We start from the raw sequence: 71,672 nt of genomic DNA, 5'->3' as shown, positions 1-71,672 counted from the left end.
TAAGTCTGCCAATCCAGAAACATGGTTCCCCTCTCCATTTATTTGTCTTTTTATTTTATTTAAAAAATTTTAATGTTTATATATTTTTGAGAGGGAGTGAGACAGAGCGAGGGAGGGGCAGAGAGAGAGAGACACACACACACACACACACACCGAATCTGAAGCAGGTTCCAGGCTCTGAGCTGTCAGCACAGAGTCCAGCGTGGGGCTCGAACCCACGGACCATGAGATCATGACCTGAGCTGAAGTCAGATGCTCAACTGACTGAGCCACCCAGGCACCCCAACCTTTATGCCATTTATTTATCTTTTTGCTTTACTGCACAGGCAAATCCTCTGACACAATGTTGAAACAAAGTGGTAAGAGTAGGCATCCTTGTCTTGCTGCCAATCTTGCGATGTTTCACTATTATTTGTGAAGTTTGCTGCAAGAAATTTTATCAGACTAAGGTATTTATTCTTAGTTTACTAGGAGTTTTTTTTTTTTTTTTTTTATAAAATCATGAATGGGTGTTGAATTTTTTGTCAAATACTTTTTAGATCCATTGAGATATAACTTTCCTTCTGTTAATTACATTGAATGATTTTCTTCCTTTTTAAAAATTTTTTAATGATTATTCATTTTTGAGAGGCAGAGAGAGACAGAGCACGAGCCGGGGAGGGGCAGAGAGAGGGAGACACAGAATCCAAAGCAGGTTCCAGGCTCTGAGCTGTCAGCACAGAGCCCGATGTAGGGCTCGAACTCACAGTGAGATCATGACCTGAACCAAAGTCAGACACTTAACCACAGGCACTCCTGTTATTATTTTATTAGGCATTTGTCTTCTTTCCTTTCCTTTCCTTTCCTTTCCTTTCCTTTCCTTTCCTTTCCTTTCCTTTCCTTCCTTCTTTCCTGAAAGAGAGAGTGAGGGAGGGGCAAAGGGAGAGGGAGAGAGAATCTTAAGCAGTCTTCATGCTCAGCATGGAGCCTGACACAGGGCTCCATCCCACGACCCTGAGATCATGACCTGAGCTGAAACCAAGAGTCAGACATTTAAATGACTGAGCCACCCAGCCGCCCCCACTTAATTTATTTTTCAAAAATTTTTGGCATAAGATTATTCTGGTATTCTTTCTTATGTTTGTTTTTGTTGGAATAAAATCATTTCTTTCTCTGTCTCTCTCTTTTTTTAAGCAGGAGAAAAACAAACGGAAGTTTATTAACATGGATATATCTCATATATACATAGGGGATACCCAGGGAAAAATGAGTATGTCCCCCCCCCCCTTTTCAAGCAAACAAGGAGAAAACATGTTCACACAATTAAATAGATGGGAATCCAACAAATACCAGTATAGTGTGTCCCTTAATTCTTTGAACTCTTAAGCTGTATGCCAGAAATCAATCATGATCTATCTCCAAAACATAGTTTAATGATTTCTCAGCTGATAGCATGCCCACACCCTCCTCCAATTTTGTTGAATGCAAAGTGTTGGAAGCAAAAAATCTGAAAAGCAAAGCCTTGCAAAATTATTCATTATCTAGTCACTAGCATTCCTCCCTTTCTTTATAGCATTTTATTTTACATTTATATATTTATTTATTGAGTGAATGAGTGAGTGAGAGAGAGCAGGGGAAGGGGACAGAGGATCTGAAGCATGCTCTGACAGCAGAGAGCCCGACGCGGGCTCGAACTCAAAAACTGTGAGATCACAACCTGAGCCGAGATCAAGAGTCAGGTGCTTAATTGACTGAGCCACCCAGGTGCTCCGAAGTTCTTCCCTTTGTTAGCACCAATATCAGTGTTCTAGATCTCTTTCTTTGGTCACCAGAGGATTTTCTACCCTGAGAGCATGAATTGAGAAGTTGGGAAGGAGGTCAAGTGTTTTACTTTTTGTATTTTAAAAAAAGGTGGTGAAGGATGGAAATGGGAAATGGCTAAGTCCTACAGAACCAGCGACATTCTCAGGCAGATTTATTTAGGGAATTGTCCATTGGGAAGGTGAGGATCTGGGCAGTCATTTTCTTTAATTTGGGGGCCTGGGTGGCTCATTCAGGCAAGTGTCTGACTCTTGTCTTGATCTTGGCTCAGGTCATGATCTCACGGTTCACAAGTTCAAGCCCCGCATCAGACTCTGTGCTGACAGTGTGGAACCTGCTTGGAATTGTCTCTCTCTCTCTGCCCCTACCCCACTCATGCTCTCTCTCTCTCTCAAAATAAATAAATAATCTTTAAAACAAATTAAAAACATTTTTTTCCCTTTAATTTGTCCCTGTGGCTGCCTATCCAGTGGAAAGCCTTCATGGACTCTTGCGGGCGTGCATGTATCCCAGATTAAGGACCGATCTCCACGTTCCGCTCACCGATCTCTGAGCAGTTAATGTTTTCTGTTGTGCTCCCTTTGATCTGTTGTGTCCTCTGTTAACAAAGGAGTTGACCATACTTACCATCTCACAACCCAGATGGACGTGCGACCTGGCGGATGCTTGGCCCTCAGGGGCCAATTACCAGCACAGACCTAATGATAAATAACTGTTTCAAACTCAACAGCAATGGCATATACAGAGGGGGTGTGGAGCCAGGTACTGTGCCTTGCACTCAAGAGGCGTTGTCTTATTTAATCCCCATTTCACAGATGAGAAAACTGGTAACTCAGGAGTGTCGCTTTCCCGAGACCACCCAACCAATAACCGTCAGGCTTAAGGCTTGAGCTCTGGTCTGTCTGAATCCAAAGCCTGTGCCACACTGCCTGGGGACTCTAGGCTCTCAGAAGTGTGGAGTTTTAATCTTGGAAACCCATTAGGGACTCTCTCATCCATTGCCTTTGTTCTGACCTGGGGCCAGAGTCAAGAAGTGGCTTGCACAATGTCATCAACTCAGGTATAACGAGTACAAGGAGTGAGAGGCGAAGCTGGAGGCGTGGGTGGGTGGGAACCTCTCCCTGTTGACATTCTGATACCAAGGACTTTGGCACAGTTTCTTTCTTTCTTTCTTTTAAAAAAAAATAAAAAAAAATTTTTAATGTTTTATTTATTTTTGAGACAGAGAGACAGGGCATGAGCAGGGGAGGGACAGAGAGAGAGGGAGGACACAGAATCCGAAGCAGGCTCCAGGCTCTGAGCTGTCAGCACATAGCCCGACGTGGGGCTTGAACTCACGGACCGTGAGATCATGACCTGAGCTGAAGTCGGATGCTTAACCGACTGAGCCACCCAGGTGCCCCTTTTAAAATTGTTTTTAGTGTTTATTTTTGAGAGAAAGGGAGAGCATGCAGGGAGGGGCAAAGAGAGAAGGAGACACATGATCTGAGGCAGACTCTGTGTTGACAGCAAAGAGCCTGATGCATGGCTCAAAGTCAGCAACCTTTTGATTGTGACCTGAGCCCAAGTCCGATGCTTAACTGACTGAGCCACCCAGGTGCCCCAAGGCACGGTTTCTTCTGAAAATAAACACTTGATGGCAGTAACTGAATGAGTTCCCTAATCTGCTGAGAACTTTCTCCCGGAGGCAAGGGCAAGGCTGAGATGACTCCGGGGAACCCCCAACCAGATGCTACAACAACTTGGCTTCTCTTCCAGGGACCAGATGAGCAGGGGTTGGACAATATCCCCATCAGTGGACATTCCAAGAGTCCTGACCCCAGGTACAAACTAACTGCTGATCGAGGCCTCAGAATGAGTCTTAGCCCTAGATTTTCTTTGAACCCTCAATCCAGCCACGAGGGAAAGGCAGGGAACAGGGAGAGCCCGGGTAAAGGCCAGGAGGTGAGGCATATGTGGTCTGATATGTGGACTAGGCTGTGTAAGCCAGAGGGACTCCCCATCTCTTTGTTGCCACAAAAGCCCCAGAAGGGTATGGAAGCGGGGAGCTTGGGGCTGAGGATCATTTAGGTCTGGGGCCTCCCTTTCATCCCATTTCAGAAGGATCTATACTGGGGTGTATTAGTTTCTCATTGCTCCTGTAACAAATGAGCACAAACTTTGCTTATGACAGCACATTTATTTTCTTATGGTTCTGGAAGTCAGACATCTGAAATGAGTCTTCGAGGGCTGAAATCAAGGTGTCAATAGGTCGGCTTCCTTCTGGAGGCCCCAGGGAGAATCTGTTCCAGCTTCTTCCAGCATCTAGAGGCTGCCCTCATTCCTTGGCTCCTGGCTGCATCACTCTACTTGCAACTCTGACCTTTCCGGCCTCTCTCTCTCTGTAAAATGTTTATTATTTTTTTGAGAGAGAAAGAGAGAGAGCATGCAAATGGGAGAGGGGCAGAGAGAGGGAGACACAGAATCTGAAGCAGGCTCCGGGCTCCGAGCTATCAGCACAGAGCCCAACATGGGGCTCGAACCCACTGACTGGAAGATCATGACCTGAGCCGAAGTCAGACGCTTAACAGACTGAGCCACTGAGGTGCCTCCTTCCCTCTCTCTTATAAGGACCCTTATGATTACATTGGGCCCCAGGATGATCCAGAGTAATCTTCCCATCTCAAGATCCTTAATTTAATCACACCTGCAAGGTCTTTTTTTTAAAAAAATTATTTATTTATTTGAGCACGGAGGAGAGAGAGAATCCCAAGTAAGTTTCATGCTCAGCGCAGAGCCCGGGCTTGATCTCATGGCCCTGCAGTCACCACCTGGGTGGAAATCAAGAGCTGGTGGCTCAACTGACTGAGCCACCCAGGTGCCCCTGCAAGGTCTCCTTTACCATCTGAGGGAGCTCATTTGGGGAGGAGAGCATGGGCATCTATGGGGAGGCGGGTATTTCCAGCCTTCCACCCCAGAACAAAGGAGATGCATGGACTTCAGTCTCCTGCAGAATTCCCTCAGGGACCAAATCCTGGGTGCCTTCAGCAAAACCTTTTTCCTCCCCACAGTCCTTCAGTTGAGTTTATCTTCATTTCTAGTTGAATCAATACTCAGTGTTTACATTATTATGACTGTGTAATAGAGTTCACAATTGGGCCATCTAGCGACCCTACAGCTACATTTTCTTTATCCTACAGGCTTATTTTTCCTGGAGTTAGTAAGTGCCTTGTCTTTCATTTGCTTACATTTCCTTTAAAAAATTTTTTTTAATGTTTATGTATTATTGAGAGACAGAGAGAGACAGAGCATGAGTATGGGGGGCGCAGAGAGAGGTGGAGACACAGAATCCGAAGGAGGCTCCACGCTCTGAACTGTCAGCACAGAGCCTGACCCGGGGCTCGAACTCACAAACCACAAGACCATGACCTGAGCCGAATTTGGACGCCCAACCAACTGAGCCACCCAGGAGCCCCATACATTTCCTTTTTTAAAAGTTTATTTATTTATTTTGAGGGAGGGGAGCAGCAGAGAGAGAGGGAGAATCTCAAGCAGGCTCCGTGCTGTCAGTGCAGAGCCTGACATGGGGTTCCATCCCATGACCTGAACTGAAATCAAGAGTTGGACACAACCAATCGAGCCACCCAGGTGCCCCTCATTTGCTTACATTTCAAATCACTTGTTCATATTTCCTCCCTAGATGCTGACATAAACATAAAACTCTCACTGTGATCCAGCATATGAGGGAATTAGTATCACGATACTCAAATGAACCTCATGGGTTACCTTTGAAGGATGCTAAGGAAACAACTTGTGATTTGAAAGCTGATGAATCAAGCATTTCTCTTGCTTTTTCTTTACAAACTGTACTTCAGGACCCTCTTTCTCTTCAGTTGAAGATCTTGGTTCTTAAAGGTATTAACAAAATTATTTTTCTTTAAATTTTTTAAATGCTTATTTGTTTTTGAGGGAGAGAGAGAGAGAAGGCGTGAGCTCAAGTGGGGGAGGGGCAGAGAGAGGGGGACAGAGGATCCAAATCGGGCTCCGTGCTGACAGCAATGAGCCTGGTGTGGGCCTCGAACTCATGAACTGCGAGACCATGACCTGAGCCGAAGTCAGGCACTCAACTGACTTAGCCACCCAGGCGCCCCAAGTATTAACATAATTATTTACCTGCTTTATGTTCTCTCTATCATCTGTATCTATGCATGAATATCATATGTCTGTACCATATTTGTATCAGATATATTTAAATTGTCTACCTCTACGTCATCTCCATCTACATAATTTATCCTTGTATCTCTACTATATGTCATCTTTATACTATATATGTCTGTATCATTTATCTATATCAATACCATCTATATATATATCTATGGTAACATTATATATCCATATCCATAGTCTATATTTACATCTATCTAAAGGTTTCAGAATAACAACATCAATGTTGCTATGATATCATTAATGAAAGGCATTGAAGATGTTTTTGCATTTTTGTTTTGTCTTTAGGGAGGTACGGTTAGAGCTATGAGGTCCATATAGTACATTCACATATTTACACTTACACACAGCCTCCCAACAACACAGATATCCAGTTAGGGCCCAGACCTAGCTTTGACACACCCCCTCGGAGAGACTTGTGCACACCTTGTCTTTCATTTTCACAAACCTCCAGGTATGTCTCAGACTTTTCAACTGTCCTTCACATACTACCTTCCATGGATTCCCCCACGCGTTCACAGAGCCCAGACCCACTGAGACTCAGCACAGTGTGCACAGGGGCACTCTCTTTCTCCCACACACAGTCTCTTCCCGCAATAGTAGGTAGCATCCCAGGGCTCTCTAACCCTCTCCAGCCCAGTACCCTCGCGTTTACAGGCACCTCGGCCTGCACTTGCCCCGAGGATCAGGCCCTCCAGACCACCAGGTGGCACTGCGAGCCCAGAAATGTCTGCTCCAGGTGAGGGGCTGAGGGGGGAAGGTGGAGGGGCTGACGGGGTGGGTGAGGTGGGGACAGAATGGCTGGAGAGGCAAGACACAGAGGGAGATACAGTAATAATAACTAGATGATCCCCTTTATTTCTCACAAAATCTTATGGTAACTACGCTTATGAGTTGGTACCATCCTACGTATAAGGAAACTGAGGCTCAGAGAGGCAATGGAGCCAGGGTTGAATCTAGATGATCTAGAAAAAAGGCTCTTTCTCTCTTGTTTTAAAAAGTTTATTTATTTTGGGAGAGAGAGAGAGAGAGAGAGAGAGAGAGGGCGAGTGAGCGGGGGAGGAGCAGAGAGATCGGGAGAGAGGGAATCTGAAGCAGGCTCAGCGCTGTCAGCATGGATCTGGACGCTGGACTAGATCCGATCAACCCGAGATCATGATCTGAGCCGATATGAGGAGTCAGATGCTTAACGGACTGAGCCACTCAGGCGCCCCCACCATTTTACTTCTTAAAAAAATTTTTTTTTTCATTTATTCATTTTTGAGAGACAGAGACAGCGCACAAGCGGTGGAGGGTCAGAGAGAGAGGGAGACACAGAATCCGAAACAGGCTGTAGGCTCTGAGCTGCCAGCACGGACCCCCGACACGGCGCTCGATATCATGAACCGTGAGATCATGACCTGAGCTGAAGGCCGATGCTTAACCAACTGAGCCACCCAGATGCCCCAAGACACTTTTTTATTTTTCAAAAATTGGTACTCATCTAGCGGAGCATTCTGAGGAATGGATCTGCCAGATGAGATACTTTTTTTTTTCTTTCCTTCTAATTTATCCATCTGGAGGGAGCTGTTTTCTAATTAACACAAGGGCACCTGACTGAGCCTAAGTTCAGATTCAAGAACCAGGACTTGTCAAGATTCCTGGTGTTACAGGCAACCTCCATGGAACTCCCAAGAAATTGAAATTTCTCCCGGAAGTTAAAACAGTACAACCTTGGAAGGGAAATCTTCCTCTAAACCCCCTTCAGGTTGGACCTGGAGGTCAAGATGGAGAATTAACTGTCAGAGAAGAGGACTAGAGGCCGCCATGTTGGATGTCAAAGGCAGTCACTGCACTGCCAAGATGTTGACCGTTAGAATGCCAACTTTCTGCTTCCAGTAGCAGAATTGTTGTGAAACGGCAGTCAGTCTCTTGTGGGTAGTCTTTCCACACCCGCTCAGTTGCATAACAACACGCCTTGGGCCTGGAACAATTCCTAATCAAGAGGTAAGGAGCGCTCCCAGCTTGTGCTGGGCTTACTGCCTTGTGAGGAAATATTTTTCCCTGTGTCAAACTTAATGAGTACTCCCTTGTTCTTTTTTTTCTTAAGATTATTTTTATTTATTTAGAGAGAGAGCTAGAGAGCAAGCAGGGGAGGGGCAGAGAGAGAGGGAGAGAGAGAATCTCAAACAGGCTGTGTGCTGTCAGTGCAGAGCCAGAGGCAGGACTCAAACCCACGAACTGGGAGATCGTGACCTGAACCCAAATGAAGAGTCAGAGGCTTAACTGACTGAGCCACCCAGGTGCCCCAGTACTCCCTTGTTCTACTTAAGTGCATGTGTCGATGGCCCTCAGACAAGTCCCTAGCTTTCTGGATTTCAGACCCCCCAGGGGAGGGGTCCGGGTCTTTCCAGTGCAGCATAAAGTGGGGTGTGTGCATTTACATGGCTAGTGTTGGCCGTGGAGTAGATCTTCCGGTCATGGGGGCCTGGATCTTGTGCACTTGATCTCCTCCCTTGCTGTAAGTAAAGGCTGTATCACTTGAGCCTGGTGTGTGTGTTGTCTGTTTCAGTGACCTTGAATTATGCGCCCGTTTCTCCCCTGGGTGGCATGAACTGCCTCTAACCTTCCCTGTACAGCCTGGTCACCTAGTGAACAGTGAAAGAAGAATCTTGGACCAGGGGCACCTGGGGGGCTCAGTTGGTTGAGCGTCTGACTCTTGGTTTCATCTCAGGTCATGATCTCATGGTCCCTGGGGTCAAGCCAGGCGTTGGGGTCTGTGCTGGCAGCACAGAGCCTGCTTAGGACTCTCTATCTCCCTCTCTCTCTGCCCCTCCCCTGCTCACTTATGCTCTCTCTCTCTCTCAAGATAAATAAACATAAAAGAAAAAAAATCTTGGATCAACAGTGCATTTAACAATAAGGATATTTAATTCTCTTACAAAGCAAAGTCTGGAGGTAAGCAGTGCCAGAACGGATTTGGTAACTCACAGGGTAATAAAAAACTGTTTATTCGCTCGCTCCATTGTCCTCTTTGCTGACTTCTAGTCCTTGCCCAGCTGTCTCCAAAGTCAAGCAGCGAGCAGCCTGCACCTTAAGAGGACTTTCTTCACATCCTACTCCCTTTTTATTAAAGAGGAAGAATCTTTTTTTTTGGAACAACATAGCAGGAATTTCCTCTTATGTCTTTTTGACCAAAACTTTGACACATGAATACCCATAGCTGCAAGGAATGCTGGGAAAATGAGTATTTCCAAGCTTTTTTGTGGGACCCAAGCTTTGCAGTCCAAAAAAAGAGAATGGGAACGTCTGTGGTGTAGACAGTCAGCAGGCTGTACCGCAGGGGTACAGCCCATGGTTTCAGTGGGCTGAAAGGTTTTGGACATCTGACTGACACCTTGCCACAGTGTGCACCTCGCACCCTGCTCAGAGTTCCTTTGTTAGACCCTGGCTCAGGGATTAGCCTTTTTATGGGGACGGAGGGTAAATGAAATTTTTGGTCGTGTATGGGAGTTGCTGTTGTGTTGAACAGGGACATTTTTTAAAAGTTTATTTGTGAGAGGGAGTGGAGAGGCAAGGGAGAAAGCGAGCGAGAATCCCAAGCAAGCTCCACACTGTCAGCGCAGAGCCCGACTCAGGGCTTGAACCCGTGAACTGTGAGATCATGACCTGAACTGAAATCAAGAGTAGACGCTTGACTGAGCCACTCAGGTGCCCCCAAGTGGGGCTGCTTTTGGGCTGCATGTAGGAGCAAGTGGGTGTGTCTTGATTCTGGTCTAAACGTGGACCACAGTGGACTAGGACTGAGAGGTCTACTGTTTGTTGTCATCTGAGTGCTCCTTCACTTCCTTCCTTACCTGGTAATCACCTGACGTGGGGAACTTCCTCCACAACACAGGTACTTGGTCCTAGTGGGGCTGTAAGACCAGACACTGTCCTCCCCTCCCACCCTCCTCAAGGGGGAACAATGGCTCTGGCTGCTACTGTCATAGACTCATGGTGATTGGACCAAAGATGGGCATGTGACTCAGGCGGGGCCAATCAGGGTCTCTCTTGAATTAATAGGGAGTTGGGGGCTGTGATGAACAACTTTCCCTCCAAAAAATGTGAGAGCGACCCAGAATGAAGCCATAGCACAAAGGGAGGGACAGGAGCACCTTTCCTCTCAAGGGTGGTGGTGGTAGTGAAAGAGTTGCTGAAGCTGGTTAACCTCGAATACCCAAATTAACTAATATGGGAGCTAATCAATACTGCCCCTTTGCTTTCTTTTTTGCTTTTTTAACCGGTTTGAGGTCAGTTTCTGCTATTTGCAACTGAAAGAAAAATAGCACATATGTGTTTATTATCCGTCTCCTCCCTAAACATCTAAGCTCCTTGAGGGCAAGAACTTTGGTTCCTGGCTGAATTCCAAGGAATTAAAACAGCGTCCGGCACATATCGGGAGCTCTATAAATAAATATTTGTTGACTTAAGAAACAATTCCTGACTATTCAGCCCCCATGACTGGAGCCGTGGTGTGCCCTAGGCACAGTGAGCTGGCCACCAAAACGTTGTGCTGTGCCTTCTGGGGTTGTTGACGAGAAGCCACTGTCCAGGTAGCATTACGTCGATGAGACCCGTGTGACCCGTTCTCACCCCCAAAATATGAGAGCTGAAGTGACACGTGTTACTTCTGGCTCAAGGCGACTATGCATCCGGAGTGAAATCCTCTGCACGCTTTCTGTCCACCAGCAAGATTGAAGAGCCACAAAATGGAGGAAAAAACAAAAACAAAAAACCCCCAAACCCATCTGTGTCCTGAAGTGACCACTAGGGGGAGACCCTCCAAACCCTCACCCAAATGAGATGTGAATGAGAAATAAACTTCTGTTGCCTTATGCCACTGAGATTTAGGAGAATCTTTGTTACAACAGTTAACCTACTCTGATTATTACACCATCCTGGGCGCTGCCTCTCCCCCACGTCCCACAACCTGTGTCACCCTTTTAACCGAGTCTCCAAACCAGTGACTATTCTAAAGCACAAATTGATTGTGACCTTTCCTGCTTAAAATCCTCCGTGGTTCTCCAAGGCCCTCCAAGAAAAAAGTCAAAATTGCTCAGTGGGATTTTCAAAGCTTTTGCTGAGGGCCAAAGGGACCTCTCTGGGTCCATTTTCCAAAATTTCCCCTGATACCCGCTTTGGCCTAAGCACTCACCCTACTTACCTCCAACCAAACGTGGCACACAGGTTCATATCTCCTTGTCTTTGCTCTTCTCCATGAGGTGCCTTTTGTAGGCCAAGCAGTGTTCAGGATCACTATGGGGTAGCAGCGTGTGACCAGGGTCAAATTCACTGAGTGACTAGGACCCAGCTCAGTGCCCAGGCTGAATCGTGGCTTGGGCTTCAGATTGTCAATTTTTCATTTTCTCAAAGTATTTATTGACCTGCTATCAGCTGATATTTTGAGATATCTGAGCCCTGGCCCATTCAGGTACCAGACAGAATCCAAAGTCTGGGGTCACAGGAGTCCATATCAGATCTGAGCATCTCAGTGACCTGCCCACCCCGGACTTCCAGGACCCTTCCTTGTCCAGCTATCCCTGTGCCTCAGATCCTCCCTGCCCCCCTCCCCGGCCCTGCCCCATGCAGGCATGTGATTTATTGAGAATGAGGCTAAGGAGAGGTTACAATTTTTTAAGAACTTATGTGCCAGATCTAGAACACCTTTGTCCTCACTGAGTCTCTAAAACCACCCCATGAGTGGCGCTTGGGAGGCTCAATCGGTTAAGCGTCCATCTCTTGATCTCGGCTCAGGTGATGATCTCATGGTTCATGAGATCGAGCGTTGCATCAGGCACAGACAGCATAGAGCCCGCTTAGGATTCTCTCTCTCCCTCTCTCTCTGCCCCTGACTTGCTCATTCCATTTCTCTCTCTCTCAAAATAAATCGATAAATAAACAACAACAAAAAAAAACACCCCATGAGATGAGGTGGCACAGAGAGGTCAAGACATTTATCCAAGTTGTACAGCTAGTAAGTGGCAGGTTCAGATATTGAATTTAGACCAGTTTACCTCAGAAGTGGGAGAGGCATTGGAACAGAATTCCAAAAATTTCCTCAGGGGATTAAGGGTCCCGGCCTGCTTTGTCTCCCCTGTTAAGGGCATTCTCAAGAAGGGTGTGAAAGAACAGCACACAGGAATGTCTATAAACACAGGGCTCTGATCCAAGACTTTTACTTCCCTTTTTGTCACCGTGGCTCTTCCCTGGGCCGAAACTTACATGAGACCTTTTCTTCCCTGCCTTCGTTTCCTTCATTTTCGAGTGTCCAAGTAGGTGAGGAGGTCCTTTCCACTGTTCTAACATGGAAGACAGACACAGCTTGGATTCAAGCCACACCTCTGCCACCTACTTGCTGGTGACCTTGAAACAGGAGCTTAGCATCTCTGAGCCTCGGTTTCTTCCCCTGTGAGGTGGGGGGTTCAGTGACTCAAAGCCAGTAGTGCTGACCCACAGCAAGATCTGTAATGACAGCATTCTTATCATTTTCATGACCATCGTTGTTGTTAAAAGAATTAATATTGGCATTAGTGTAAGGAATTTTATTGTGTAAGGGTCTTGGAATTGGGCAGACCTGGGATCATATCCATTTCTGCCATGATCTCACCCTGGCTGGGGACACCTGCATCTGTCCTGTTTCCTCCTCTTGAAAATGGGGATGTTGTCTCAGAAGATGACGAGAGAGCTCACTAAGTTCACAAATGTAAATTGCATGGACTAAGACTCTGCCAATGTCATCTGTTACTAATCTATGATTCTAAGATCTCACAGTCTCTAATTTTAAGGTTTAGACAATTCGTTGTAAGGTTCCAAGATTGAGTCTGCAGTGGGGACACCTCCCATTGCTCCCACACTTCCGGGAGCAACACATGCCCCCACCCTCCGACACGAGGGTGCTCCAGACCCAACCTTCTCGCCAGGAACAGTAACAAGACCAGAACAACTCCCAGTCCTTTGGGGATTTCCCAGCCATCCAGTGTCCTGGCCTGAACCCCAACTCCAGCCTCACCCTCGGCACGGCCCTCTCCTCCTGCCTTGGTGCAACTCACTGCCACGTCCTGTGAATTTTACCTCCTAAATACCTTTCCTTTCTTTCTCTTATTAAACTTTATTTCTTTATTTTGAGAGAGAGAGACCACAAGCAGGGGAGAGACAGAGAGAGGGAGACAGCACAGAGTCCGATGTGGGGCTGGAACTCATGAACTGCGAGATCATGATCTGAGCCGAAGTTGGACACTTAACCGACTGAGCCACCCAGGCGCCCCCTAAATACCTTTTCAATGTGTCCACTTGTCTGCACCTCCACTACTGCCATGGGTTGAATTGTGTCTCCAGGAAAGGCCTTGAAACCATGACCTCCAGTATCTGTAAATGTGACCTCATATGGATATGACATCTTTGTAGATAATTGCGTTAAGATGAGGTCATTAATTGGCTAAAATCCAATATGAGTGTGCCTTTATTTTTTATTTTTTAACATTTATTTATTTTTGAGAGAGAGAGAGAAAAAGTGGGGGAGGGGCAGAGAGAGAGAGGGAGACACAGAATCCCAAGCAGGCTCCAGGCTTTGAGCTGTCAGTACAGAACCCTATGCAGGGCTCAAACTCACGAACTGTGGGCTCATGACCTGAGCTGAAGTCGGATGCTTAACCACCAAGGTGCCCATGAGTGTGTCTTTATAAAAAGAAGAAATTGAGGGGTGCTTGGATGGCTCGATCGGTTAGGCATCTGATGCTTGATCTCAGCTCAAGCTGTGATCTTCTGGTTTGTGAGTTTGATCTCTGCATGGGGCTCTGCACTGACAGCTCGGGGCCTGGAGCTTGTTTGGGATTCTGTTTCTCCTTCTCTCTGCCCCTCCCTGCTTGTTCTCTCTCTCTCTCTCTCTCTCTCTCAAAATAAATACATAAACTTTAAAAAGCTAAAGGAAATTGGGAAGGACTCTACATGAAGAAGAAGGCAGAGATCAGGTGATGCTCCCACAACCCAAGGAACACCAAAGATGGCCCACCAATCACAGAAGAGTCTGGAACAGACTCTCCCTCACAGACTTTGGGAGGAATAGCCCTGTGACACTGATTTCATGCTCTTAGGTAACACATTTGTGGTGTTCAGGCCACCAGGTGTGTGGTGCTTGGTTATGGCAGCCCCTGCTGTAATGGGCTCACACAGCCTTCCAAAGGTAGCCTTCTGCCATGCGTGCTGCCCACACTGCTTTCCCTCACAGCAGCCACAGCATTCTTGTCAAAATACAGGTCCGACCGTGTCCCCACTTGGGATAAAACTCCAAGCCATAGCCCAGGCATTGTTGACTTGGCCTTTGTATCCAGTAAATGGGAGTCCAGTCAGAAGTTCCCTCCTTTAGAAGCTTCCACAAGCTTCTCTTGTGGGGATATTAGAAGAGGAAGGAAGGGGAAGGATGAGTACACATTGAACTGAAATGTCTACATCTCAGAAATACTCATCCATCATCTTAATCTTCTCAACAACCCGTGGGTGTCATTATTCCTATTTCATAGATGAGAGGGAGGTGATTTTGCCACCTTCCCGACAATACTGAATTAGGATAAGTAACACCAATTTCTGTAACAGATTCCAAAAGCCTGTCGACTTAACTCAATGCAAGTTTACTTTCCACTTATGTAAATTAGGTGTATGTAGTTGGTGGGTGGACTTTCACGTGATCATTCAGAGACCCAAGCTCCATGCGTCTTGAGGCTCCATCTTCTCTCTCCTGGGTTCACAGAATCCTTGCCGCTCAGCCAGCAATTGGGGTGGAGAGAGAATGAGCCCTGCACGTGGGAGGTTTTTGCAGAGCAAGTTTGCAACCTGCAGAGATCACTACTTCCGCTTGCATCCCATTGGCCAGAACGCATCACATGATGAGGCCTCCCTGCAAGGGAGACTGGGAAATGTCCTGGCGTGCGCGGGGGAAGAGGAGGGAAGGTGGGTGTTGGTGTTTATTAGCAGGCTCTGCCTCAACGATGCAGAAGGAGACCCTCGGAGGGGCGCGTATGCGGTGTGTTGGCCAAGGTTGGCCCCAAGAAGCAGGAGAGGAGTCCGCGTCCTTCCCTTCGTTGCAAGGAGTGGACCTATAGCTGAAGTATTTTGGTGGACGACACGGGGGATATTGGCAGGCCCCAGTAATGCTGAGTGGAGTACCTGGTCTGACCTCAGACCTAGTTCTGAAAGAAACTCCTCAGGAGATTAAGTGCTTGTTGCCCAAAGTGTTTATTTGACCTTACAGATTGTTTCAAATGAGGCTTGCACTCAAGAATGTCTACTGAGAAGATGCCCCGGCTTTGACCCGTGTTTCTACACCTCTGCTGGGTGAACTTGATGTTAATTTTTGGGCTGAAGATCCCACTTCCTTCCAGAAATGACACATGATAGGTCCAAGCAGGGGTGCTATTACGAGTGTCTGACACCTGAACAATAAGAGTAGACACCTGATAGATGGCAGGAGCAGGGTGGGGAGACTGAGCTGGGTGTTAATCCTTTTGGTGCTGGATTCTGGGGAGGTCTGGAGGTGCTACCAGCTGGCAACCTCTGTGCCTCGGTTTCCTCAACTGTAATATGGAGCGAACAGTACTCACCTCTTGAAGCTGTGGGAGCAGTGAATGACCTAATGACTGTAAAATATTGACAACATTGCCTGGCACAGAGTCAGTGGTTAATAAAGGCCAGCTACTGTGGGGGTGCCTGGGTGGCTCAGGTGGTTAAGTGTCTGACTCTTGATTTTGGCTCAGGTCATGATCTTATGGTTTGTGGGTTTGAGCCCTGCAGTGGGCTCTGTCCTGAGAGTGTGGAGCCTGCTTGGGATTCTCTCTCCTCTCCCTCTGTTTCTGCCCCTCCCCCACTCATGCTGTCTCTCTCTCTCTCAAAAAAAATTAATAAAAATAAATAGATAACTTAAAAAAATAAAGGCCAGCTATTTTGGTTGTTTGAAAGACCTACAATTCTAACATTCGACCTTTTTATGATGTTAATGATTTAGTTTTAAAGCCTCTAAATCTATTTTTCCCAGATAGCTGGGCTGTAAAATCAAAGTGATTTTTTTTACTTTTTAAATGTCTATTATTTATTTTTGAGAGAGAGACAGACAGAGCACGAGCGGGAGAGGGGCAGAGAGAGATGGAGACACAGCCTGAAGCAGGCTGAACCGACTGAGCCACCCAGGCACCCCCTTCCTGATCTCCTTCTTGAACATATACCTTCTTTCTCCTGTAGGCCAGGATGCCACATACTCTTGTCCACCTGTGAGGGCAGGTACGTCCTAGGTGGTCATTTTGGAGAGTGTCTGAGAAGTGAACCTGTTCCTCCATCCGTGGAGGAGCTAGACCACGGCACTTCTGGTATCTTCCCAGGTGAAGTTCTATGGCTTTCAAAGACCCCAGAATCAATCATGTATCAAATGTGCCACAAAGTCAGATGGGATACTGTGGATTAGTGGCTACTGCTCTAGATCATCCTTGGGCCTGTGTCCTTCTGTCTGTAAATAGCCGTCCATAAAATCAGGCAGTGGCTTCTTCAATGAATGGGTGTGACCCAGAGATCCAAGACGTTGCTCCTTCAGTAATAGTTCCAGATGTGGCCCAAGACCTATGCAGAACAATGTACACTGGAGCCAAGCGAAAAGCAGGAGACAATCCACATGCCCCTCAGGATGGAAACGCGTGCATTCCTTATGGTACATCCACAATAGAACGCCAGGTATCCAATTAAGAAGAATAGGGAGAGGGAAGGAAAAATAAGATAAAAACAGACTGGGAGGCAAACCACAAGAGACTCTTTTTTTTTTTATGTTTATTTTTGAGAGACAGAGAGAAAGAGACAGAACACGAGTGAGGGAGAGGCAGAGAGAGAGGGAAACACAGAATCTGAAGCAGGCTCCAGGCTCTGAGCCATCAGCACAGAGCCTGACGCAGGGCTTGAACTCACAAACTGTGAGATTATGACCTGAGCCGAAGTGGAACGCTTAACCAACTGAGCTACTTAGGTGCCCCTAAGAGACTCTTAAATACAGAAAACAAGCTGAGGGTTGTTGGAGGGGAGGTGGGTGGAGGGATGGGCTAAATGGGTGATGGGCATTCGGAGGGCACTTGTTGAGATGAGCACTGGGTGGCATACGTAAGAGATGAATCACTGCATTCCGCTCCTGACGTCAAGACTAAAAAAAAAAAAGAAGGATGAGGAGGAGGAGGGGGAGGAGGAGGAGAAGGAAAAGCAGCAGAAGCAGAAGGAGAAGGAGAAGAGGAAGAAGAATGGGCCAGAACTCTACATGCTGCAATGGTTCAATACCCTAGCTGTGAGGTTAAATGAATGTTTGTAAAAGACACATATTTTCATACTTACATTTGCATTTGTTTAGACAAATTCTAGAAGGCTACACAAGAAACCGTCAGCTGTGCTCTTTGCTGGGTTCTAGGACTTAGAATCTGGGGAATAGGATAGGACCAAAGAGGAAGACTTTACTTTCATTTTATACTCTTATTCTGCTTGATTTATTTCATACTGTTTGCATTATATAGAATTAAAAACTAGTTTAAATAAAAATATTAGCCAGTGTTTACCTAGCTTCTAATTTTTGGGTAATGATAACAGAAGTGATCATTTAAAAAATATTTGTTATTTCGGAGCAGCTGGGTGGCTCAGTCAGTTAAGCGTCTGACTTTGGCTCAGGTCACGATTTCATGGTTTGTGGGTTCGAACCCTGAATTGGGCTCTGCCTTGGATTCTCCCTCTCCCCGTCTCTCTGCCACTGCTCCCCCGAATAAATACATTTCAAAAAATTAAAAAATATTTGTTATTTTGAATTAAAGATGCTATTTATTTTATGCAGAACTTGAAGGATTGTGCTTAATTTTTAAAGTTTTTTTATTTTTAGCAAATGAAAAAATTTAAAATGTGTGTGTGTGTGTCCTCACACAAGTGGCACTGAAATCTGAGCAGGGCCCTTCTTCTTCATGCCATACATTCAATAGGCCACTTGGCCAGAGGAGGTCCCTTTGTTTTCTTTTTAATGTTAAAAAATTTTTTTAATGTTTATTTATTTTTGAGAGAGAGAGAGACAGAGCTCTAGCAAGGGAGGGGCAGAGAGAGAGAGGGAGACACAGAATCTGAAGCAGGTTCCAGGCTCTGAGCTGTCAGCACAGAGCCCTGACGCGGGGTTGAACCCACAAACTGTGGGATCATGATCCGACCGGAAGTCAGACGCTTAAGGGACTGAGCCACCCAGGTGCCCTGGTTCCTTTCTTTCTTCTCACAGAGAGGCACCATAAAGCCTCGTGGATACCCTGGTATTATTTCCATCACTTTGGACCCCAGGACCAGATTTCAGCCCCTTGTGAGAACATTCCCCTATTCTAGATCATCTATAGTTCTTTGGACTGCTTTTGGGCATGTCATAGATTTTTTAACCCCTCCGAGAGGGCACTTTGCTGTCAGGCGAATAAGTAAACATCCAGCCGGCACGAGGGGCCTTCGGGAACTTTCAGGCTGCGGAGGACCACAGTGCGGGCACTCCACGGACCACCCACTCTCCTCCTGGCCCCTCTCACCAATGCTGGGACCCGGGGAGGAAAAAGGCCCCATTCATACCCCCAGAGGCCTGCCTGTGAGTGGTGCCGCCTACCCTCACACTCGCGGAGATTTTGCGGGTCCTTCATGTCTGATACAGGCACACCGCGCTGCATTACACACCACTCTATTGTGCTTTGTAGACTTCGCTTTTTTTTTTTTTTTTCTTTTTTACAAGTTGAAGGTGTGTGGCAACCTTGCATGGAGATACAAGTCTATCAGCGTCATTTTTTCTTTCTTTTTTTTTTTAAAGTTTTTTTTTTTTTTTTTTTAACGTTTATTTATTTTTGAGACGGAGAGAGACAGAGCATGAACGGGGGAGGGGCAGAGAGAGAGGGAGACACAGAATCGGAAACAGGCTCTAGGCTCTGAGCCGGCAGCACAGAGCCCGACGCGGGGCTCGAACTCACGGACCGCGAGATCGTGACCTGGCTGAAGTCGGACGCTTAACCGACTGCGCCACCCAGGCGCCCCTCAGCGTCATTTTTTCAAAAGCATTTGGCTCACTTCATGTCTGGGTCACATTTTGGTAGGATTTCAGACCTTTTCATTATCATTGTGTTTGATGTGGGGATTTGTGGTCACCAATTACAACTTGGTGAAAGCTCAGGTGGTGATCAGCATTTCTTGGCAATAAAGTTTTTTTTTTTAAATTTTTAAAATGTTTACCTTTATTTTTGAGACAGAGAGAGAGCAAGAGCGGGGGAGAGGCAGAGGGAGACACAGAATCGGAAGCAGGCTCCAGGCTCTGAGCTGCCAGCACAGAGCCCAACGCGGGGCTTGAACTCATCACCTAGGAGATCATGACCTGAACTGAAGTCGGAGGCTCAACCGACTGACCCACCCAGGGGCCCCACAGCTCTACCTCTTGAAACAACATTTAGACTCATTACCACTCTGAAAATATGGTGCTATGGACCCACCACCAGATTTTGTTATTTAAGGTGTTTATTAGGAAGAACAGACTATATCACACTATGATTTATTTTTAAATTAAAATCTGATAACTTCCTTTTTTTCTGAAGTCAAAATCTGATAACGTTCAGCAAAATTAATTTTTATAGGAATTCTATTATGAAAAATTTTAAGTTTATTTATTTTGAGAGAGGGAGAAAGAGAGCGCAGAGCCTGATGTGGGGCTGCAACTCAAGAACTGTGAGATTATGACCTGAGCTGAGATCAAGAGTCAGGTGTTTAACCAACTGCACCACCCAGGCATCCCAAATTAAATTTTTTTTTAGAATCATGTTACTTAACATACAGTGTAGTCTTGGTTTCAGGAGTAGAATCCAGTGATTCATCTCTTACATATGACATCCAATGCTCATCCCGAAAAGTACCCTCCTTTAGCCCATCACCCATTTAAACCATCCCTCCACCCACCTCCCCTCCAAAAACCCTCAGTTTGTTCTCTGCGTTGAAGAGTCTCTTATGGTTTGCCTCCCTCTGTTTTTATCTTATTTTTCCTCCCCTTCCCCTATGTTCATCTGTTGTGGTTCTCAAATTCCACACATGAGGGAAATCATATGATATCTGTCTTTCTCTGACTTATTTCACTTAGCATAATACACTCTAGTTCCATCCATGTTGTTGCAAATGGCAAGATTTCAGTCTTTTTCACTGCGGAGTAGCATTCCATAGTATGTGTGTGTGTGTGTACATATATATCTCTATATATATATCTATATATTTACACATATACACACACACACACACACACACATATATGTGTGTGTGTGTGTGTGTGTGTGTGTGTATGTATATATATGTATACACACTACATCTTCTTTATCCATTCATGGACGTTGCTGGATGTTTTGGCTGTTTCCATAGTTTGGCTATTGTTGACAGCATGGCTATAAATATTGGGGGTGGGCACATGCACCTTAATGAATTAAAAATTTTTAAGTTTATTTTGAGAGAGAGAGAGAGCGAGAGCACACACGTGCACAAGCAGGGGAGGGGCAGAGAGGGAGAATCCCAAGCAGGTCCTGCACTGTCAGTGCAGAGCCTGACACAGGGCTCGAACCCATGACCCAAGCTGTGAGATCACGACCTAAGCCGAAGTTGGATGCTTAACCTACGGAGCCACGCAGGTACCCCATGAATTAAATTTTTTTAATTGTGGTAAAATGCACATAAGATTTACCATTTTAACTATTTTAAATTGTATATAGTTCAGTGGCATTAAGTACATGCACGATATTGTACATCCCCACCCGGAGCTAGTTCCCGAACTTTTTCATCACCCCAAAAGGGAAACCCTGTGGCTTTAGGCAGTCCCCGCCCCCCCCCCCCCCGCCCCACCTTTAATTCTCCCCCGGTCTCTGGCAAAGACGGATCTGCTTTCTGTGTCTATGGATTTGCCTCCTCTGGACATTTCATATCAAGAGAATCATAGGCAATATGTGACCTTTTATGTCTGGCTTATCTCATGAATTTAATTATATGCAGTTGAAAAAAATTATCCTAAGAGGCCCATGGTATCATCGTGCACTGTAATGCGTAAATGGGCCAAAGAGGATTTGTAGCAAACCTCTTGTCTCATGAGTTGGGTGTTAGCAGAGAAACATGTTCAGTGAACACATACTATGTGTCAGGGTCTAAGTGCATTACACACATAACTGACTGAAATCTCACAGCATCCCTGGGGATGGGGAGAGAGCATTTTACAGATGAGGAAAGAGGCACAGAGAGCTTAAATAACCCTCTAGCTGTCCTATGGAAAGGGCTGGGGCTGGGATTTGAACCCAAGTCCTCTGGTTCTAGCAGCCAGTGGTTAACCACTGGGCCATGATGCACTGGCTCCCCCCTTAGCCTCTCAGCCTGGCTCTGAACTCTCACTGCCCCAGCTCCCCACTCATGCCCCCTGACCCTCACTAATCTCTCACTAGCTCCCCCTGCACCTTGCTAGTCCCTCAGCCCCTCACTAGTCCCTCAGCCCCTCATTAGCTCCCCCTGCCCCTCATTAGTCCCTCAGCCCCTCCCTAGCTCCCCCTGCCCCTCACTAGTCCCTCAGTCCCTCACTAACTCCCCCTGCACCTCACTAGTTCCTCAGCACCCCTGTCTTTCCTGTTCTGTCTCTCAGTGAGGCTTCAATCTCCATAGGTCTGTGTGTCTGTCTGTCCTCAGTCTCTGGGCTCCCGCATTTCTCTGGCCATCTCATCTCTCCACCTGCCTCTGTGCCATCTTTACCCTCACAGCCTCAGGTGTTATGGTTCCATCTTTGTACCTTCTGCCCTGATAGTGACACGTGCCACTCTCCAATGTGAGGGTCTCGCTACCTTCCATTCAACACGCGCAGCCACTGAGGACCACACCGGGTGCTGGAGGGGAAACCACCAGGACAACCGAGGGCACGATGCCTGAATATTGCCCTGTCACTCTGAATCATTCTGTATTGATTCCTGTCTTATTGTCGTCTGTCCCTGCCACTAGCATGTTAGCTCTGTAAGAGCCAGGTATGTATTTACCTGTCCTGTTCATTGCTGCCTCCCCCATGCCTAGAATAGTGCCTCCACACAGGTGTCCAATAAATGTTTGTTGAATGAATGAATGAGTGTTTACCACGTGTCTTGTTGTCTTAGGAGAGCGGGTTTCTCATTCTCTTACCATCTTGTCACATGACGAGTCTCCTTCAGGGTCTGTCTGATCCTCCACTCCCTTTAGCCTTGGCCTCTGGGTCTCTGGGTCTCTCCTGTGGCCACTGCGCATTCACCGAGCACTTAGTGTGTCCCAAGCCGTGCACATTGGGTCTCTTCTCCATCCTCGCGGTGACCCCATAGGGTAGGTACTCACACTTCCCAGAGGGAGAAACCTGACGCTTGTCTAGGTGTCTCTGACACAATAAATACATGACAAGGCTGAGGTTTGAGACTGAGTCTGCCTGACTCAAAATTAGTGCTTTATTTTCACGTATGAACACTTCCTAGAATGTGTTCCCTCAGAGTCCCTAGACTCTCAGATGTGCTGGGGAGCTGCTATTGACCCTCCTGCCCTCTTGCTGGGTTATTAACAGTGCAAATTAGCATTCTAAAGGCCCTGAGAAGTTCTGCAAGAAAGGAACCTGCTTGCCTTTTTCAATCCAATCTCTCCCTAGTTAATTTTTCCAAAGAATCCCTTTTCCCCAGAATTTACAGTTCTCTTCTGTCTCTTGTCCTCTCTGACTCTTTTTCTCTCTGCTTCTCACTGTCTGCTATCTCTCTGCATGTCTCTGTGTCTCTGCATCTCTCTCAGAAAGGCAGCAGAGGGAAGTGGTTGAATAGCAGGTTCTGCAACGAGACCAGATTTGACACCGGATTCTACTTCTAGACTGCTATGTGAGCTTGGGCAAGGTCTTAAGCTCTCTGGGTTTCACTCTCCCCGTCTATGGGGATGACAGCAATACCTGCCTCAGAGGGTGAGGATTAAGTACCTTACTCTGTGCAAAGCACTTCACGGCTCCCTATCAGTGACTCCTGGGGCTGAAATGAGGCCCCAGGCTCAGTGCTAGATCACACAGGACAGAGGGAACCAGGACTTCGCTGGGGCCAGGGAAGTCCACAGTGGCACCTCTCCAAGGTCAGGAAAGTACAGGTTCCACCCCTGATTTCACAGTATCAGGATTATCAGTGACCTCCTCCTGGGTTAGAGGTGTATGGGGAGAAGCTGGGCCTGGCAGTTTTGACTTTGAGACTCAGATAAAGCATAACCTTGCCTCCCCCTCATGCATGTGGGGTGACTCAGCCACCTCACCTCCTAGATCAGGATTTTTGTTGCTGGCAGGTGGCTTGTTTAGCTTTGTGAACAAACTGCTGGTTCCCCATTTTAAAGGAAAGAGAAAACGGGTGCCTGGATGGTTCAGTTGGTTAAGTGTCCTACTTTGGCTCAGGCCATGATCTCACGGTTTGTGGGTTTGAGCCCCGTGTTGGGCTCTGTGCTGACAGCTCAGAGCCTGGAGGCTGCTTCAGATTCTGTGTGTCTCTCTACCCCTCCCCCCACTCTCTCTTTTGCAAAAATAAACAAACATTAGGGGCGCCTGGGTGGCGCAGTCGGATAAGCGTCGGACTTCAGCCAGGTCACGATCTCGCGGTCCGTGAGTTCGAGCCCCGCGTCAGGCTCTGGGCTGATGGCTCGGAGCCTGGAGCCTGTTTCCGATTCTGTGTCTCCCTCTCTCTCTGCCCCTCCCCCGTTCATGCTCTGTCTCTCTCTGTCCCAAAAATAAATAAACGTTGAAAAAAAAATTAAAAAATAAACAAACATTAAAAAAAATTTAAAAGAGAGGGAAAGAAAGGGGCTGATAGCCAGGCAGAGACACAGAGGGAGGTGAGGATGGAAAAAAATTTGAAAAAATAATGGCTGAAAAAGTTCCAAATATGGCAAAAATGATAAAAAACATAGGTCTAAGAATCTTAACTAAACTCAAGCACACACACACACACACACACACACACTAAAAAAAAAAAAAAAACTACACCAAGACATGTCATAATCAAATTTCTCAGGCCTAGTTTTTTTTTAACTTTAAAGATTTATTTATCTTTGAGAGACAGAGACAGAGCAGGGGAGGGACAGAGAGAGAGGGAGACACAAAATCTGAAGCGGGCTCCAGGCTCCGAGCTGTTAGCACAGAGCCTGATGTGGGGCTGGAACTCACAAACCGTGAGATCATGACCTGAGCCAAATTCAGATGGTCAGACTGAGCCCCTCAGGCGCCCTAGAACTAGTGTTAAAAAGAAAATCTTGGGGGTTCTGGGTGGTTCAATCAGTTAAACGTCTGACCCTTGATCTCAGGGTCATAAGTTCAAGCCCCTGCATAGGGCTCCATGCTGGGCATGGAGTCTTCTTAAAAAAAAAAAAAAAAAAAAAAAAGGAAAATCTTAAAGCAGACATAGAAGGTCACATGATGTAGACAGCAATAAAGCGGGCATCAGATTTCTCATCGGACACAGTACAGCTAAGAAACCAGTGGAGACACATCTTAAAATACCACATGACAAATCTCTAAATCTAGAATTCTACATGTAGCTAAAAATCTTCTATAAACAAAGACAAGATACAGATGTTTTCAGATACACCAACGTTAAGGAATTCCTCACCAGCAGGCCTGTACCCCAAGAAATGTGAAAGGGAGTCTCCCAGGCATAAGGAAAATGATGTCAAATGGAAATAGGGATCTACACCAAAGAATGAAGAACCTGGGAACAGTAATTGCATGGGCAATATGTAAGATGTCCCCCCCCAATTATTTAAATTGTTTAAAAAGATAATTGAATGTTTACATTAAGGAATCTGCTCCTGAAATCATTGTTGCACTATATGCTAACTAATTTGGATGTAAATTAAAAAAATAAAATTAAAAAATGCTGGAAAAAAATTCAGCAGAGACAGCAGCCTAAGCCCTAGTCATTTCCATCTTACGTATATAATACTATATATTACCTTATGTAAGCTTATTCAATATATATGCATTTATCAATGAGTAGATTTCAGAAGTCACACTTCCACAAGTCTGCGATTTGAAGTTCACATCATTCTAAACAGCTTTTCTGAACTTCTTATAAAACAGATAAATAAAAACTGCCAAATATTTTAAAAACTCAAAAAAAGAGATAATTGAATGTTTAAATAAGATAGTTACAATGTAGTGTGTGGCTTACAGCATATGTAAAAATAATCCGTGTGAAAACAGCAGCCCAGAGCTCCAGAATATTCTATGGGCAGGTTCTTATATGATATGTGAAGTGACATAATACCACCTGTAGGGCTCTGCACGGTGTCAGCATGGAACCTGCTTGCCATTCTGTGTCTCCCTCTCTCTCTCTCTGCCCCTACCCCACTCATGCTTTCTCTCTCTCAAATAAATAACCTTAAAATTTTTTTTTTAATAAAAATTTTTAAAAATAGGGAAGGGAGGCATTACAGAAAATCATGAGGAAACTTTCGGGGTGATGGTATGTTCATCATCTTGTTTGTGCAGTTTATTGTAGTCAGTTATACCTCAGTAAAGCTGTTAAAAAATACAAACACTTTTCATATGTAAAAACCAATTCTTGGGGCACCTGGGTGGCTCAGTCGGTTGAGAGTCAGACTCTTGATTTCAGCTCAGTTCATGATCTCATGGGTTTGAGCCCTGAATTGGGCTCTGCACTGACAGTGCAGAGCCTGCATAGGATTCTACACCCTCCCTTCTCTCTCTCTCTCTCTCCCCCTTGCTGCCCCTCCCCCACGCATGCTCTTCCTCTCTCACAATAGATAAACATTAAACAAACAAAGAAGGGGTGGTTGGGTGGCTCAGTCTGTTGAGCATCTGACTTGGGCTCAAGTCGTGGTCTTGCAGTTCCTGAGTTTGAGCCCCGCGTTGGGCTCTGTGCTAACAAACAGCTCAGAGCCGGGAGCCTGCCTCAGATTCTGTATCTCTCTCTCTCTCCCTCCCCTCCTCATACTCTGCCTCTCTCTCAAAACTAAATAAATGTTAAAACATATTCTTCTTCTTTTTTTTTTTTTCAACATTTTTTTTTTTTTATTTATTTTTGGGACAGAGAGAGACAGAGCATGAACGGGGGAGGGGCAGAGAGAGAGGGAGACACAGAATCGGAAACAGGCTCCAGGCTCCGAGCCATCAGCCCAGAGCCCGATGCGGGGCTCGAACTCACGGACCGCGAGATCGTGACCTGGCTGAAGTCGGACGCTTAACCGACCGCGCCACCCAGGCGCCCCTAAAACATATTCTTCTAAACAAACAAAACCCACAACTCTTCCACAGCTGGCGGCCCCACTTGTGCCCCCTGCAGACTCTGTCCCCATGTTTCTGTATCTCTGCCTCTCTCTTGCTCTTCTGTTCTCTTGCTGTTTCTTTTGTCCCTTCCCTTTCTCTGCCTCGATCCTTACACTATATTCCTTGTCTATTTCTTGGCTTCTCCCTGTCCTGCCTCTGACTCTCAGCATATCTGTTTTTGTAATCTGGTGTGTATTTCGCACTTACACAACGCCTTGATGGGACCTTGACTTTTCTTCAGAAATACTTAATCTGTGTTTAGAGTTCATGAAATTTGTAACTGAAAAACTAGGTTCACATACCCAAGTTGCTCCAAATGTACTTGTAAGTTTTCTAACCACTGAAGTGAGTATCAATTTCTAACTAAAATTAAGTTTCACATTTTCTGCTAGCCATGTTTCGAGCGCTTAATAGTTGCATGTGGCAACTATTGAATGATGCAGCTCTACCTGCCGTTGTGTCTCTTGGTAAAACTGTCCACCTCTCTCTGCCTCACTCTCCCCATTTATAAAGTGGGGATGACAACCGTACCTACCTTAAAGGGTGAGGACTGAGTGAGTTACTCTGTGTAAAGCACTTTATGGCTCTCCTTCAGTGATACCCGGGGCTCGAATGGGGCCATGGCTCAGTGCCAGATACACAGCACAGCAGGGGCCAGGACCTGGGTCAGGAAAGTCCATGGTGGCACCTCTCCCAGATCAGTGAAGTTAAGGCTCCACCCCTGAATTCAAGATATCGGGACTATCAGTCCTTTTTGCCTGGATCGGGAGGGTATGATTCAACCTCTGGGGTCATAGTCCTGCGACCTGCAAAGGGTTGGCCAACGTTGTAAGAGAGATGATGTTGCCTCATATTCCCCCACTCCCTTTTGAGGGAGAGAGACAGAGTGAGGTGGAAACCCAGGCCCAGGGCACGACGGGTGCATGTGGCACATTCATTCACGTCCTGGACAGATCTGGACTGAGCCTGCTGGAGGCCGGGCCTGATGATGGAGACACACATGAGCGCAAGGGACATCAATCAAATTGCACCCAGTTCCTGCATTCCTGGAGCTCAGAATCTAAAGGCAGAAACAGAAACACCAAGACAGAGATAGTAAAGGATAGAGAGATAGTCACACAAGACTGTCTGAGAGGGTCAGAGAAATGTCCTGCAATGTGAAGGAAGAGCCAGAGGTGGGGACAGAAGTGCCAGGCACTGCTCAGAGCAATCAGAGAGCCGGGGATGGGGAGGGAACTGAACGCCACACCCGCCAGGCCTCCGTCTCTGTCTCTCTTTCTCTCTGAGTCTCCCCATTTCTGTGCCTCTCTTTCCTCCTGTCCTCCCATCCTCTCATCAGTGGCTGTCACCAGGGGAAGGGGGTGGAATAGGGGGTTGGAGGTAGACACCAGCCACCTAAAGGTCCCACAGAGACAGGGACTGGGAGACGCACAAACACGCAGGCACACCCAGACTCACGCATGGGGTGGGGTGGGGGGGGGGGGGACTTGCGCCCAGATGCACACACATGTAAGCCCTGACACAGGCAAAAACATATACGCAACCTCATGCAGATGCATACACAGAAACACACCAGCACGTTGACGTGAGTACAACAGCGCCCTGCATATAAAGTCATACCAGCACAGGCACAGACGCAAGGAGGCGTGGGACGTACGCAAGCGCGAGCACTTCAAGCCGAACGCGCATGCTCACCCATAGCCGCAAAACAAACACAGCATGTGAGCACCGGGCACATGCACTCTCGTGGGCTTTGGAATCGCTACCGCCTGGTCTCTGCCAACATGTACAGGGTTGTGTGAGCCAGAAGAATGGGACTTCCCATACTTGAAAAACACACCACCCTTTTAAGTTCACACTCTTGGACCTGATGAGAGGGGAGGCGGGGAGTGAATGCAGTTACATAACTGGGTGGGGCAGCCAGCTCAGAATAAAAGGCCCAGCTCAATCAAGGCTGAAGTTGGGACAAAGACAGTTGGTCCGGGCCATGGAGCTCAGCGTCGTTCTCCTCCTCGCTGTCCTCACGGGACTCCTGCTTCTGCTGGCCAGGGGCCACCCGAAGGCCCATGGCCGCCTCCCGCCAGGCCCCCGTCCTCTGGCCTTCTTGGGGAATATTCTGCAGATGGACAGAAGAGGCTTACTCAAATCCTTCCTGAGGGTGAGATGCCGATGCATGGGGTCTGAGGGTGACTCACTGCCCCTGGACCTGGGGATCACTCCCCAGAAGGACTGAAGGCATCCTTTCAGGCTCCGGGTGGGGTGTACGAAGGTGGCGAGGAAGGTGCATGGAGGTGAAGCATGGTAGCTGGTGGTCAGATGGTCAGAGGCGTCCCTGCTCAGTTCAAGTGTGTGGGCACTGGCCCCGGAGTGGGTGGGTGGGTGGGTGGGCACGCGGAGGCGTCTGGGCGCAAGCCGTGGGTATAGAATTTCATACTCTTCTGCCACCGCCTGTGGAGTCTCTGGGCGCCTGCCCGGCCCTGGAAGAGAGAGAAGGGGCAGAGTCACCAACTGTAAGTTTCTCCTCTGGCAAGAAAAGAGAGCGGAGATTGGCCCAGGTGGATGCCAGGAGGAGAAGGAAGACGGGAGGAGGCACAAGGTTCTTACCAATAACGGTCACAAATGTGCGGAAATGGCTGACCCTGGAGTGTTTACCAGGCTCTGTATCACTGCTTTCTACGCATGATTTTCTTGTGGTTATCGATTTATTTATGAATAATGTAATCTACACCGGTGCACCCTCGTGGCAACAGAAGAACTGGGTCACCGACATAACTGCCAGCTTACATACCCCAAGGCCACCACACTCCTGAATCTTGCGTTTGTCATTCCTTTGCTTTTAAGAGAGAGAATTTTCCCACAAGTGGAGGGATGGGTATGCACAGGCCCCGAGTACTTTTTACTTCAGTGCCTCCCAAGGGCACCACACTTTTCTGTAAACTCCTGGGCTTGATTTCTTTGCTCAGATTTACATGGCTAGGATTTATCTGTATCGCCGTGGGAATTCATTAGGTCTGGCTTACCACACGCCTGCGGGCGAGGTGAGGTGCTATCCTTATGGACCGTGAGGCTCAGCCTGGGGAAGACACTTGTCCTCAGTCACACAGCTGGGACTTCATGGAGGGAAAGCTGGGGTCTGGCACAGAGGTGTCCTCATCTCCAATGTCCTCCTGGGCCAAAGCTACCTAATGATTTGGGGATCACAAATCCTTTGAGAATTTGGTTAAGCTGTGGGCTCTCTCCCCTCCAAATGTCCACAAAGATTTTTACATAAAATTTTGAGAGTTCCAGACCCCCTCAAGTTCTTCCATGGAACTTCCAGGATTCTTTAGGGGTCCATGATCCTCCATTATTATTGCATCTTTGGAGACAGGAAGGGAGAGAATGGATTAAGGGGTGTCACGATGGGACAGGTCGGAGAGGGTGGCCCCGCTCCTCCTCCATTCCCTAGTATGCTCCCAGATCTTTCTAGAGTCAGACAGATGTGGATTTTGTGTTCCAGAGTCAACTCTTACTCATTGAGTCTCAGTTTCTTCCTCTGTTAAAATGAGATGGTGGTAAGAATGTGTGTCTTATAACATTAATGAGGACTGGGTGGCATACTGCATAGAGAGCCTGGTGTATATAGTAAGTGCTCATTAAATGGCAGCTCTTTTGATCCATTCATTCAACAGTCATTTACAGGGCACCTTCTGTGTCCTGGGAATATTCTAGGCATTGATGATGTGGCTTTGGACAAGGCATACAAGTTAAGCAAATAAGGAAATACTAGGTAGACAAGAGCTATGATTAAAAGAAAGCCAGGTGCTATTTTAGAAAGTGGTGGAGCTACTTTAGATTGAATAGTGGGGGAGAGGCTCAGTCTCGCTGTGTCTGTGAGCAGACACCCTGCAAGATGTAGGAGCAAAGCACCGTAGAGAGGCAGGTGTCAGTGCAAGAACACTGAAGCGAGAGCAAGCTCGGCATGTTTGGGGGAGAACATGGAGGCTGGATCTGAAGGAGGGAAGGGGCGAGGGGGAGGACAAGCAGAGGGGTGATGCAGCCACCTCATGCAGGGCGATGTGGATCAAGGTGGAGACCTCAGATCTTACCCTCAGCGCAGTGGGGGGCATTGGAGGGTTTGGAGCCAGTTAGGGGTATTAATTAATTTACATTTTCATAGGGAATACTCTGGCTTCAGACTGGGGTGAGGTGGGTGGCCAACTGATCGTAAGGGGATGAGAATGGCAGTAGGGAGACCATAAGGAGGCTCTGCAGAGATCAGTCGGAGAGATTTTGCAGTAAACTTAACCTTTCCATGATTTTAAGTCAATTTTTAGTGAGGCTTAACATGACCCCTAAAAGTGCACAAGTCGTAAACGTTCAGCTCAATGAATTCTCTCAAGCGGACATACTCATGTAATTGACATATAGGTAACTAACGACACCCTGTCCCCAGAAGCCACCCTCCAGTCCCCTTCCAGTTACCACCCTCTCACTATCTTGACTTCATAGAAATAGAGTTAGGACATATGGACACTTTTGTGTCTGGTTGATTTGGCTCAACACTACGCCTGTGAGTTTCATTCAAGTCTTGGCTGTAGCGTGGGTTCTTTTTCATTGCTGCATAGTTATTCCATGGCATGACTATATCGCCATATATTTATTCTCTATCAGTGTTGCTGAGAATTTTATTTGAAAAACTTCAATGGGTGCGTGGGTGGCTCAGTCTGTTAGACTTCCGACTTCGCCTCAGGTCATGATCTCGTGGTTTTTGAATTCAAGCCCTGCATCGGGCTCTGTGCTGACCGCTCAGAGCCTGAAGCCTGCTTCGGATTCTGTGGCTCCTTCTCTCTCTGCTCCTCCCCTCTTCACACTCTGTCTCTCTCTCAAAAATACATAAACGAAAGTTTTTTAAAAATCTTCAGCGAATCAGGTTGTTGGTATTTTGGTGAACCTACGTACACATTTTGGTTGGGCGTGCATCTGGGAGTGAAGTTAATGAGTCATTGAATATGCATGTGTTTAGCTTCAGTAAATACCATGGAGCAGTTCTGCAAATCCCTGTACTGATGTTATGTCACGAGTATCCCCAAAGCTGTCCTTTTCTCTTCATGTCTACCAAGCGGTTTAGGGTAGTTCTCTGGGGACATAGTCAGGAGAAAGAAAGCAGGTTGACGTTGGGTCACAGGAAGGATGACCCTTCAGTTTCAATGCTGGGGAGATCTGGTTCGACTCAAGGGTATAGGCAGAAGTAAAAGATATTTAACCATCTGTACTGCTTAGGGCACCAACCATGCAGACTCTGTCTGGGTCATGGGTTAATCCTTTAGTTGCCGGGTCCTGGGAAGGGGAAGGCACCCTGGGGTGGAGGGTCTTGGGGTACTCAGTAGCTAATTGCCAATCTATACATGAGTGTTTTTATGGTTTAACAACTGGGATGGCCACATGGGTGCACATTGGCTAATAGTAACCTTGGGCGTGGATATGCTTCACAGCTCCGAGAGAAATACGGGGATGTCTTCACGGTGTACCTGGGTCCAAGGCCTGTGGTCATGCTGTGTGGGATAGAGGCCATACGGGAGGCCCTGGTGGACCAAGCTGAGGCCTTCTCTGGCCGGGGGAGAGTCTCTACTGTAGAACGAATCTTCCAAGGACATGGTAAGGACCTCAAAGGCACCTGGAGGGGAATGATGGAAGATGGAAATTGGGGAGGGTGAGTCTGGGAAGGGGGGATAAGAGGCTCAGAGGAGCCCGAAGTCCCCTTCCAACCCTCTTGGCAATCCATGCCTTCCCTACACCCGCAGGTGTGATCTTTGCCAACGGGGAACGCTGGAAGCTCCTTCGGCGATTCTCTCTGGCCACCATGAAGAACTTCGGGATGGGGAAGCGGAGTATAGAGGAGCGGATTCAGGAGGAGTGTCAGTGTGTGGTAGAGGAACTGCGGAAAACCCAGGGTGAGTCCCCGGAGAATGGGTATGCAGGGTGCGTGGCAACAGAAAGACTGAGGTGTATCCGTGGGCAGAGAAAGAGAGGCAGAGATAGAGAACGACCCTGAGAGACCATCCAACAGAGGGACAGACAGAGATGGGTAGGAATGGAACACAGGGAGCCAGAAGAGATATGGGATGTATAGTGTCGAGAGTAACTCAAGGACATAAACTTGGTTATGTATTAGCACGCTATTTACTTGGGTTCAGGGAAACCAACCCATGGATGACTTGTATCTGCAAGGGCAAAAATAAGACTTACATAAAAGCAGGCAAAGAGAGAAAGGGGAAAAGGATAGACACTTTGAAAATGCCAAAGTGGGTTTTCATTCTTCTTGGTGAACTATTGACAAGCTGTCAGTGAGCAAGGAGGGCAGCTGGGGCGTCCTGCCCTCAGGCAGCTGGGGCATCCTGCCCTCAGGCAGCTGGGATGGGCTATCAAAGAAGCACTTCTGAGGGGGGCCTGGGTGGCTCAGCCGGTGAAGCATCTGACTCTTGCTTTCGGCTCAGGTCATGATCTTACGGTTTGTGAGTTCGAGCCCTGCGTCCAGCTCTGCACTGACAGCACAGATTCTCTCTCTTTCCCCCTCTCTCTTTGCCTCTCCTCCACTCATTCTCTCTCTTTCTCTCTCAAAATAAATAGACTTAAAAAAAAAAGAGAAAAGCACTTCTACTTACTTTTGGATTCTCCATATAAGGGTGTTTATGAGACATAAAGATGACAGGGTCCTTTTGTAAGAGATTTTGAGAGGTAAATGTACAGGCTGGGAGGGAGAGGCAGAGGCAGAGACATAGGGAGCAATAGAGGACTAGGGGCAGCAGACAATGAAGACAGACTCAGATGGAAAAAGAGCGACTCAGATGGAGAGAGATAGGGAAGGGAAAAGAGACACAGATGGAGAAATGAAGACAAAGAGAGACTGGAAGAGACCGGGAGAAGCAAAAAGAAACCAAGGCAGAGAGAAACCAAGGTAGAGAAAATGAGACTGACAGACAAGCTCAGGAAAGGGTGTGCAGGGGAGCAAGAGAAGACGGACAGGTGAGACCCGCAGAGAGAGGCTGATGCCATGACACTTCCGGGTGGGTGCACAGTCCCTGCTCCCCTCCCATCCAGGGAGGTCAGGATGTATACAGACATCCACCGTCAAGTGCAGAACGATTCCCTGGAGACCATAGAGCCCTGGAGGTGGAGAGAAGAGATGAAGGGAGGGGATGACAGACAAGGGACAGGGAGAGCAGAGCTTTTAAACTTGCACATGTGATTGACTGAATACCTGCCCTGCACCCATCTGCCCCTGGGACTTAACTACCTGCCCCCAGGGTCAGAGCTGAGGCCTGAGAGGGACCCACCACACAGCCTCCATAGCCCGACGACCCTGCAGACAATAACAGAACGGCACTTTCCCCCCAGGGTTGTGGTGGGAATTTAGTAAAATAATACATGAAGTGCTGAGAACAGGACCTGGCTGGCCCATCATCTGGGCTGGTGAATGTTAGCGGTTCCTGTTCCTGCTTCTTTGTCATCACTGAGCGAGGGAGGGCAGTCACATGGAGATGGGGCAGTGGTCAAGTGCTCCCAAGGCCTTTGAGTCCGTGTCCCATGACCTGTGCCTCCTCCTCCTAGGAGCCTTCCAGGACCCCACCTTCCTTTTCCACTCCATGACTGCCAACATCATCTGCTCCATTGTCTTTGGAACACGCTTTAGCTACAAAGATCCCAAGTTCCTGCGGTTGCTGGACTTGTTCTACCAGACCTTCACGCTCCTCAGCTCCTTCTCCAGCCAGGTCAGGGAGCTGGTGTGGGAGGCTGGTGTGTGAGGTGGATGTCTAGGGCACAGGGAAAGGGGTGATCTGCTTTGGTGTCCCAGAAATGCAGCTTTGGGCTGGAAGGGGGGCACAGACAGCAGGGAGGGACAGGGACACTGAGCAGTAGAGGGCGGGAGGGACGGGAGACAGGGATGGGGAGCCTAGGATGAGGAGACAGAGATGGAGAGTCAGAGAGTCAGCAAGAGAGACCAAGACATGAGGGTTTGGAAGAGGAGAGAGAAGGACAGGGCGAAAGTGATGACGAAGAGCAGAGATCAGAGATTCTGAGAGGCAGAGTGGAGGAGACAGAGGGAGAGAATAGGACTCAGACTGTCAGGCTCTCTATTCTTCTGTTCCTGATTCCTGCAAATCTTCACCTCTGTCTTTGGCAAATCTCCTCAACTGAAGAAATTCAAGGATACGTGTAAATAAGGGACCATTTTTCTTCATTTTCCCCATTTCCCCGCCCACTTTTGGTCTTTTTAAAAATATCTCCCAGATTATAAAGTAATATGCTCCTCTTTTAAAACAAAATAGCGTGGTTTCTCTTTCTCAACCAATCTGGAAATACCCCAATTTTACATTAAGTTTAAAAAATTAAACTGCAGAATAGCATGCCTCGTTATGGTCGTACCCAGGAGTGCATGTCAGTTTTGTGCATAGGACTGTCCCAAATACAAACTCCCATGACCTCCTGCTAGACAGTCTGATCCAAAAACCTAGGATGGCGCCCAGAGTGAGTATTTGCAACAGGTGCAGCAGGTGATTTCACTTTTCTCCTCCCACAGAGAACCACAGAGAGAAAAAAGTCTAGCGTGAAATTCACCACAGAGATATCAATGGTTATCTCTAAAAATTAAGAAAGAATTTTACATTGCACTCTCTGTTTCCACCTTTTTTTTTTTTTGCAATTATTTGCAACAGTTAGGTATTACATTAATTCTCAGACAATATGGTAGAAATATGTTCCAAAATAAATAGTCCTAAGCAGGCAGTAGGCTCATCTTGTGTATGCATCACGTTACCAATGTTTGGTGCAGCCAAGGAGATGTGAGGGGTGGAAAGAGTCAGAGAGGTCCGAGCCAAACAGATCCACTGGGCGAAGTAGGCAATAGAAGCACAGAGAGCCAACCACCTGGCTGACTCAGTCAGTAGACCAGGCGACTCCTGATCTCAGGGTCGTGAGTTCGAGCTCCACACTGGGTGTAGAGATGATTTAAAAGAAAAAAGTAGCTGCAGAGAGACAAGTGAGAAGAGACACACATGGGTAAGGAGAGGCGCCAAGGAGAGAGGTGTGGCAGCAACCAAAACAGGACGGGAGGATGAGGGGGGAAGAGACAGAAGGAGAAAACTGGGAGAATTAACAGATCAAAGGAGACTTAGAATCAGTGAGTGAGAGGCAGAGACAGAAACAGAGAGGCAGAGCAAGATGAGATTCTACCCTACCCAGGCCCCAGGAGGGCTCCCCTCCCTGTGACTCACTGGCTCCGCCCCAGGAGGACCTCACAGCCCCTTCTCTGCTGCAGGTGTTCGAGCTTTTCTACAACTTCTTGAAGTACTTTCCAGGTACACACAAGCAAATCTACAAAAACGTGCAGGAAATCATAGCCTTCATTGAGGACGCTGTGGAGAAGCACCGTGAAACCCTGGACCCCAGCACCCCCCGGGACTTCATCGATGCCTACCTGATCCGCATGGACAAAGTGGGGGTTGGGGGAGGGGAACAGGAGGGGGCAGGGAGGGAGGAAAAGATGGCAGCGAAGAGAAGAAGGGTGGGGAAAGGGGGAAGGGAGTGGGGAAGAGGGGAGGGAGGTTGGGAAAGGGAGGAGAGACTCAGGAACCAACTGAGGGGAAGAGGAAAAAAGGGGAAAGTTGGGAGGAGAGAGGGAGAGAGAGCCAGGTGGTGTGAGACCCAGCAGCAGGGGAGGGCGCCCCCAGGCAAGAGCGTGCAGCAAAGCCCCCGCTCCCCTGACACGCCCCCTACCGCTCGGATTCAGGAGAAGTCCGACCCCAACAGCGAATTCCACCATCGGAACCTCATCTGCACGGTGCTCTCCCTCTTCTTCGCCGGCACGGAGACCACCAGCAGCACGCTCCGCTATGGTTTCCAGCTCATGCTCAAGTACCCTCACGTCACAGGTGGGTGGGCGGGGACAACCGATCGAGGCAGGGGGCGGGGGCTTCTCACCCCTTTGGGAGCTGCAAAAGTGCAGCTGGGATCCTTCCTGAATGAGGGAGGAAGTGTTCACCTCCTATATATACCAGGAGCACTGCAGGTTTTGAATGAGCCCCTGACTAAGGCAGCCCCGCCGGTGGATGGATGAACAATCCGTCGGTGTGTTCTCCCATCATGTAAAGGCAGACTCCTCTCTCTGCCCACCCATCCATCCATTTGTCTATCCTTTTATTTGGTACCTGTATTGATTACCTGTATACTCAGATTCTTTCCCCTATGATTGATTCAAGGACCTAGGCTTCCATTATTTACTTGGATTAATTGATTCAATTGTTGATCTTTTGAAACAGGGATTAATGAATGAAGTACTTGTCATTGATTCATTGGCTCGTTTGTCCATGCATGCATCCATCTGCCCTATGAACTAGATTTCATTCCTTAATTCTTCCATCGGTCTTTCAATCCACCCTTCATCCATTTATTATGCATTTAGTTCAATTAATTCATCACTGATTATTTATCTGTCATTCAATCCCTACATCTATTTGTTCCTTTTTTATACCTATTTTATTTTATCTATTTTTATACCTATTTCATCACTTTTCGATACCTGTTATTTCACTAGTTTATTTATTTATTTATTGCTCTATAGATCTAGCCATCCATTCATTAATGCAATTGATTTACTGGTTAATCAGGTTCACTTATTTGTCTGTGGGCCATTTATTAATTAATGACCCAATAATTCATATATCGATTGATAAACAAATACATACATCCATTCACTAATGTTCTTCCATTCATCACTCTTTCCATTCATAAGTCGACTGGCTTATGTACTCATTTATCCAGGTGTTTGTGGGTTAATGTATTGATCTATTTCATGGTTATATTCCTGACACCTAGCACAGTGTCTCATCTATAATACACACACAATAAATATTAGGTCATTTTCTACTCTTTTTGTTTTTAAAAAAATTTCAATGTTTATTTATTTTTGAGAGAGGGAGAGAGGGGAGAGGGTGAATGGGGGAGGAGCTGAGACCGAGGGGACAGAAAATCCAAAGCAGGTTCTGTAATGACCGATGTGGGGCTCAAAGTCATGAACCTTGAGATCAGGACCTGAGCCGAGGTCAGACATTTAACCGCTTAATTGACTGAGCCACCCAGGCTCCTCTCCAGTCTTTTTAGAGGGAGAATTTTGACAGGTTTATAGCCTTGAGTTCTTATGTGAAATTCTGTGCAAAATTGTGGTGTGTGCTTGTGCACACGCACGTGAGTGTGTGTATGTTTACATGTGCCTGTGGGAAGAGGATTCATAACATTCAATATATATCAAAGGGTGAGAATTCTTGCTTCCCCCCCACCGCCTCGCCTCCCCCTCCTCCAGGCTGGTTGCTCTGAGGGGTGTCAATGACCTAATCCTTTATTACAGGTTTTTCCTGGCTCATTAGCCCACACAAAGCAGTGTCCCTGCTGAAATGTCTCTTTAAAATGAGTTTCCCTGGTCCCACTCTTCTGTGCAGAGAGAGTCCACAAGGAGATTGACCAGGTGATTGGCCCACACCGCTTTCCATCCCTTGATGATCGAGCCAAAATGCCATACACTGACGCAGTCATCCATGAGATTCAGAGATTCAGTGACCTCCTCCCCATTGGCATTCCCCACATGGTCACCAAAGACACTCACTTCAGAGGGTACTTCATGCCCAAGGTGAGGCCAGCTGGGCTCCCACATTTTGCCCGTGTGGGCATCCTGGGTTCTCTTAATCTCTGCACTTGACCTGTTTTTGGTTTTATCACTAGGGCCCTCTTGGTTTTTTGTTTGTCTGTTTGTTTGGTTTTGTTTTGTTTTTGAGGGTGGGCTGAGGAAAGGAATGGCAGTATCTGTTGACCTTGTGACTCTCCCTCAGGGCACTGAAGTATATCCCCTCCTGCACTCTGCTCTCAATGACCCACATTACTTTGAAAAACCAGATGCCTTCAACCCTGACCACTTTCTGGATGCCAGTGGGGCACTGAAGAAGACTGAAGCTTTTATCCCCTTCTCCATGGGTAAGCCAGGCCTCCACTCTCTTTCCCAGACACCAGAGTGAAAGGCCACTCTCTCTTTGAGACAGTCCAGGAGAGATCTTGGTTCATTGAGCAGCTACTATATGTCAGTTGCTTTACCTTTAACCCACTTCATCTTCCCTGCAGCCCTAGACAGGGCTTAAGAAGACCACATCCCAAAGCCACATCTTGGTAAGCTGGACCTTGGGAAAGTATTTTAACCTCTCTACGCCTTGGTATAGAGATACACGTTGGTATAAAATAGGTGATGAGCACTACTCTGAGCGTAGTGCTTTATTGGGGGCTGAAGATGATGCACTGGGCAAGTCACATAGAGACACATTCCCTGCCCGGGGAAATTTACAGCCCAGCAGGGGAGATGGGCATTTATCATTTGACCACAAAATAGTACCTAATTAAACTTAATTAATGCTTGCAATGTGCTTAGAACTGCTTGGCACAAGTCGGTGCTCATGGATGGGATGATGATTATTATCATTAATCATAACTGTGATAAATGCTCTGAAAGGGACTTTGGGAACACAAAGAGGAAATACTGACTACTCTTGGTGGTTCGGTGAGGAAAAGCTTTCCCCGAAGCACTGGCTTCTAAGCTAAGACCTCAGGGGTGACTATCAATCAGCCACTAGGAAGAGTGTTCCAAGCAGAGGGAACAGCAAGTCAAAGCCTGAAGGTGGAGACAGCATGGAGTATTTGAGAAACGAGACAAACCCAGGGAGTCTGGAGTGTGGATTCTAAAAGGGGAGAAGGGTGAAGATCTCAGCTGGAGGGCCTTGGAAGCTGGGGGGAGTTTGGGTTTATCTTGCTGGTACTGGGAGCCAGGAGTGGGTCTTGACATGCTCTGACCTGTCTCTTTCCCCGTTCTCCGCTATGTGGCCCCGTCTTGAGAAAACCCCAATGCGCAGAATCCTCATCCTTTGGGAGAAAGGAGGACCCCCGAACCAAGGCCCTAGTCTTGAGTTCCATCAGTGACCCCCGTGACCCAGATCCCCTGGCTCTGCCCAGTGCTATGGCTTCCCTCATTTCATCTTAAGTGAGAGTTGGGCGACTTGTGGGATGGTGGGGTGGGGCCCATGATCCCATTCACTAGTCCTGTTCTAAGGTTAGAGAGAGAGGCAGAGATGTAGAGAGGGAAGGAGAGAGAGAGACAAAGAAAGAATGAGTGAGAAAAATGGAGAGAAGGACAAAGACACAGAGAGAGATAATGACAGGGGACAAGTGACAGAGACTGAGTGCACAATGAGACAATACAGTGAGGAAGGGGAAACAAGAGGGAATAGGAGACAGAGAGAGAGGGGGAGGGAGAGAGTTTCAGATGGAATCAGATCCAAATGGACAGAGACAGGGAGCTTAAGATTGAAGAAAGTGGGCAAAAGAGGAAGGAGACAGAGGAGCAATGTCTGATGGGAGGTCAATCAGAGCAAAAGACTGATGCAAGATAGCCATGAGTGGAAAGAACGACAAACCAAGCCAAAAGATGTTAGAGCCAACGGGATAGTGAAGGGTGTCCCAGTGGACAGTCCCAGGGATTGGGATTGGAAGAGAGGATGGGAGGGAGACAGTAGGAGTCAGGCTGTTCTGGAAAGAACTGGGTCACAGAACCAGTCACAGGAGAACTAGTCTAGAGCCCTGCTCTGAGTATCTCTAAGTCCCTGTTACCTAACTTCTGATGTGCCAAAAAGATACAGACATTTCCCCCAGAGCTGTCCACATAGGCGTAATGTCTGACACCTTGACTGGTCTAGGAAATATCTGAATGGCCTTGCCATGGTGGCCAGCTTGCAGATCAACAGCCATTGAGGTGGGGTGCCTGGGTGGCTCAGTCAGTTAAATGTGGGGCTTTAGCTCAGGTCATGATCCACCCTTGGTGAGGTCGAGCCCTGTGTCAGGCTCTGTGCTCAGAGCCGAGAGCCTGCTTCAGATTCTGTCTCCCTCTCTCTCCGCCCCACCCCCTGCTCCCACTCTGTGTATTTGAGAGCGCTCTCTCAAAACTAAGTAAACATTAAAAAAGAAAGAGCCACTGAGGTAAAGGAGGCTTTCGGTGCCTCTTCCTGGGGTTCCTACTCCCTTTGTGTTATTTCTCTTCAAGCCCATGCTTCATAACCTACTGGAGGCTCTCACACCTCTGGGAATCCAAGGAAGCAGACCCGTTCACAATTCTTTTTATTTATTTATTCATTTTAATAGCACGTGAGCATGGGCTCCTGAGCAGGGTAGGGGCCGAGAGAGAGGGAGAGAGAAAATCCAAAGCAGGCTCCGTACTATTCCCGCAGAGATCAAGACCTGGGAGCCAAAATCAAGAGTCAGACACTCAACCAACTGAGCCACCCAGGTGCCCCGCCCCATTCACAATTTTAAGTGTAGTTTGGTTTCCCCCCCAAACTTTTGAAGCCATGGCTCTCGGACTGAGATAAAATGACAACCCGGATACAGAAAAACACACACAGTGCCAGATACACCCTCATGCTCCCAACCGCACACACTGCCTCCATGTGCTCCCTGCCCCCCAATCCTCCTCACACTCGCCCCCCTCATACACTCCCCACACAACTCCCCTCCACACTCCCCTCCATAGTGTCCCCACATGTTCCCCAGACAACTCCCCTCTACATTCCCTCCACACACTCCTCCCACACCCCCCCACACATTCCTCCCATCCCTCCCTTTCCTCCTTACCCACTCCCCCCCACACACTCCCCACCCCAACCCCTCCCCACACCCCCACACCCCCACACTCCCCACACAATTGCCCTCCACATTCCCCACACAACTCCTCTTCACACTGCCCCCCCCCCCGTACTCCCCCCACACTCTCCCCCCCATATTCCCCTCCCATTCCCCCCTACCCACTCCGGGCCAACACACTCTCTGCCCCACCCCTCCCCACACCCCTGCCCAGCTCTCACACCACACGTTCCCCACACAACTGCCCTCCACATTCCCCCCACTTCCTCCACACACACACCCCCACACTCCCCCCCACACCCCCTACACTCCCTCCCACACAAACTGCCCACCACACATACATTCCCCACCACAGGCACACACACTCCCCACCAGACACACACTCCCCCCCCCACCCCACACACACTTCTTACCACACACACCCAGAAACAAACACAAACAATAACTACACCTATAGTATCCTTAGTACAGGCCAAGTCCTAGTCTGAGAATTTTTACAAATGTTAATTTCTTTAAGTTCATAATAGTCCTTTGAAATAAGTACCATCCTCCTCATATTAGAGATGAAGGACATTAAAAATGTTGTCAGAAATGTGCACACACCTGCACATGTGGAGGCAGACACACACACACACACACACACACACACACACCTAACCTGAAGTGAGTGTTTATTCTCCAAGTGGCCACTGAAGCCTCTGGAAATCTCACAGAAGCTACAAACTCTGCTGGAAAAATGTGCAAGGCACCTCCACCCAAACGTTAGCCCCTGGTTTCAGAGGGCTCGGGACCCCCCTAAAACACCACCCTGGATTGCAGGTTGAAGGCCAGTCCCATACAAATCTGTTGTTGATGGACACAGAAGTCTGGGCTTTGGGATGTGACCAGGCAAGGGATGTGCATCGGCTCTGTGCCCACATTGGTGACCTTCTGTGTTCACAGGGAAGCGCATTTGTCTTGGTGAAGGCATCGCCCGCATGGAATTATTCCTCTTCTTCACCACCATCCTCCAGAACTTCTCTGTGGCCAGCCCTGTGGCCCCCGAGGACATCGACCTCACACCCCAGGAGAGTGGCATAGGAAGAGTGCCCCCAGTATACCAGATCAGCTTTCAGTCCCGCAGAGGGGACTGAGAGAAGGGCCTCAAAGGATCCCAGGATCAGGAAGTATTCCCACCTCTGCAGAAGCCAGTTCCTTGACTGGCCCTGGGTCTTCCTGCTGCTGAGAGACCCACCACAAGCCAGTGTCTCCCCCCTCCTCGGTTGCTGCCTATGTGGGAGAGTCCTTTCTGCAGCCTCATCTCAGACCATCACTCTGCAGCTCTTGCATAGACTCATGGAAGTGTTTTCCTTTCCTTTGTTAACAGAGTTCCCAGTGTGGTGTATATATAGAAGCTGGGGGCTAAGACGGGAGACTTGACTCAGATGCTCTTTGCATTTGTGCCTCCCAGGCCATGGCTTCCCCCAGGGGCTTCTCCCTTCCTCAGAACAACCACAGTCTCCATTTAGCAACTGTTTGCGCTCCATGATCTGTGCATACGTGACCTCCCTGGAATCCTCCTTCCAGTAGTCCCATGGGGCGGATACAATGATCATGCCCATTTTACACATGAGTAAACAAAGGCTAGACAATGGCATCAGTTGTCTGAAGTCCTATCATATGGCTCGCGGTGGGGGAGCAAGATTCACACTCTCTCTCCCTGGCTCTCCACCTCAAATTCTTCACCTAGTCATACCCCCCTTCCAATATATTTTAAAATTACTGTGAAATTCATATAACATAAAACTAAGTGTTTTCACTTTTTAAAAATTTACTTAGAGAGAGAGAGAGAGAGAATGCAAGTGGGGGAGGAGCAGAGAGAGGGGGAGACAGAGCCTGAAAGGGGCTGGAACTCTCAGACCGCGAGGTCATGCATGGCCTGAGTGAAAGTCAGGCGCTTAACCAAGTGAGCCACCCAGGCACTCCAGAACTAAGTGTTTTAAAGTGCGTGATTTGGTGGCATTGGCTCATTCACAATGTTGTGTAACCACCGCCACTATCTAGTTCCAAACATTTTCATCACCCAAGAAGAAAACTCCGTACCCACTAGCAGTCACTCCCCATTCCCCCTTCCCCTCAGCTCCTGACAACCACCAATCTGCTTTTGGTCTTTATGTGTTTGCCTATTCCATGTGTTTCATGCAAATGGAATCATACAATACGTGCTCTTTTGTGTCCAGCTTCTTTCACTTGGCATAATATTTTGGGGTTCATCCACATTGTAGACCATTGCTTGTACACTGCCATCCCCATTCTTACTGAATTTCCCTACTTCCGTCCCTCTATGCAAGGGCCTCTTAGCTGCAGCTTCTCCCCTGGTGCCTTGGATTCCCTGGTATTCCCCTTCAAATCCCCTGAGACTGAAACAAACATCCAAATCCTGACATCCCCTGGGAAGATGGTGATCCATGCCATCTTACGTGAACCCACTTATTGTCAGGTCACTAGGGATCTTTCTAGAAGATGAGAACTTCTTCACCTCAAAACCAGGCCCAAGAAGGCAAATATTTGCTAAGGAATGAATGAATGAATGAATGAATGAATGAATGGTTAAATCAGGCAGCCTCAAACCCGCCCAACATGGAGCTAGGCTTCCCCCATCAGACCTTATCTTTTTCTTCATTTCTCATTCTCTTCTGAGGCCTGTAGCAAATCCTTCTTTCCAGCGATCTCAGGATGCCTCAGTCCGGTCTTCTAGCGATTTCCAATCCCTCATGATGCAATGCCACCCTCTAAGAAAATCAGCCAAGAGCCACCCTTGCAGCAGACCATCCTACACCAGGCTCTGCCAGCTGGCACCACCGCCCTTCCCTCAAGAAGGTACCCCAGGTTCAAGGGCATTGCCTGCTAAGATACGTCCGGCCAGCCAGGGGCCAATGGGAAGCCAGTTTGAGGATCCAATAGAGAGGCTAAACTTCCTGGCCTCTGCAGCACCTGCCATCTTTGGGTTCCCTGATGCCACTGGGGAGTTACCAAGAGCTGTGCTAAAGTAGATTTTTGGCACATCCGCCCCGACGATCACAGAAAAGAGAAGGTGACACACAACAGAGCAGCCTACCTTTTTTTTATTTTTTTTAAATTTTTTTTTTTCAACGTTTATTTATTTTTGGGACAGAGAGAGACAGAGCATGAACGGGGGAGGGGCAGAGAGAGAGGGAGACACAGAATCGGAAACAGGCTCCAGGCTCTGAGCCATCAGCCCAGAGCCCGACGCGGGGCTCGAACTCACGGACCGCGAGATCGTGACCTGGCTGAAGTCGGACGCTTAACCGACTGCGCCACCCAGGCGCCCCAGAGCAGCCTACCTTTTAAGAGGGACAGCAGGATGGAAGGAAGACATAGGTGGGACCATGGCAGTCACAGCCCCTTGCTGCTCTGGGGTCATCTGGCTTCTTGGAGTCAACTCCCTCCGGGACTGTGGCCTCTGCCCTTCCAGGGGAACTTTTTGCAAATGGACCCCAAGGGCTTTCTCAAGTCCTTCCAGGCGGTGAGATGGGATGGGGAAAGCTGGTGGAAAGCTATCATCTCTCTATCTTATACTTTTTCTGGATCATTTGTGATCAATTACACACAACATGGCCCTTTACTCCTAGATCCTTCAGTGTGTATTTCCTAGGAACGGATATGTTCTCTGATACAGCTGCCATAGTGATCAACTTGAGTGAAGTTAACATTGGTACAATACTTTCATCTCTCCCGTTTGTATTCCAGTTTTGTCAATTTGAGAAGCAGTTTGACAATTTTGAAAAGAAATGGCAGAGTATTTTCGTGGTCGGAGTGATTCCACACTCCAGAGACATCACCATAGTTAAAGGCACAGGCTCTGGAGCCAGACCTCAGAGGTTTGGTCCAGCCTCTGCACCCCATCAGCAAAGTGACCTTGGTGAGGTTATGTAACCTCTTGATGCCTCAGTTTGCCCAACAGTAAAAATGGGGATATTTCTAGCTATACGTAAGCGAAAATATCGACAACAGTGTTTGGGTTTTGCTTTAAAAGAATCCTGATTTTTGGGGGGTGTGGAAGGAGGAGATGGTCGAGAGCATAGATGAAACAAGATTAGCCATGAGTTGATTATTGCTGAAACCAGATGATGGATATTTTATGTATCTATCTTTGTATATGCTTGAAATCTCCCATAGTACAATTTTTTTCAAAGAAAGAAAAGTAAAATAAACGTGGGGAGGGGTGGAGATTATTAATTATCACCCACCTGCCTTTAAAGGTAATTAATAATTGGGGTTAGGAAGAGGGATGAAACAAGTTACTTTAAATTAAATCTAAATTAAGCACTGCCTGGAGCATGGCAAATGTTGTTAACTATTAGTTTTTATTTGTTACCAGCAGGTGGCGCTGTCTCCCAGCTGCATAGGGAGCGGGGCTTGGGAGCCCATGATTATTAGCCCTGTGTTTGAGGGATGCTTGGCTGGCCCCTACAGTAGACTCTTATGGGAGTCGTGAGTTCAAGCCCCATGTTGGGAGTGAGGACTACTTAAACACACACACACACACACACACACACACACACACACCACACAGGTTACACAGTTTCATTAAAAATAATTAGCCCTGGGGCGCCTGGGTGGCTCAGTTCAACTTCAGAGTCCAACTTCGGCTCAGATCATGATCCCACGGTTGGTGAGTTTGAGCCCCGTGTTGGGCTCTGTGCTAACAGCTCAGATCCTGGAGCTTGCTTCAGATTCTGTGTCTCCCTCTGTCTCTGCCTCTCCCATGCTCATGCTCTGTCTCTCTCTGTCTCAATAATAAATAAACATTAAAAAAAAAATTAATCCTGAGTTTGAATTCTGCTTTGCTGCTTCCTAGCTGAGATCTTGAACATTTACTATCTCTGAGTCTTTATTAGTTTATAAAATGGGGGTAATCATATTATCAACTTCTGAGTTGTTAGGATGTAAAGTGCCTGATGATGTATTGGAGTATACTTTTCTGAACATCTGTTTCTGGGGCTGGATCCGTCTCTGGGCACAGTGTTCCTCCTTTCCCCTATGGGGAGAGGCTACAAACAAATGGTGGTGAGAACTTTCTCTCCTAGGCCCCGCAGTATCCATTCCTGTTGCAGGTCAGTCCTCCAACCATGAGATGGCGACATTTCCCAGAAGACTGGAACTTTTAGAAATCCAGTGTTGAGAAGTGCTTAAGATTTGAGATTCTGAATCAGAGTTAGAATTCCCACCCCATCACCTGTAATCTACCTGAACTTACTAGTCTGCCCTTCAGTTCCCTCCTTTATAAAGTGAATTATCTCGGGGCACCTGGGTGACTCAGTCCATTAAGCATCTGACTTCAGCTCAGGTCATGATCTCATGGTTTGTAAGTTCGAGCCCCACATCTGGCTCTCTGCTGTCAGTGTAGAGCTCACTTGTAATCCTCTGTACCCCCGTTCTTCTGCCCCTCCCCTACTAGCAGTAGCTGTCTTCTTTCAAAAATAAATAAAAACAGGGGTGCCTGGGTGGCTCAGTCAGTTAAGCACCCAACTTTGGATCTGGTCATGATCTCACAGTTCATGAATTTGAGCCCCGTCTCTGGCTCTGTGCTGACAGCACGGGGCCTGCTTCAGATTCTCTGCCTCCCTCCCTCTCTCTCTGCCCCTCCCCACCACCTCAAAAATAAATAAACATTTTAAAAAATTAAAAAAAAAAAGATTAAAGGGGCTCGGACCCCAGATTGACCACATGGAGGGGAACCACTTGCCACCTTGGACAACCCAACTTCAAAGGGATCACAAAGGAGAGAAAGAAACTTCTGTTTTATTTAAGTCACTGTATCTTGGGCTCTGTTGGTTTCAGCAACTTGGGCCTTGACGTTAATTAATACAGACATTCTCCACGCCTTCTGCTTGGAGATTCTCTGATGGGTACCCTTGATCCCACCAGCCATTGATGACTTTTGCAACATTTGTCAGCAAGTCCAGCTCTGTTGACTCCCCTCAGGGACCCAGAGCTCCAATGACCATTGCTGTAGAGGCAGACTCTCCAAGGTGGGGCTTAAATAATCAATAGCTGTGCAGTTATGCAGGTTGTCCACTGTGCAGGGAGGGAAAGGTCACTGCAAGCTGCTCACACTTCACTTGCCAAGTCACACATCTTGGTGCAGAGCTGCATCCAACCACAGGAAGACATTTTTTTTTTTTAATTTTAAACTGTTTATTTGTTTTTGAGAGAGGGAGAGAGAGAAACAATGTGAGTGGAGGAGGGGCAGAGAGAAAGGGAGACACAGAATCTAAAGCAGGCCCAGGCTCTGAGCTGTCAGCACAGAGCCCGACACGGGGCTCGAAATCATGAACCGTGAGATCATGACCTGAGCTGAAGGCGGATGCTTAACCAACTGAGCCACCCAGACGCCCCAAGACACTTTTTTATTTTTCAAAAAATGGTACTCATCTAGCGGAGCATTCTGAGGAATGGATCTGCCAGATGAGATACTTTTTTTTTTCTTTCCTTCTAATTTATCCATCTGGAGGGAGCTGTTTTCTAATTAACACAAGGGCACCTGACTGAGCCTAAGTTCAGATTCAAGAACCAGGACTTGTCAAGATTCCTGGTCTTACAGGCAACCTCCATGGAACTCCCAAGAAATTGAAATTTCTCCCGGAAGTTAAAACAGTACAACTTGGAATTGAAATCTTCCTCTAAACCCCCTTCAGGTTGGACCTGGAGGTCAAGATGGAGAATTAACTGTCAGAGAAGAGGACTAGAGGCCGCCATGTTGGATGTCAAAGGCAGTCACTGCACTGCCAAGATGTTGACCGTTAGAATGCCAACTTTCTGCTTCCAGTAGCAGAATTGTTGCGAAACGGCAGTCAGTCTCTTGTGGGTAGTCTTTCCACACCCGCTCAGTTGCATAACAACACGCCTTGGGCCTGGAACAATTCCTAATCAAGAGGTAAGGAGCGCTCCCAGCTTGTGCTGGGCTTACTGCCTTGTGAGGAAATATTTTTCCCTGTGTCAAACTTAATGAGTACTCCCTTGTTCTTTTTTTTCTTAAGATTATTTTTATTTATTTAGAGAGAGAGCTAGAGAGCAAGCAGGGGAGGGGCAGAGAGAGAGGGAGAGAGAGAATCTCAAACAGGCTGTGTGCTGTCAGTGCAGAGCCAGAGGCAGGACTCAAACCCACGAACTGGGAGATCGTGACCTGAACCCAAATGAAGAGTCAGAGGCTTAACTGACTGAGCCACCCAGGTGCCCCAGTACTCCCTTGTTCTACTTAAGTGCATGTGTCGATGGCCCTCAGACAAGTCCCTAGCTTTCTGGATTTCAGACCCCCCAGGGGAGGGGTCCGGGTCTTTCCAGTGCAGCATAAAGTGGGGTGTGTGCATTTACATGGCTAGTGTTGGCCGTGGAGTAGATCTTCCGGTCATGGGGGCCTGGATCTTGTGCACTTGATCTCCTCCCTTGCTGTAAGTAAAGGCTGTATCACTTGAGCCTGGTGTGTGTGTTGTCTGTTTCAGTGACCTTGAATTATGCGCCCGTTTCTCCCCTGGGTGGCATGAACTGCCTCTAACCTTCCCTGTACAGCCTGGTCACCTAGTGAACAGTGAAAGAAGAATCTTGGACCAGGGGCACCTGGGGGGCTCAGTTGGTTGAGCGTCTGACTCTTGGTTTCATCTCAGGTCATGATCTCATGGTCCCTGGGGTCAAGCCAGGCGTTGGGGTCTGTGCTGGCAGCACAGAGCCTGCTTAGGACTCTCTATCTCCCTCTCTCTCTGCCCCTCCCCTGCTCACTTATGCTCTCTCTCTCTCTCAAGATAAATAAACATAAAAGAAAAAAAATCTTGGATCAACAGTGCATTTAACAATAAGGATATTTAATTCTCTTACAAAGCAAAGTCTGGAGGTAAGCAGTGCCAGAACGGATTTGGTAACTCACAGGGTAATAAAAAACTGTTTATTCGCTCGCTCCATTGTCCTCTTTGCTGACTTCTAGTCCTTGCCCAGCTGTCTCCAAAGTCAAGCAGCGAGCAGCCTGCACCTTAAGAGGACTTTCTTCACATCCTACTCCCTTTTTATTAAAGAGGAAGAGTCTTTTTTTTTGGAACAACATAGCAGAAATTTCCTCTTATGTCTTTTTGACCAAAACTTTGACACATGAATACCCATAGCTGCAAGGAATGCTGGGAAAATGAGTATTTCCAAGCTTTTTTGTGGGACCCAAGCTTTGCAGTCCAAAAAAAGAGAACGGGAACGTCTGTGGTGTAGACAGTCAGCAGGCTGTACCGCAGGGGTACAGCCCATGGTTTCAGTGGGCTGAAAGGTTTTGGACATCTGACTGACACCTTGCCACAGTGTGCACCTCGCACCCTGCTCAGAGTTCCTTTGTTAGACCCTGGCTCAGGGATTAGCCTTTTTATGGGGACGGAGGGTAAATGAAATTTTTGGTCGTGTATGGGAGTTGCTGTTGTGTTGAACAGGGACATTTTTTAAAAGTTTATTTGTGAGAGGGAGTGGAGAGGCAAGGGAGAAAGCGAGCGAGAATCCCAAGCAGGCTCCACACTGTCAGCGCAGAGCCCGACTCAGGGCTTGAACCCGTGAACTGTGAGATCATGACCTGAACTGAAATCAAGAGTAGACGCTTGACTGAGCCACTCAGGTGCCCCCAAGTGGGGCTGCTTTTGGGCTGCATGTAGGAGCAGCAAGTGGGTGTGTCTTGATTCTGGTCTAAACGTGGACCACAGTGGACTAGGACTGAGAGGTCTACTGTTTGTTGTCATCTGAGTGCTCCTTCACTTCCTTCCTTACCTGGTAATCACCTGACGTGGGGAACTTCCTCCACAACACAGGTACTTGGTCCTAGTGGGGCTGTAAGACCAGACACTGTCCTCCCCTCCCACCCTCCTCAAGGGGGAACAAAGGCTCTGGCTGCTACTGTCATAGACTCATGGTGATTGGACCAAAGATGGGCATGTGACTCAGGCGGGGCCAATCAGGGTCTCTCTTGAATTAATAGGGAGTTGGGGGCTGTAATGAACAACTTTCCCTCCAAAAAATGTGAGAGCGACCCAGAATGAAGCCATAGCACAAAGGGAGGGACAGGAGCACCTTTCCTCTCAAGGGTGGTGGTGGTAGTGAAAGAGTTGCTGAAGCTGGTTAACCTCCCGGAATACCCAAATTAACTAATATGGGAGCTAATCAATACTGCCCCTTTGCTTTCTTTTTTGCTTTTTTAACCGGTTTGAGGTCAGTTTCTGCTATTTGCAACTGAAAGAAAAAGAGCACATATGTGTTTATTATCCGTCTCCTCCCTAAACATCTAAGCTCCTTGAGGGCAAGAACTTTGGTTCCTGGCTGAATTCCAAGGAATTAAAACAGCGTCCGGCACATATCGGGAGCTCTATAAATAAATATTTGTTGACTTAAGAAACAATTCCTGACTATTCAGCCCCCACGACTGGAGCCGTGGTGTGCCCTAGGCACAGTGAGCTGGCCACCAAAACAGTTGTGCTGTGCCTTCTGGGGTTGTTGACGAGAAGCCACTGTCCAGGTAGCATTACGTCGATGAGACCCGTGTGACCCGTTCTCACCCCCAAAATATGAGAGCAGAAGTGACACGTGTTACTTCTGGCTCAAGGCGACTATGCATCCGGAGTGAAATCCTCTGCACGCTTTCTGTCCACCAGCAAGATTGAAGAGCCACAAAATGGAGGAAAAAACAAACACAAAAAACCCCCAAACCCATCTGTGTCCTGAAGTGACCACTAGGGGGAGACCCTCCAAACCCTCACCCAAATGAGATGTGAATGAGAAATAAACTTCTGTTGCCTTATGCCACTGAGATTTAGGAGAATCTTTGTTACAACAGTTAACCTACTCTGATTATTACACCATCGTGGCCATCCTGGGGGCTGTCTCTCCTCCACACTCCACAACCCGTGTCACCCTTCTTTTTTTTTAATTTTTAATTTAATTTTTTAAATTTACATCCAAAGTAGTTAGCATGTAGTGCAACAATGATTTCAGGAGTAGATTCCTTGTGCCCTTTACTCATTTAGCCCATCCCTCCTCCCACAATCCCTCCAGTAACCCTCAGGTTGTTCTCCATATTAATGACTCTCTTCTGTTTTGTCCCCCTCCCTGTTTTTATATTATTTTTGTTTCCCTTCCCTTATGTTCATCTGTTTTGTCTCTTAAAGTCCTCATAGGAGTGAAGTCATATGATATTTGTCTTTCTCTGACTGGCTAATTTCACTTAGCATAACACCCTCCAGTTGCATCCATGTAGTTGCAAATGGCAAGATTTCATTCTCTTTGATTGCCGAGTAATACTCCATTGTATCTATATACCACATCTTCTTTATCCATTCATCCATCGGTGGACATTTGGTCTCTTTCCATACATTGGCCATTGTTGATAGTGCTGCTATAAACATTGGGGTGCACGTGTCCCTTCGAAATAGCATACCTGTATCCCTTGGGTAAATACCTAGTAGTGCAATTGCTGGGTCGTAGGGTAGTTCTATTTTTAGTTTTTTGAGGAACCTCCATACTGTTTTCCAGAGTGGCTGCACAGCTTGCATTTCCAGTCACCCTTCTAACCCAGTCTCCAAGGCAGGGAATAGTCTAAAGCACAAAGTGATTGTGACCTTCTCTGCTTAAAATCCTCCGTGGTTCTCCAAAGCCCTCCAAGAAAAAAGTCAAAATCGCTCAGTGGGATTTTCAAAGCTTTTGCTGATGGCAGAGGTACCTCTCTGGGTCCATTTTTCCAAAATTTCTCCCGATACCCGCTTTGGCCTAAGACCTCACCCTACTTACCTCCAACCAAACGTGGCACACAGGTTCATATCTCCCCGTCTTTGCTCTTCTCCCTGAGATGTGTTTTGTGGGCCAAGCAGTGTTCAGGATCACTATGGGGGTAGCAGCGTGTGACCAGGGTCAGAATTCACTGAGTGACTAGGACCCAGCTCAGTGCCCAGGCTGAATCGGGGCTTGGGCTTCAGATTGTCAATTTCTCATTTTCTCAAAGTATTAACTGACCTGCTATCAGCTGATATTTGGAGATACCTGAGCCCTGGCCCATTCAGGTACCAGAAGAATCCAAAGTCTGGGGTCACAGGAGTCCATATCAGATCTGAGCACCTCAGTGACCTGCCTGCCCTGGACTTCCAGCACCCTTCCTTGTCCAGCTATCCCTGTGCCTCAGATCCACTCCCCTGCCCCTCCCTTCCCCCCTCCCCACCCGCACCATACGTGCATGTGATTGATTGAGAATGAGGCTAGGAGAGGCTAAATTTTTGAAGATCTTATCTGCCAGATCTAGAACACCTTTGTCCTCAGTGAGTCTCTAAAACCACCCCATAAGGGGCGCTTGGGTGGCTCAATCAGTTAAGCATCCAACTCTTGATCTTAAGATGAGGTCATTGATTGGCTAAAATCCAATATGAGTGTGTCTTTATTTTTATTTTTTAACGTTTATTTTTGAGAGAGAGAGAGAGAGAGAGAGAGAGAGAGAGAAAGAAGGGGAGGGGCAGAGAGAGAGGGAAACACAGAATCCCAAGCAGGCTCCAGGCTCTGAGTTGTTGGTACAGAAGCTGATGCAGGGCTCAAACTCAGGAACTGAGAGATCATGACCTGAGCTGAAGTTGGATGCTTAACTGACTGAGCCACCCAGGTACCCATAAGTGTGTCTTTATAAAAAGAGGAAATTGAGGGACGTATGGGTGGCTTGGTCAGTTAGGTGTCTGACTCTTGATCTCAACTCAATTCCTGATCTTCTGGTTTGTGAGTTTGATCCCTGCAGGGGACTCTGCACTGACAGCTTGGGGACTGGAGCTTCTTTGGGATTCTGTTTCTCTTTCTCTCTGCCCCTCCCTTGCTTGTGCTCTCTCTCTCTCAAAACAAATAAACAAACTTTAAAAAACTAAAAAAGGAAATTCAGAAGGACTCTACATGAAGAAGAAGGCAGAGATCAGGTGATGCTCCCACAAGCCAAGGAACACCAGAGATGGCCCACCAATCACAGAAGAGTCTGGAACAGACTCTCCCTCACAGACTTTGGGAGGAATAGCCCTGTGACACTGATTTCACGCTCTTAGGTAACACATTTGTGGTGTTCAGGCCACCCGGTGTGTGGTACTTGGGTGTGGCAGCCCCCGCTGGGTAGCCTCCTAAGGGTAGCCCTCTGCCCTGTGGGCTGCCCATGCTGCTCTCCCTCAAGGCAGCCACAACAATCTCGTCAAAATACAGGTCCGATCGTGTCCCCACATTGCACTTGGGATAAAAGTCCAAGCCATGGCCCGGGCATTGTTGGCTCAACCTATCTGTCCGGTCCATGGGGATTTCCATGACTCATACCCTCAGTGCCTTGGGGCCGCTGCCGTGTGACATCCCCTCATCTGACTGCCCAGCTGAGGTGGCAGCCTCACTGAGCTCTGGTTTCCTTCAGAGCATTTACTGCCCAGCGTGGTGTTTCATCTGTGCTTACTGATGTATTGTCTGCCTCTCCCACTAGAATGCAGGCCCCAAGCATCCGAGAAATGGACATCAGAACGTGTGGAATAAATGAAGGAATGGGTGGGTGAACTCGGAGTGGGTGAATTCTGTGAAGACCTTTGGTATTAGTTTCCAGGGCTGCTGTAACAAAGTGCCTCAGACTGGGCACCCTCAACAACAGAAATGTATCATCTCGGTTCTGGAAGCCATGAGTCCACCAGCAAGGTGTGGGCCAGGTCCGTTCCTTCTGAGGCTGTGTGCGATAACCTGTTCCCTGCCTCGCTCCCAACTTCTGGTGGTTTGCTGGCATTCACTGGCATTCCTTAGCTTGCAGAATGCATGTCCCCGTGTATGTGTCTGGGTCCAAATTCCCCCCTTTCATAAGGACGGTGGCCATATTGGATTTGGGGCCCACCCTACTGCAGTATGACCTCATCTTCATTAATTACTTCTGCGAAGGTCCTATTCCCAAATTAGGTCACATTCTGAGATACTGGGGGCTGAGAGTTTAACATGTGAATTTTGGGGAGGAGGATGGAGACACAAATCAGTTTCTGACCCAGTCAGTCACTTCACCTTGCCATTGCCTTGGGCTTTACTCTGCATCAGAATCAGGCTTTAAGGTGTCCTCACTCTCTGGGCCAAAGCCCCTCACAAGAGGCCTGGCACAGGCAGTCAGTGGGGTCTGGCTGCCCCCAATCAGTGTGGGTCCAGTTCTCTCTGAACCAGAACAGCCCTGTCCAGGAAGGCGTGTGGACAGGAGAGAGAGAGAACCCATGCCCTCTTTTCAAGGGTACATGGCATTCTCCCATTCATTTCCACTCCTCACCTCGAGTTCAGAAAATCTCCCTTGACTTCGGGGACAGAGTCAATTGTCTTCTCCCCTGAATGACTTGGATCCCACTGTGGGCTAGATTTGAGAAACTCCGGAGCAAAGAAATGACTCCTCTTTGTCCTGTTTCTCTTTTGTCCTCCCTTCCACAAAAGCAGTCATTGCAAAATATTCTCAAATATCCTGGCAGGCCAAAGGGGCCAAGGACCGAAGACACAGGAAGACACAGAATGGAAGCAAAATCTTGGTTACTATCTGTCTCAGGGTTCTAGCGGGAAACCAGCGTCATCCTCCCCTCAAGCCAGGTAGTCAGGAAGAGTTTCATACAGGGATTGTCAGCGTGCCAGGGCTGCTATAACAAAACACCACCGACTGGGTGGCTTGAACAATTGAAATTTATTTTCTCACCGTTCTGGGGGCTGGAGGTGCAAGATCAAGGGGTGGGTAGGGTTGGCTTCTGGCCAGCCCTGTGTCTTGGGCTTGCAGATGGCAGACTTGTCACTGTGTGACCACGTGGTCCTTCCTCCATGGGCATGTGCCCCTGGTGTCTCTCTGTGTGTCCAAACATCCTCTTCTTATAAGAACATGTGGGTTTAGGGCCCAACCTCATGGCCTCATTTTTGTTTATGGTCTTTCTGAGAGATTGGGGGCTTCCACATGGCTTCCAAATGTGAGTCCAGCCCATAGCACCAATCCCTCCTCTCTCCCTGCCTGCTCCCTAATTTTCTTTTTTTAAATTTTTTAATGTTTAGGGGCGCCTGGGTGGCGCAGTCGGTTAAGCGTCCGACTTCAGCCAGGTCACGATCTCGCGGTCCGTGAGTTCGAGCCCCGCGTCAGGCTCTGGGCTGATGGCTCAGAACCTGGAGCCTGTTTCCGATTCTGTGTCTCCCTCTCTCTCTGCCCCTCCCCCGTTCATGCTCTGTCTCTCTCTGTCCCAAAAATAAATAAACGTTGAAAAAAAAAATTTTTTTTAATTTTTTAATGTTTATATTTGAAGGAGAGAGAGACAGAGAGTGAGTGGGGGGAGGAACAGAGAGAGAGAGAGGGAGAAACAGAATCCAAAGCAGGCTCCAGGCTCTGAACTGTCAGCACAGAGTCTGATGCAGGACTTCAACTCACAAACCATGAGATCATGACCTGAGCCGAAGTTGGACGGTCAACCAACTGAGCCACCCAGGTGCCCCCCTCTAATTCTCTGTTGTGGTTTCTCATTAGCCCACTCAACTGGGGTCAAGGGCAGATGGAGAAGGGCAGAGAGTGGATCCAGAAGGCAAATCAAAGATACTTTTCATGGTGTTCTCCTGCCAGATTTCCCATCCTCATCAACTTTTGCCTACTTAGAAGGAATCAGAGTTCCTCTTCCACCACTCCCCCGACCCATGTTTCAAAAGGGTGGGAATCAGGGCTCTAGCCCAAAGGGTTTATTTTGTTTTCTATTTTACAGAGAGAAAGGGAGGGGGGGAGGAGGAGTGGGGTAGAGGGGCAGAAGGAGAGAGAGAGAGAATCTCAAACAGGCTCCACACTCAGCACGGAGCCTGACAGGGCGGCTCAATCCCACGACCCTGGCATCATTACCTGAGCCAAAATCGAGAGTTGGTCACTCAACCGACTGAGCCACCCAGGCAGCCTTTAAAACAGTGATTCTCACATGAAAGCAGCACGTGGCTCTGCAGGAGCTCCTTTCCCACCCTTGACCCCTCCAGCTCTCCAGGTTAGACAGGTGAGCCAGGAAACCAGCCACTACTCAGTCATCCAAAGGACTCTTCCTTCCCAACATGGCATGCATCCACATTCTATATTCTTCCCAGAATTTGGGAGCCCCATACATCTCCCCCTGAGCTACAATAGGCTCCTAATGGAGTGGTAATCACCTATCGGAAGTAGCAACGAATTGTCTTTGTTCAGGTGATGACCATGGGATGCTCAGTCTGGGTCTTTATCTGTACCCTCTTCCTCCTCCTCAGCGTACCATCCTCCCCTTGGCCCTCAAATGTCTAATATGAAAAGGGAAATGGATGTTTACTGAGCTCATGCTCTTCTACTGTCCCCTTCTGCCTTCCCAAATTCCTAGTGGAGTCATGGAAATTGCCATCCACTGATACCATCCATGGTGAGTTTTCTAGAGCATAGCTAGATGGTGCCATTCCCTGCTTAAAACCTTTCCTGGCTCCCCATCATCCTTTGGGTGACAGTCACCTCTCAGCCTGACACTGAAGACTTGCACTGTCAACCCTCAGTCCCTTCTCCCACCATCTTCTCCACATGTGTCTCTTTTCTAAGTAGCCCATGCTTCTCACCAGGCTCCCAAACACTGTCCAGTTTCATGCCTGCTGGCTTTTCTCCTGCTGAACCTTCTGGAATGTAGAGGCTCATTCTGGAGCCAGGATAAGAACCCAGACTGCTAATTTTCCCATCTCTCTACTTTTTGGCAGTCACCTGCTATTCTGAGATTGTCCTGGCTCTGTTTATTTAGACCCAGGGGAAATATTTTAATTTTTAAGCATCAGATATGGAGCTCCCCAGAGGTCACTTTAGCCATGCCCCAGCCTCCACAGTCAGGGAGCACCACATCCTTAGACTCCTGTGATACCTCACTTATGGAAGTTCCCTCCATTTAGTAGCCTCTCCTGTGGGCATATTAGAAGAGGAAAGAAGGGGAAGTATGAGTACATATTGAAGCGAAATGTCTACGTCTCAGAAATACTCACCCACCACCTTGCTTAATCTTCTCAACCACCCATGGGTGTCATTATTACCGTTTCAAAGCTGAGAGGCGAGGTGATTTTGCCAAGCTCCCGACAATACTGAATTAGGATAAGTAACACCAGTTTCCCTAACAGATTCCAAAAGACCATTGACTTAACTCAATACAAGTTTACTTTCCACTTATGTAAATTAGGTGTATGTAGCTGGTGGGTGGACTTTCACGTGATCATTCAGAGACCCAGGCTCCATGCGTCTTGAGGCTCCATCCTCTCTCTCCTGGGTTCACAGAATCCATGCCGCTCAGCCAGCAATTGGGGTGGAGAGAGAATGAGCCCTGCACGTGGGAGGTTTTTGCAGAGCAAGTTTGCAACCTGCAGAGAACACTACTTCCGCTTGCATCCCATTGGCCAGAACGCATCACATGACGAGGCCTCCCCGCAAGGGAGACTGGGAAATGTCCTGGCGTGCGCGGGGGAAGAGGAGGGAAGGTGGGTGTTGATGTTTGTTAGCAGCCTCTGCCTCAACCATGCAGAAGCGACCTTCGGAGGGGCGCGTATGCGGTGTGTTGGCCAAGGTTGGCCCCAAGAAGCAGGAGAGGAGCCCGCGTCCTTCCCTTCGTTGCAAGGAGTGGACCTATAGCTGAAGACACGGGGGATATTGGCAGGCCCCAGTAATGCTGAGTGGAGTACCTGGTCTGACCTCAGACCTGGTTCTGAAAGAAACTCCTCAGGAGATTAAGGGCTTGTTGCCCAGAGTATTTATTTGACCTCACAGGTGGTTTCAAATGAGGCCTGCGCTCAGGAATGTCTACTGAGAAGACGCCCTGGCTTTGGCCCGTGTTCCTACACTTCTGCTGGGTGAACTTGATGTTAATTTTTGGGCTGAAGATCCCACTTCCTTCCAGAAATGACACACGATAGGTCCAAGTAGGGGTGCTCTTACCGGTGCCTGACACCTGAACAATAAGAGTAGACACCTGATGGATGGTAGGAGCAAGGTGGGGAGACTGAGGCTCGTGTTAACCCTTTCAGTGCTGGATTCTGGGAGGTCTGGAGGTGCTGGGGTGGGCCCGAGCCATATGGGAGCCACACGGGGAGACCCTCAGGGTAGTGACTCTTTACCAACCAGCATGGGAAGTACTTAGATATTTTACCGACATTACAACCATGTCGCCCTTGGCCCCACGATCCTAAAATGCTGTAGTTCCATAATTCAAAGACTCCATAGCTCCTTGTGTCAGTGCAGCAATACCCGGGAAGAGCGTGGAGTTAAAATTTAGACACACTCGCTTTCAATTCTGCCCTTTCCAGTTCCTCCATCTCTTGGAGTTCCTGCCTCATGCAGCATGCCATACATAATAATGCCTGTCATGTATGAGGACAAGATTCACACGCAGCAGTGACCACGACATGGAATGGTTGCTGGGTTATTGTGACACAACATGATGTTATGGTTAAAAGCTTGACCTCTGAGGTCAGGCAGGTCCTGTTTAAGTCGTAGGTCTGTTGCCTACTAGCTGCGTGACCTTGACAAAGTCCTTCTTTTCTCACCTACCTCTCCCCCTCTTTCTTACTAAATTCCACCTGCACTGGCTCCCTTGCTGTTTGAGAGCACACCAGGCTCCCTGCCTCAGGGCCTTTGCACTGGTTATAGCTCTTCTGCTTGGTATGCTGTCCCTCAGTATATCCAAATGGCATATTTGAGAGACAAACGTCTAGACTCAGATATGATCAGACAGGCTTAAAGAACTAAGGTTGACTTTGTGGAACCAATGAAACCCCTTGGAAAAATTGGCCTGATACCTTCCTTGCAGGGATCCTGGCAGCCTTAGCAGGCGAGTAAGGAAGGTCACTTCCTGGTAGGCCCAGGAGCCTCAGGATATTTGGGGGACCTCGAGAAGAGAGGAATTCATTTAAATCTATAGGTTTTGCAGGCAAAATGTGATGATGAGTGCTTGGCTTGGCTCCTTAGCCTCCAGAGGCTTTTAAACATTCGATCTGAGATTCCTTATGAAACGTTCCAGCAAAGCAGACTTAAAAGTGTCTATATGGTCAATCACTATTCTTGCTGCACTTATGTAGATGACCAGGCCAAGTTTAATGGGATTAGTTAGTCATATTTTGATTATCTTTGGTAGAAATGGGGGTTATTGTAGAGGGAAAAAATATGTTTCAGTGACACACCTTTGTGGCTATCAGATTCTAGTGCTGTTGTCTTTGAGGTTTTGTTTTCTAGCTATAAATTGGACTGGATACTGAATTCTCCCTACTTCCTCCCATATCTTGCTACCATTCTTCAAACTAATGATTCCAAGTTTTCTCCCACCTTCTGACTTGGACTCATTGAAAACGAACACTGCCTTTTTCCAATGCCATGTAAGCTGAGGTAGGACAATTTGATAGAAACTTCAAAGAAGTCACCCCAGCAGCTCACGTATGGGCAACCTTTGTGCCTGTTGCTGTGTGGGCCACTCAGAAAGACCAGAGACATTCAAATTTCAAACCAGGAAAAGCATCAGACTATCACTGCCTGCCCTCACTCCATCTGAAGATGCTTTGAGCCTGACATCTGGAAATCTCCACTGGCTGCTTTCAGAACTCAGAAGTGGGGATTATAACCGACTCCAATCATTAAACTTTGTTTTTTCTTTTGTTTCTGTAGAAATCACTCTTACTAAATACCTGAGGGGCACCTGGCTGGTTCAGTTGGTTAAGCGGTTCGACTTCAGCTCAGGTCATAAACACACAGCTTGTGGGTTCGAGCCCCACGTCGGGCTCTGTGCTGACAGCTCAGAGCCTGGAGCCTGATTCAGATTCTGTGTCTCCCTCTCTCTCTGTCCCTCTCCCGCCTGCTCTCTCTCTCTCTCTCTCTCTCTCTCAAAAATAAATAAACATTAAAAAAATAAATAAACTTAGGGGTGCTTGGGTGGCTCAGTCAGTTAAATGTTCGACCTTGGCTCAGGTCTTGATCTCACAGCTTGTAGGTACGAGCCCCGCGTCAGGCTCTGTGCTGACAGCTCCAAGGCTGGACCTGCTTTGGATTCTGTGTCTCCCTCTCTCTCTGCCCCATCCCCTGCTCATGCTCTGTCTCTGTATCTCTCAACAATAAATCAATGTTTTAATTTTTTTTTACAAATAGATAAACTTAAAAAAAAATACCTGATGCACCATGTAGGCCTAACGTGGGGGAACTCACCCACTTCCTCATCTCCTGAAATGAGACACAGCCCTTTAACTGAACTGGCCTACTGTCAGGAATAAAAAACTGGTCTGATGAGATATGAAGCAATCTACCAACTCAGGACAGGTTCAAACCTACCTATACCAGCTGGCCCAAGGTGTTAAAATATCTTGCAATATTACCCAAATCCTTGAACAGATTTCCCCATGGCCACTAACCTGTTTTCATGGCTTGACCTTGTCAAGTTTGGGGCAATGTTTACAGACTGGATTTCAAATACTGCCTGTGTAATTATTATAAGATTTTCTACTATCCCACTTCCTGGTTACCGTGGGCCCTCCTCCTGATTTAGCACATCAGCTACCTAGGCAGTTAATGTCCTCTCTATTGACTGGTACCTTGGCATCACAAGGTGGATGGTAGTGTAAACCTTGACATTTTTTTTTCCTTTTCCTTTTTATAATGCAAGAGCCTGACTTAAGATTTGATTCCCAAAGCATCTACTTGGATGGCTTTCTCCAAGACGTACACTACCAGCCACACATCTAGATTAAGAGGCAGGCCATCTCCCACTACTCAGGCCCCTTACTTTTAGAGATCTTTGTTGATTTTGATAACTGTGTCGTTTGGAACACTTCTTTTTTCCCTTTCCATGCTTTAAATTTCTGCTCTCATGGGGCGCCTGGGTGGCTTAGTCAGTTAAGCGTCAGACTTTGGCTCAGGTCATGGCCTTGCAGTTTGTGGGTTTGAGGCCTGTGTCGGGCCTCAGAGACAGCTGACAGCTGTGTGCTGTCAGCTCAGAGACTGGAGCCTGCTTTGGATTCTGTGTCTCTCTCTCCCTCTTTGCCCCTCCCCTGCTTGTGTTCTGTCTCTCTCGCTCTCACAAATAAATAAACACTAAAAAAAATTTTAATTTCTGTTCTCAATTCACCAATAAAGAGTAAATCTGCAAAACCCTATTCCACCACCCTTAAGATCCCAATAAATGCAGAACCCCAAGGCCATGGGCTCCCTTTCTTTCTTCCTGCAACTTCACTGCATGGCCCCAGGTGTGCTGTGTAATTCCCAGGTCCTTTAAGTAATGCATCTTTAGTTTTTTTTCAAAATTTCCTGATAGCTACTGCTGAAAGGCATCTTGCCCTCATAAGAACCACATGGGTCGGTCCAACCACAACACTGATGATTGACAGATGGAGATTGCACAGAACAGCAGGACATTTCAACTCCCAGCTTCCCCACCTACTTACTAGCTGGTTAACCTCTTCGGTTTCCTCAACTGTAATATGGAGAGAACAGTAATCACCTCTTGAAGCTGTGGGAGCATTGAATGACCTAATAACTGTAAAATATTGACAACATTGCCTGGCACAGAATCAGTGGTTAATAAAGGCCAGCTATTTTGGGGGCACCTGGGTGGCTCAGGCGGTTAAGCGTCTGGCTCTTGGTTTTGGTTCAGGTTATGATCTCATGGTTCGTGGGTTTGAGCCCTACAAGGGTCTCTGTTCTGACAGGAGCCTGCTTGAGATTCTCTCTCCTCTCCCTCTCTCTCTGCCCCTCCTCAACTCGTGCTCTCTCTCTGTCTCTCTCTGAAAAAAAAATAAAAATAAAAATAAATAGATAACTTAAAAAAAATAAAGGTCAGCTATTTTGGTTGTTTGAAAGACCTACAATTCTAACATTCAACCTATTTATGCTATTAATGATTTAGTTTTAAAGCCTCTAAATCTTTTTTTTTTCCTAGATAGCTAGGCTGTAAAGTCAAAGTGCATTTTTTTTTTTACTTAAAAAAAAATTTTAATGTTTCGAATTTATTTTTGAGAAAGAGAAAGAGCACGAGCGGGGGAGGGGCAGAGAGAGAGAACGAGATACAGAATCCGAATCAGGCTCCAGACTGAGCTGTCAGCACAGAGCCCAATGTAGGGCTCGAATCCATGAACTGTGAGAACATGACCTGAGCCAAAGTTGGATGCTTTACTGACTGACCTACCCACGTGCCCTAAAATCAAAGTGCATTTAAGAGTCTCTTATAGGGGCGCCTGGGTGGCGCAGTCGGTTAAGCGTCCGACTTCAGCCAGGTCACGAACTCGCGGTCCGTGAGTTCGAGTCCCGCGTCAGGCTCTGGGCTGATGGCTCGGAGCCTGGAGCCTGTTTCCAATTCTGTGTCTCCCTCTCTCTCTGCCCCTTCCCCGTTCATGCTCTGTCTCTCTCTGTCCCAAAAATAAATAAACGTTGAAAAAAAATTAAAAAAATAAGAGTCTCTTATATTTTGGCTCCCTCCCTCTCTAACCTTTATTTTTTCCTTCCCCTCCCCCATGGTACTCAGGAGGGCACCTGATGGGATGAGCACTGGGTGTTATATGGAAACCAATTTGACAATAAATTTCATATTAAAAAATAAAAATAAAAAATAACAAGCAATTGTATAAAGCTGCAAAAAAAAGTGCATTTAAACCAGAGACAATATAATTCATTATCTTCACTAGGATTGTTTTCAGAGCAAAAGAGATGCTATTAATAATTAAGCCAGGGGCACCTGGGTGGCTCAGTAGTTGGGGCCTGAGACTCTTGATCTTGGGGTTGTGAGTTCCAATCCCATGTTGGGTGTAGAGATTGCTTAAAAATACAATATATTGTTTATTTATTATTATTTTAATATTTTTTTTATTGTTGAGAAATACAGCGTGAGTAGGGGAGGGTCAGAGAGAGGGAGACACAGAATCCGAAGAAGGCTCCAGGCTCCAAGCTGTCAGCACAGAACCTGATGCAGGGCTCGAACTTATGAACCCCGAGATCATGACCTGAGCCCAAGTCCGATGCCCAACTGACTGAGCCACCCAGGCGCCCCTATAGTATTTTTAAATTAAGGCATGTACATGGTTTAAAAAAATTTTTTTAATGTTTATTTTTGAGAGAGACAGATTGCAAGCGGGGAAGGGGCAGAGAGAGAGAGAGAGAGAGAGAGAGAGAGAGAGAGACAGAATCCAAGCTCTGAGCTGTCAGCACAGAGCCCGATGGGGAGCTCAAACTCACAAACTGTGAGCTCATGACCCGAACCGAAGTTGGATGTTTAACCGACTGAGCTACCCAGGCACCTGTACATGTTTTTATTAAAAAAAAACACAAACTTTTAAGTTTATTTATTTTGAGACACACACACACACACACACACACACACAGCAGCATGAGTGTGGGAGGCACGGAGAGAGAGGGAAAGAGAGAATCCGTGCTGTCAGCACATGGAGCCCAATGTGGGGCTCGATCTCATGAACGTGAGATCATGAACTGGGTGGAAATCAAGAGTTGGATGCTTAGCCAACTGAGCCACCAGGTGCCCCTGTTTTTTAGACATGGTGCTATTGCACACTTAACAGACTATAGCATAGTATAAATGGAACTTTTAAATGCACTGGGAAGCCAAAATATTAATTTGGCTCGTTTTATTGCATTAGTAGCTTTATTGCAGTGGTCTGGAACTGCACCTGCAATACATCCAAGGAAGGCCTGTTTTTCTGCTGTAACTCAGGCCTGGAAAGGGCGTCTGAAGGGGGCTTCTCAGAAACAGATCCAGGCCTGGGGCGCCTGGGTGGCTCTGTTGGTTAAGCCTGTGACTTCGGCTCAGGTCATGATCTCGTGGGCCGTGGGTTTTAGCCACACATCAGATTCCATCATGACAGCTCAGAGCCTGGAACCTGTTTCAGATTCTTTGTCTCCTTCTCTCTGACCCTCCCCTGCTTGTGCTCTGTCTCTCTGTCTCTTGAAAAATAAATAAATGTTAAAAATTTTTTTAAAAAAAGGAAAGGAAAAAAAAAACCCAGATCCAGGCCTGGGTATATATCCAAAATATGTGAAAGCAGACAGAGACTTGGAAAGATAGTTGTATGTTCGTGTTCATAACAGCGTTATTCACAATAGCCAAAAGGTGGAAGCAACTCAGGTGTCCATCAACAGATGAATGGATACACAAAATATGGCCTATCCATACAACAGAATATTACTCAGCCTTAAAAAAGCAAGAGAGTCTGAGATGAGCTAGAACATGGATGAACCTTGAGAACATTATGTTAAGTGAAACATAGCAGTCACAAAAGGACAAATACCGTATGGTTTTTCTTTTTCTTTTTAATTTTTTATGTTTTATTTATTTTTGAGAGAGTGCAAGTGGGGGAGGGGCAGACAGAGGGGGTCAGAGGATCTGCAACAGGTTCTGTGCTGAGACTAGCAAGCCTGATATGGGGTTTGAACTCATGAACTGTGAGATCATGACCCGAGCTGAAGTCGGATGCTCGACTGACTGAGCCACCCAGGTGCCCTTGGTTTTTCTTACATGAGCTGATTCACAGAGACAGAAAGAGTGGTCCTTACCAGGGGCTGGAGGGAAGGAGAAAGGGGAGGTGATACGTAATGGGTAAGAGTTTCAGTTTTGCAAGGTGAGTTTGGGAGATGGATGGTGGTGATGGTTTCACAAAACGTGAAGGTACTTAATGCCGCCTAATTGTACACTTAAAAATGGTTAAAATGGTAAATTGTATGTTAGCACAATGTAAAGAAAGGAGGAGGAGGAAGAAGAGGAAGAAGAAATAGATCTAGACCTTCTGACCCTCCTCCAGCCATGCCCAGGAGGAGGGAGGAGCCTGTGGGCTGAGGGTTCCTGCTTTCCTGGAACCCATGACTCTGCTGTGGACTTTCCCTTTGGGACTGTAGAATTCCCTGTCTGATGGCCTCAGATGCCTCTTCTCCAGGTCCACCCTCCAAGGGCAGTCTACGTCTTTGGCGTGTGTGCACACCTTGACCTGAGGGATGGTCAAGAGGTGGCTGGATATGGGTGTGGACAGAGCTCGGCACATATGGGCTGGGGGACAGGACGGAGCTGTAAGTGGGAAGGAAACAGAGGTGGGTCTGGGGCAGGGTGACTCTCTCTGAACGGTCACATCCCCTTGAGGAGCTCAAGATCATCCAGAACTCCAGAGAACATCCAGATCAAAGCTTGCTTTCCAGGTTGTTGGGAAGGGTTCTTTGTCAGGGAAGGAGAAGGCAAGCTTTACTGGATGGTTGTTGGTTGATGTGATGTTGCCAAATACTCAGAGAAGGCGGGACCTTCCTTGGTGTCCTGCCCTGTGTAGGGGAATCTAAGGTGGCCACCCAGGCCTGCTTTGTGACTGAGATGCTCACTTCTAGCCCCTGCGAGTGTCCACTGCTAATGGATCAGAGCTGATTGATATATAAGAATCGAAGAAAGGCCTTTGGCCAAAGGGAGCTACCTGACCGAGTCGGTGGTGTCCCCCAGAGGAAGCCACATCCCGCCACTGGTTGATGCAGGAGTATGAAGCCAGCCCCTTGCTTCAGTTTGGGACAGCTCCACATGGGACTGACTGGGTCCTCTGCGCATCCGGGTCACAGGCCGCCACCACCTGTGGCCCTGACTTCCCTGCAGGTGTCATTATGTGCACCTCCATCTCAGAGTCTGTTTCTAGGGATCCGATCCAAGACATTCTGTGCTCACTGATGGTAGTGATGGACCTGGGACTTCTCTCTCTAGGCAGTTCCCTGAAGGCCAGGAGCCTCATCTCTCTTTCATGGTGACATCTCCAGTACTCCTTCCCCCTGACAGACACAATGCCCCACTTGGACCAAACCAGACAGAGTATAAAAATTATACAGTCCAGGATAAAGTGTACAAAGAGTTGTTCACTTGGGGGCCAGGGAAGCCCTCCCTGAGAAGGTGATTTCTGAGCGAGTTCTGAAGGAGAGGAGAGGGTGAGCTGCGAGGGTGTCTGAGGGAAGGGCAATCTAGGTAGGAGAACAGGCAGTGCAAAGGCCCTGAGGTGAGAGAAGCCCTGGAATATGCAAAGATAATGAGGAGGCTGAGTGTTCTGGAGTGAGCTAGGAAGACAGAGTAGGAGATAAACTCAGAGGGGGGGTCTGGAGGCCATGCAGGGTCATTTGGTTTTTACTCAAAGTGAGATGGGAGCCGGGGGGAGTTTTAAGCAGAGGAGGGATGTGACCCAACAAGTTGTATTAGATCACTCTGGCACTGGCATTGACAACAGACATCTGGTTGTAATAATATTCAAATACCTAAAAATGTTGAGCCTTTACTATGTACCAGTAAGCCGCTGGATCATGGAGGCAGTACTATTGTGTCCACTGTATGGAAGAAGAGAGCAAGTCTCAGAGAGGTTGAGTCACTTGTCCAGAGTAACAGAGCTGGGAACTGGAGGTGCAGGGATTCGAGGGGACTTCAGAGCCCTAGATCTTAACTGTGGCACTTTGGTGCTCCATCAGGGAGCTGGCAATCTCAGCCCTGGTTGGGTTGAAGGAGGTCAGGTGGGGATCAGGCTCTGGAAGGACCCAGGAGCCAACACTCCCCAGTCTGGCAGCCCTACCTAGGAGATCTGAAACACCAGCTGAACTCAGAGGACCCATACTCAGCCTATACCTTGAGGATGTGGTATCCCCAGAACTGGGTGTCCTGGTTGACAGCATGGGGCACACCCAGAGGCAGGATGTCTAGGAACCTAAGGAGCTCGTGGAGGACAACATCTATGTCTGGCATCCAGGCCCCATCCCCCAGGCAGGGTAGTCTCTCTGGCCTCATGACTCAGTCAGTCTCTCACTCTATAAGCTCCATTCAGAAAAGGGTGGGAAAAAGTTCTGGCCACGGGAAGGCTTATTGCCTTGGGCATCTATCTCCACCCTCAGCATCCCAGTCTTCAAGCCCACGATTGTGATCGCGTTAACAGCAGTCATCCTGCATCCTCTCAAATGATACTCTCCCCATCCCCCAGCAATGTGCTGGGAGTCCCAGGTCCTTGCACCCAGCCTGCTGACTTCAGGCTGAAAGCCTGAGTACTTTAGAGAGGTCAAGAGCCCATATGTGAGGGCGGTATTGGTGGTCTCCATCCTGGCAAAAAAAGATGTCACGAGCAGAACTGAACAAATTCTTTTGGCTGAATTGTGTGCGTGGGTCCCTTGCTTCTACACACAAAACCACACAATGCCAGAATCAGAGAGAAGCCAAAAGAAGCCATCTATCTAGACCAGGGACGGCAGACAGATGGCATTCCTTAGTACACTTCCACTTCCTTGGTCTTTGTCCACAGCAGGCATTATCAATCAATCTCAGCACTCTTTTTTTTTTTTTTTAATGTTTATTTATTTTTGAGACAGAGAGAGACAGAGCATGAACGGGGGAGGGGCAGAGAGAGGGAGACACAGAATTGGAAGCAGGCTCCAGGCTCTGAGCCATCAGCCCAGAGCCCGACGCGGGGCTCAAACTCACGGACCGTGAGATCGTGACCTGAGCTGAAGTCGGACCCTTAACCAACTGAGCCATCCAGGCGCCCCTCCGTCTCAGCACTCTTGTGCACTAAACCTCAGAATCTTTCTCAGACTCTCACGAAACGAACGTTGACACATGAGATGAAGCCCATTTATAGTCCTAGATCTAGACCAAAACCTCTGTTATCAGGACATCAATTTTACTGATGGAAAACCCGAGATCCAGAGATGTGGGGAAAACTACCCGGTCACGCAGGCAACTAAAAGGTAGAGAGGGGGATTTGGGACCCAGGTCTCCTGAGTCCCATCCAAGGATGCTCCAAGACCCTCAGCCCCCACAGATCCCAGAATGGAATGAATCTTACTCCAAGGCTCCCCTGCTCCCCATGTGGATGGGAAAGGTGTCAGTGAAGATCCAGGGAGAAAGGGGCCCTGGAGAGAAAGTATCTTGGTACCTGTTGCTCCCTCTCCCTTGAACACTGTTCCCCACCATTCTTCTCACTTCTCCTGGGTCATGCCTATTTATCACTTGGGTCTCAAATTAGATGGAGTCTCCTCCAGAAAGCCTTCTCTGACCTCCAGACTGGCAGGCACTGCTTGAGCTTCAACTCTGACCCCTCTCCCCGAGCCTCCCTACCCCCCAACACTGTCCATGAGCCAAACGCTGAACTGGCCACTGAAAACACCAAACAGATTAGGCCCTTGCCCTGTAGGAACCAGAATTTGTACATCTGAAAATCTGCCTCCTGCCCCTCACTCTTCACTTCCACTTCTGAAGACCTCTGTTTATTGTTGTTAATTCGGTGGTGCATTTGGTCCATATTCTTGTTTAATGCTTGTACCAATTTGGGAAAAATTTTCGACTCCCCATTTTATAGATGAGGGAACTGAGGTCCATCAGGGAGGACAGCCACTTGCCAAGACTTACACGTGGTAGAACTTGCTTTTAAATTCAGGCGTACAGGACTCCAGGGTGGCTCAGTCGGTTAAGCGTCCGACTTCGGCTCAGGTCATGATCTCATGGTTTGTGGGTTCGAGCCCCGCGTCGGGCTCTGTGCTGACAGCTCAGAGCCTGAAGCCTGTGTCAGATTTTGTGTCTCCCTCTCTCTCTGCCCCTCCCCCACTCGCGCTCTGTCCCTCTCTGTCTCAAAAATAAATAAACATTAAAAAAAATTAAAAAAAATAAATTCAGGCGTACAGGACTCCAGGGTGCAGGTTTGAAGCCTCTAGAGCAAGAGTTCTTGAACTGGGGTCCAGGCACCCCTAGAATTCAGGGGGCCCTTGAACTTGGATGGAAAATAAAATTGCAGTTTTTCACTTACCTCTATCTGAAAGGTGGCCTTTCCTTCGGTTACGAAGGCAGATGACGGTGACCGTGGTGTTAAGCTGTAATGGTGCCTTTATCACCCGTGGAGACTATACGCATTCTCATAGCACATTACAGGTCTAGTTCTTTTTTTTTTTAATTTTTTAATGTTTATTTATTTATTTATTATTTATTCTTTTAATGTTTATTTTTGAGAGAGAGTGAGACAGAGCATGAACGGGGGAGGGTCAGAGAGAGAGAGAGAGAGAGAGAGAGAGAGAGGGAGACACAGCAGAATCCAAAGCAGGCTCAAGGCTCTGAGCTGTCAGCACAGAGCCTGACACAGGGCTTGAACTCACGGTGCACGAGATCATGACCCGAGCTGCAGTTGGACGCTTAACCGACTGACCCACCCAGGCGCCCCGAATTAAATTTTTTTTAGAATCAAGTTAGTTCACATACAGTGTAGTCTTGGCTTCAGGAGTAGAAACCAGTGATTCATCTCTTACGTACGACACCCAATGCTTATCCCGAAAAGTACCCTCCTTTAATGTCCATCACTCATTTAAACCATCCCTCCACCCACCTCCCCTCCAAAAACCTTCAGTTTGTTCTCTGCATTGAAGAATCTCTTATGGTTTGCCTCCCTCTCTGTTTTTAACTTATTTTTCCTTCCCTTCCCCTATGTTCATCTGCTGTGGTTCTCAAATTCCACACATGAGGGAAATCATATGATATCTGTCTTTCTCTGCCTTATTTCACTTAGCATAATACGCTCTAGTTCCATCCATGTTGTTGCAAACGGCGAGATTTCACTCTTTTCATTGCTGAGTAGTATTCCATTGTGTATATACACTACACCTTCCTTATCCATTCATGGACGTCGAAGGACGTTTTGGCTGTTCCCATAGTTTGGCTATTGTTGGTAGCACTGCTATAAACATTGGGCAGGCACATGCACCCTAATGAATTAATTTTTTCTAAGTTTATTTATTTTGAGAGAGAAAGAGAGAGCACACGTGCACAAGCAGGGGAGGGGCAGAGAGGGAGAATCCCAAGCAGGTGCTGCACTGTCAGTTCAGAGCCTGACGCAAGGCTTGAACTGATGAACCAAGCTGTGAGATCACGACCTGAGCCGAAGTTGGATGCTTAACCTACTGAGCCACGCAGGTACCCCATGAATTAAATGTTTTTAGTTGTGGTAAAATACACATAAAATTTACCATTTTAACTATTTTAAATTGTATAGTTCAGTGGCATTAAGTCCATGCACGATATTGTACATCCCCCCCTGGAGCTAGTTCCTGACCTTTTTCATCACCCCAAAAGGAAAACCTTGTGGTTTTAGGCAGTTGCCCCCCCACCCCCCCTTACTTCCCTGGTCTCTGGCAAAGACAGATCTGCTTTCTGTGTCTGTGGATTTGCCTCCTCTGGACATTTCATATCAAGAGAATCATAGTCAATACGTGCCCTTTTATGTCTGGCTTATTTCATGAATTGAATTCTATGCAGTTTAAAAAAAAAGTATCCTAAGAGGCCCATGGTATCATCGTGCACTGTAATGCGTAAATGGGCCAAAGAGGATTTGTAGCAAACCTCTTGTCTCATGAATTGGGTTTTAGCAGAAAAACATGTTCAGTGAGCACATACTATGTGTCAGGGTCTATCTAAGTGCTTTACACACATAACTGACTGAAATCTCACAGCATCCCTGGGGATGGGGAGAGAGCATTTTACAGATGAGGAAAGAGGCACAGAGAGCTTAAATAACCCTCTAGCTGTCCTATGGAAAGGGCTGGGGCTGGGATTTGAACCCAAGTCCTCTGGTTCTAGCAGCCAGTGGTTAACCACTGGGCCCTGATGCACTGGCTCCCCCCTTAGCCTCTCAGCCTGTCTCTGAACTCTCACTGCCCCAGCTCCCCACTCATGCCCCCTGACCCTCACTAATCTCTCACTAGCTCCCCCTACACCCTACTAGTCCCTCAGCCCCTCATTAGCTCCCCCTGCCCCTCATTAGTCCCTCTGTCCCTCACTAGTCCCTCAGCCCTTTATTAGCTTCCTCTACCCCTCACTAGCTTCCCCTGCACCTCACCTGTCCCTCAGCCCCTCACTAGCTCCCCCTGCCCTTCACTAACTCCCCTTACCCCTCACTAGTCCCTCAGCCCTTCACTAGTCCTTCAGCCCCTCACTAGCTCCCCCTGCCCCTCACTAACTCCCCTTACCCCTCACTTGTCCCTCAGGCCCTCACTAGCTCCCCCTGCCCCTCACTAACTCCCCTTAGCCCTCACTAGTCCCTCAGCCCCTCACTAGTCCCTCAGCCCCTCATTAGCTCCCCCTGCCCCTCATTAGTCCCTCAGCCCCTCACTAGTACTCCCTGCCCCTCACTAGTCCCTCAGCTTTTTATTAGCTCCTTCTACCCTTCACTAGCTCCCCCTGCTCCTCACTAATTCCCCCTACCCCTCATTAGTCCCTCAGCCCCTCACTAACTCCCCCTGCACCTCACTAGTCCTTCAGCCCCTCTTTGGCTCCCTTGGCCCCTCACTAGGCCCTCAGCCCCTCACTAACTCCCACTGCACCTCACTAGTCCCTCAGCACTCCTGTCTTTCCTGTTCTGTCTCTCAGTGAGACTTCAATCTCCATAGGTCTGTGTGTCTGTCCTCAGTCTCTGGGCTCCCGCATTTCTTTGGCCATCTCCTCATCTGTCCACCTGCCTCTGTGCCATCTTTACCTTCACAGCCTCAGGTGTCATGGTTCCATCTTTGTACTTCCTGCCCTGATAGTGACACGTGCCGCTTTCCAATGTGAGGGTCTTGCTACCTTCCATTCAA

The 71,672-nt window shown here is 47.7% G+C and overlaps 1 protein-coding gene across 1 annotated transcript; it reads left to right on the top strand.

Annotated features, from left to right (window-relative positions):
- The first annotated feature begins 28,240 nt into the window (after nt 1-28,240).
- LOC112851322 (cytochrome P450 2B11-like) lies at nt 28,241-43,267 on the top strand. The gene is made up of 9 exons (XM_086689841.1): nt 28,241-28,514; nt 31,831-31,993; nt 32,140-32,289; nt 33,947-34,107; nt 35,655-35,831; nt 36,126-36,267; nt 37,831-38,018; nt 38,218-38,359; nt 42,005-43,267. The coding sequence occupies exons 1-9, from the start codon at nt 28,344-28,346 to the stop codon at nt 42,193-42,195; spliced, it is 1,485 nt and encodes a 494-aa protein (XP_086545967.1). The 5' UTR covers nt 28,241-28,343; the 3' UTR covers nt 42,196-43,267.
- The last annotated feature ends 28,405 nt before the right edge of the window (nt 43,268-71,672 follow it).

This window comes from Puma concolor, chromosome E2 (genome assembly GCF_028749965.1).
Source record: "Puma concolor isolate L17-30 chromosome E2, mPumCon1.1.hap2, whole genome shotgun sequence".
Taxonomy (NCBI): Eukaryota; Metazoa; Chordata; class Mammalia; order Carnivora; family Felidae; genus Puma; species Puma concolor.
This window is presented reverse-complemented; position numbering and strand designations above follow the sequence as displayed.

Coding starts and splice junctions, on each gene's coding strand:
- LOC112851322 (XM_086689841.1), top strand. CDS start 28,344: ATGGAGCTCAGCGTCGTTCTCCTCCTCGCTGTCCTCACGGGACTCCTG. Junction 28,515..31,830: donor TACTCAAATCCTTCCTGAGG/GTGAGATGCCGA, acceptor TATGCTTCACAG/CTCCGAGAGAAATACGGGGA. Junction 36,268..37,830: donor CAAGTACCCTCACGTCACAG/GTGGGTGGGCGG, acceptor TCTTCTGTGCAG/AGAGAGTCCACAAGGAGATT.